The sequence below is a fragment of the Magnolia sinica genome, chromosome 5 (assembly GCF_029962835.1).
Source record: "Magnolia sinica isolate HGM2019 chromosome 5, MsV1, whole genome shotgun sequence".
In the NCBI taxonomy this organism is placed as follows: domain Eukaryota; kingdom Viridiplantae; phylum Streptophyta; class Magnoliopsida; order Magnoliales; family Magnoliaceae; genus Magnolia; species Magnolia sinica.
The window spans coordinates 111,774,922-111,835,869 of record NC_080577.1 but is presented as its reverse complement, the minus strand read 5'-3'; the positions used below and the strand labels follow the sequence as shown (position 1 = coordinate 111,835,869).

The following is a 60,948-nucleotide window of genomic DNA, read 5'->3' as shown; positions in this document are numbered from 1 at the left end:
CCATGTACATCACAGTAGGCTCTACATCCATTTGGCAACCATCCTTAGTTCTAGTGCTAAAAAGTTATGTGGTCACATCTGCATCGATGCAGTAATTACTTGGGCAAGCAATTTTTTCCCATTTATCGAGTAATTACATATTACATGAAAAATCAAACAAGCGCTTAGTAGCCAGCATCAAAATCAAAATATAAAGATAGTTTTATTGTGTAAAGCATTGCTTTTTTTATAATGATTTGTTTTGGATTCATACCTACCTTGCCACTAACCGATCCTATAGAGAATGCATGCACCCGAAATTTTGGTGAGCATCATCAATTTTAAAATAGCCGAGTCACCAAATTGATTAGATCCAAGTTGATTTGATATCGAACAAGCTTGAATTCAGTTTGAAACTTTTTCGGAACTCCAAAAATTAGTTCAACCCGCTCGAACTCAATTTCAAGCTGAGTCGAGCTCTACCCACCGTTGAAACACTTCCTACCGGCCACGCTATGTTTATTTGCAAATGGAAGTAAAATAAGGAAAACATAAATATCAATATGATACAAAACTCCACATCTCTCGAAAAGTTTTTTTGCGGTGGGCGTTAAATCCCACTTCCGTGATCCAATTGAGCTTGAATCTGCCTGGTTTTTGGTAAGAATGCCGGCGTGGATAAAACTCATACATCATCACGGTGAGCCACACAGAGCCTGCTTTGGACGGATTAACGCTTTGCCCGGACCTGGACGGATTATCGTCCACGCGGGGGCTGAACGGGAACCCCTGCGGATTCGGTCAGGTAAGGGTGACAAGAAGTGTGGTCAGGCCGTAACTGTAGGGCCCACCTTAATATATGTATTGCATATCCACGCCGTCCATCCGTTTTTTGAGCTCATTTAAAATGCATGAGCTCAAAAATTAAGTCGTACGATCTCAGGTGTGGCCCAAAAAAAAGTGGTGATTTATCGTTGAAAACTTCCTATACGGCACGAAGGTTTTGAATTAAGCTGAATTTTGTGTTTTTTCCTTCATTCAGCTTTTTGTAACCTTATTGAAGGGCTGGATGGCAAATAAACATTACAGTGGGGCTGATGATGGTTTTAACGGTGGGCGTTCAATCACCACTATTTCTTAAGTTAGGCTCCGCCTAAAGATTTGAATCTGCTTATTTTTTTGGGTACATGCCCTAAAATAAGCTTAAAAAACGGATGGACGGAGTGGATATACAACATATATATCAGGGTCGGCCCCATGGTCACGGCCTCACCGAACACGGTCTTACCCGGACCGGACCGAATCGACTCCTCTTTCCAATCGCTTTCGGTGCTTTTTTACTTCCCATCATGTGGACCGAGACGGAACGGGTACCGATGGTGACTGGCGCGGGTTTTGCTGTGGTCCCGCGGGTCACCGAACATTGTCCCCACGCCTCTTCCATGTCTGTCCTGTTATTGAGCTTAAAAGCAAAAGCAGAGAGAGAGAGAGAGAGAGAGAGAGAGAGATGGGGACTAAAAATCCATCCACTACAGAAATATCGGAGCCCCTCCTCTCGAAGATCCCAGCCGTCGATGTCGATTCCGTTCTGTCGGAGAACATCCCACCATGGAAGGATCAGATCACGATCCGTGGATTGATCGTGAGCGCTCTCCTTGGGACCCTCTTCTGCATCATCACCCACAAGCTCAATCTGACGGTTGGCGTCATCCCGTCCCTCAACGTCGCTGCTGGGCTGCTCGGGTTCTTCTTCGTCCGCTCTTGGACAGGATTCCTTTCCCAGCTAGGGTTCTCCACGGCCCCGTTCACGAAGCAGGAGAACACCGTCATACAGACATGCGTCGTTGCATGCTACGGCCTTGCTTTCAGCGGTAATTCCGTAATTTCAGCTCTTTTTATGGTGTTTTTTGCTTCTTGTTTTTGTGTTTTGGGAGATTGGATATGGATTTACAATGAATTAGGTTGAATTTGTAAATTTATCTTTGCTTTGAGCTCTATTGTCATTTTGTTTGATCTTGTGCTTTCGACCGTGCACAAGCACTTGAATTTTTTATGGCAATTTCATAAATTCTGTCATTCTTTGGGCTCTTCTTTTAGTTTCTTTGATTTTGTATTGGAATGATGGGTTTTCAGATGGGTTTTGTGGTTTTTTAGTTGTGTTTTTTTTTTTTTTTCGAATGGAGGAAATATACAAGGGTCAGATGGATGTGGATGGCTCTATGTTTAGTGATTGAGATCGTTGGTTTGGTGGGGCACACCATGGCCGGGTGATGCTGGGAAGGACTGCCCAATTGGATGATCCAAGCCATGTGACATTGGCCTGTTAAATAGATGGGGAGAAGGAGATGTAGCCGTGATTGTACAAAGCAGTGGCTCTAGATTGGATGGATTGGAATTTTTTTTTCTCTTTTTAGCCCAGACGCCGTACAAGTGGGGCTTGGCTTTTTGGGATCTAGGCCTTTCATCTGGTGGTCCTAATTATTGCTGGGTATACCAGGGATATTTTTCCTCAGTGGATGATCTTGACCGTTCAATCAGTTGCTTGTGAATGAACAGGTTAACCGACAATATATGTTGAATTGGAAAAAGAAAAAAGAAAAAAAAAAACTGATCATATGGATAAGACTTTCAGTTTGGAAAGGAGCATGATGCACCCATGATGGGTTCCACCAAAGTAATATGCTTGGGTTTACAGGAAGGTGGCGTGCAGCATAACTATATACTTGATGGATAAACAAACTCCTTTTTCTTTTTTCTTTTTTTTTTTGGCTTTTCTAAAAATGTGTATAAAAGCATGATTTCCTTTGATTTTTTTATTCGCATACTGGATTTTTGCTGGGTTCTATTTATTTATTTATTTATTTAAATTTTTTAAATTTTATTTTTATTTTTTAATGTCAGGTTGTTTGATTCTGTACTTGTGTTGTTCAACAGATTTCTTTCTTTGTTTTTTTATTTTTTATTTTTTAAATATATTCTAGAAGTCATGATTTTCTTTGATTGTGTTGGTCTGTTGAAGTCTGATAAGATTTGACTTCTTATTGGGTGTTTTTGAATGTTGGACTGATTGAATTTGATGTTATTGGCAAGAAATAGCCCGAGGAAGCTGTGTGCTTATTAAATTTTTACAGGTTTAGTGTGGAAGGTGAATTTGAGGAAGATGAGTAGTTACTACTGACATGAATCGTTAGTTTCATCATCAATCATAACATTGTCCTGGTTATTTGTCGTCGTTTTATGGATCTTATTTCACTAATTGTAGAAGGAATCTCATGGTAGCTTGGCAAAAGTTCAACAACCGGTTGCCCATCTGACATCAACTCTCAGCCTTAACCTTGGCTGGGGACTGGCTCGTGCAATTACAACTAGACAGTTTCTTCGAGCAATAAGATAATAGTTTAGTAATGTAGCATATCACGATGATGTTTGGCTTTTGCAAACATGTGCCTTGATTGTTTGAAGCTTCAGAGATCTTGGTGAAATTTTCTTCCTTTTGTTTTGGTTCAGGATTGTTCCTTTTTACAACAAAGAACTAAGTGATCAGTTCCGAAAGAAAAAAAGAACTAATGGATTTTTATTTTTATTTTGTCAAAACATAAAGGGGTAGGCACTGTTTTAAATGGAGTAGCTTCTATAAAAGTACCCATTGTTCATCAAAGGACAAAATGAGTGCAACTAGCTTGTTGCGAACGCTACGTTTTGATGGATAACTTGTAAGCACCATTATGCTTTCAATGACTAACATGCTTAACTGATTAAAAAAAATGACTAACATGAATTATCATTGGGTATGTCCAGCTGAACCCTAGCCTGTGCTTCCTGTAGACTACTATACCATGATATCCAATAATTTCAAAATTGCATGATATTCTTGTGGTACATGCTAAAATGGCAATCTAACAGGACAAGATTAGAAGAAACACTGCTCCAGGAATGCCATCAGATAGAGTGTTCTGCATTCATTTTTCTCTAAGCTGATGAAAACCTTTTGGAACAGTTGTAGCATGTTTCTTCATCTATCAGTAGAGGGCTGAAAGATAAAAGAACCATAAAAAAAAGCTCTCCATTCAAAATGAACCATAATAGCAACTTGTGCCGATATTTAATCAAAGTAACCATAACTTCTGACTCCTTAAGATCAATGAGTCACAAAAAGAGCTGATTTTGCATATTTAGGCTGTTTTATTTATGTATTTATTTTTTGTATTGAGAAGGATTTTGCCCATAAAATTCGAGCTGGGTGGAATAAGTAGATGTGCCTCTCGAGTTTTATGTGATTGTCTTGCACCACTTAAACTGAAAGGGAAATTTTGATAGCTATACTACCAGCTATGCTTTATGGAAAAGAACATGAGGCGGTTGAGGAACAAATGTTTATAGGAGTGAGTTGAAATGAGGATATGGAGATGGATGAGTGGCAAGACAAGCAAGGATAGTAATAGAAATGAATGCGTTTGAGTGAACTTAGGAATACAACAATAGATAATAAGATGGGGGAAAGTAGACTTAGATGGTTTAGTCATGTGCAATGGAGACCAAGAACTGCATGGTTAGGAGGAGTGAGTTGGTACAAGTTGAAGGCTCTAAAAGGGCAAGGGGAAGGCCCAAAAGGACGTGGGTGGAGGTAGCAAGAAAAGACTTAATGGCCTATTGTCGAACTGAAGTTGTGGCCCTTGATAGCGTGATATGGCAGAACAAGATTTATGTAGCCGACCCCAATTAGTTGGGATAAGGCTTAAATGATGATGATGATGATGAGTTTTTATTTATTTATTGTTTTTGCACAAACTGTTACCTTTACAATATATTTGCATTTTAATCATGGGAAGTGTTATGTTGTTGGATCCTATTGCTAGACACCACTATTGGTGAACCTTCTCATAATGTTATGGACTTGCAAACATACTGATGATTTTTATTGGAAATCTTGTGAAAATGATGCTGCAAGTCATTTTTGAAATTAATCCCATTCATGGATGAGAGTTTTTTGTAACAATTCAAATCCATTTCCTTCAGTTTTGAAATTGAAGCTGAAATGATCTGTTTGACAGGGGGATTTGGATCATATATGGCTGCAATGGATGAAAGGACATACAAACTTATTGGAGTTGATTATCCGGGTAATAGGGCAGAAGACGTTAAAAATCCTTCCTTGGGGTGGATGATTGGTTTCATGTTTGTTGTCAGTTTTCTCGGGCTGTTCAGCCTCGTTCCGCTTCGCAAGGTATCCATTCTTGAAATGATAATCAAACTATAATAATTAGGTTTTAGCTGTTTTCCCTGATCTATTAGTCTATGTAAGTTTCTCAATGAAGGATGAAAAGGAACCTTTGTTTTAGGAACTCATTTGCTTCCAAAATCCAAATGCATTGAATGATTTAGTACAGCATCAAGGATAATAATAATACCCCTGTAATTTTGCAAGATCAGGAATAAAAGGATGGTTATTTCTGATATTGTAGTCTTCCTTTGCATGTTTCTGTAGTTATTACACATTTGTTCAGGCATGGGAGATTGACTTTGGTTGTAAATGTATGGCATACTTTTATTATCATGATGAGCGGATACCTTGGTTTGAGTCGTTGAGATGAAAAAAATTTAGCTGAGCCGAGAGATTTCTGTGATAGTGGCTGCCCCTCTTATCTTCAGATTTTGTACATCCTTGATGTTTTATACTACTTCCAATGCACTACATGAATTTCCTCACGAAAAAGCATGGTAGATGGAGATTGCCTATTATTCGGCAACTGTTAACATTTATTTTTTTTGAAAGATAATGATATATTAAAAAGGAAAAGATTACAAAAGGGAGAGATACTGTTGAGAGGGCAAAAACTCCTTAAAGACCAATAAAACAGAGATTATAGCCCTTAAACATATCAACTTGGGACGCCCATTCGATCAAGAGACGTTTAGCTCTAGAAATAACAACATGACCAGAATTAGAGACATCCGAGAAGCACCTCCCATTTCTTTCCTCCCAGACTTACCACCAGACCGCTAGAATCCCCATCCTCCATAATTTGGTTTTGAACTTGCCTATATTGACCCCGTGCCAAGCTTGAAGAAAATGATCTGCCACTCTAGGGGCACACCAGCTGATGTTGAACCTCGAGCAGAACTCAGCCCATATTGGAGAAGAGAAAGGACATTGAAGAAGGAGATAATCAACTGACTCTTCATTGCGCATGCAGCAAAGGCATGTATTAACAATGGCCATACCTCTTTTACACAGGTTCTCAACTGTGAGGATTTTCTTCTTGCTCACTAACCAACCGAAAACCAGAAACTTTGGCGGGGTCGAGTATTTCCAGATAAAGCAGGGCTGCTGAGAATCAGGGTCCACCAGGTGGTTAAGGAGCATTTTGTACAAGGATTTGACGGAGAAGAGCTGTCTTTATCCGGCTTCCATATTAAGGAGTCTACTGAAGATTGGTTTGGGGAGGCTGTGGAGATACAATCCATGATATCCACGTATTCACTGATTTCCCAATCTTGAAGATTTCTTCTGCAAGGCAGATTCCACACAAATTTGTCCCCAATGAGATCATAACAATCAGCTACAAAGATGTCCTTGGAAGGGGCTAGGAGATATATGTTTGGGAATCTGTCTTTCAGGGGAGAGTTGCCCACCCAAGTATCAACCCAAAACCGAATATTGGAGCCCTTACCAAGGTCGAAAGCAACACCTTTGAGAACTTCTTTTTTATGCTTTAAAATACCCTTCCAGATAGCCGACGCCTTATAGGCTGAAGACTCTTTGGTCCACCAACCACCCCCTGATTTACCATATTTACTTTTAATAACAGAATTCCAAAGTGACCCATTTTCTGTCCCTAATCTCCAAATCCACTTCCTAAGGAGAGCCCAATTCATGGTCTTCAAGTCTTTAACTCCTACACCGCCTTCTCTAGTATGAATACACACCTTTCCAGTTGAGAAGATGGAACTTCTTATCTTCCCTACCGTGCCATAAAAAGTCACGCCTTAAGTTATCGAGAATAGACATAATCTGGCTCGGGCATTTGAAGAGGGACATAAAATAGAGCAGCAAATTAGAGAGGGCAACCTTGACTAGAGTAAGACGACCTCCCAGCAACAAGTAACGACATTTCCATCTAGCCATATATTTCTAAACTCTAGAGATAACCTTTACCCAAAGATGCTTTGGGGGGCTGCCAATGCATAGAGGGAGCCCAACAAAGGTCGATGGGAGGGAAGCCGACGAGCATTGGAAGGCTTTTGCAAAGGACTTTAGCTCCTCGGGCTCCATGTTGACACCAAACATCTTGGATTTGGCTAGGTTAACTCTCAGGCTTGACACAACCTCGAAACAACGAATCGTAGTGCAAAGGTTGTCCATCAACCCTGGATTAGCTTTTGAAAAAATCAGCGTGTCATCCGCAAACTGAATATGCGATAAGGGATTTCTCATCCCTTTAATTTTAATGCCGCCTATGATGCTGATAGAAAGCCCTTTGAGCAGAAGCCTAGAAAGGGCCTCAACCATAATGAGAAAGAGAAACGGAGATAGGGGATTGCCTTGCCGAAGACCTCTTGTGCTCTTAAAGAATCCTTTAGGGGACCCGTGAGAAGGATCGAAAAGTGAGCCAAGCCGATACATTCGCCTATCTACGCACACCATTTTTCCCCAAAACTCATCTACTTCATCATGTAAGCCAGGAAATTCCAGTCCACGTGGTCGTAGGCTTTCTCAATGTCTAATTTGTAGACTAGACTCTTCACCCTAGACCTGTGGCTAGAATCCAGGCATTCATTGGCTATAAGAGCGCAATCAATAATTTGCCTCCCTGATATAAAAGCACTTTGGTTTCCTAAAATAACCTTACTAATAACTTTCTTGAGACGGGACGCGAGGACTTTGGCCAGAATTTTATAGGGCCCTCCAACCAAACTGATTGGTCTGAAGTCTTGGAACGAGGTAGCCCCCGACATTTTGGGAATGAGGGCTATAAAGGAAGCCCCTAAACCCTTAGACAATCTGCCTCTGTCATGAAATTCCTTGAAGAAGGCCATAACATCTAATTGCATCACCTCCCAGAAACTTTGGAAGAACATGATTGGAAAACCATTAGGACCCGGCGCCTTGTCACTGCCTAAGGCATCAATAGCCAGCTTCACCTCTTCCACGGAGAATAGGGCTTCAAGCTGAGAGGCTTCCTCAGGCGAACATATGGAGCTAATCCAATTGGGGATGCAATATCGCCTTTGAGGAGAGAACTGAAGTGCGATATCGCCTCATTGGCAATAGAGTCTTTATCTTCAATCCTGATGCCATTCACGACTATGCTGCCAATTTTATTGGAACTGGCATGCACATTGGCTAATATGTGGTAATAGCTAGTGTTTTTATCTCCCTCCTTAATCGACTTCGCTCTGGATTTCTGCTTCCAAGAGGTTTCCTTTTCGAGAGCCCTCCAAGAAAGGGATTGAATCAATTGACTTCTTTTGGCCATCGTAGCGGGGGACATGGGGGAAGATTCGGCTTCCAAATCAATCCTATGCAGCTCTGATAAAAACAAGTCCGTTTCCAGTTCTCTATCGCGGAATTCCTTCTGCTTCCACTGCTTTAAGAGCCCCTTCAGTTGTTTAAGTTTGGAGAATAAACTAAACCCTGAAAAACGCACAACTTGAAAAGCCCACCAGTTAGCAATCATCTGGTGAAAGCCTTCTATTCTAAGCCATGAGGAGTCAAACCTGAAAGGTTTTGGCCCCCAATTCTGTTCCTCATTCGAAAGAAGGATGGGAGAGTGATCAGATGTTACTCTGGGGAGAACAGACTGAAAGACCGAAGGAAAAAGCTCCAGCCAGTCGTTAGAGACACGAAATCTGTCCAAACGAGAGAGACTAGCGATAGCTCTACCATTGGACCAGGTAAATCTGGAGCCTATCTAGGGAAGGTCCACTAGCTCCTGATCTTCGATCTATTGCGAGAAGGAGGCCATTGCGAGGGAGCTTTTCTTCCTGTGAGATTTCTCTTCCACATATATGATGACATTGAAGTCACCCACGATACAAGAAGGGCCATCAAAACTCTGACGGATGAGGCTCGGTTCCTCCCAGAAGACTTTTCTGCTAGCATCTAGGGAAGGGCCGTATATGGAGGCAATGAGAATCTGGATGCCTGAAGATATCTCTTGCAAGATAACTGAGATAGCAAAAGACCCTACCCAGCTGCTCTGCAAAGACCACTGAGACGATCTCCAAGCAAGGAGGATACCTCCTGAACTGCCGATAGAGTTGAGCACCTTTCATTTAGCGTCACTGGCCTTCCACAGAGTACCCATCAACCTATCATTGAACTGATGAACTTTGGTTTCCTGAAAACAAATAACTTCTGGACTGTGTCTGCTACAGAGGTCTTTGATGAGACATCTTTTCTGCTTGGACCCCACTCTCCTCACATTCCAGGAAATGATCTTCATTTGGCAACTGAGCTACCCCGAATACCCTGATTTGCAATGGAGAGGTTGATCATGTATGACTCGTCGAGATGCGATTTGAGATGTTGCAAATTTCTGTTGCTACAGGACTTGGAGAGACATTGTCAGGGAGAAGGCAATGCTGAGAGAGGCCTCCCACGCGACTCAATACATTGAAATAGGGCGATATAATCCTTAGGGCAATCCCCGAAGGAGAGATATAAGGATCTCTCTACGTGGCCAATGACATCCCTGATCCATTTTTTCTTTTGAATGACGTCAGCCATCTTCTCTCTCTGGTCTGCATCTGTGGTCTTCTAGTCATAACCTTTGACAGTGGCCTGGTCTAAGCCTACACAGCACTGGAGGGGCTCAGCTTCTATAATCTCAACTCCATTAACCACCTGGAAAAGCGTGAGGAGGCACCGTGGTGAGTCCAATCAAAGGAAACAGAGAGATTGGAGGGATGAATGGAGGTAGGCAAGGATGGGTTCTCCAATTGCGTGGAGAAATTATCGAAGTTGGCCTCGCCTTCAGAAACCCAAGATCGATAGGAGGGACCGGCTGGAGATCTTGATCGCCAGCTCGGACTGTCCTGAGAGGGGACGGCATCTTCAGCTGGAGCGCTTGAGTCGAAGGGGAGTGCTTCGATATGGAGTTACTGGGGAAAGGAATCAGGCAGCGGGAGGGACTCGGGTTTGGATGGACGGGGTTGTTAAGGTTAATAGGCGTAGGAAGATTTGATGCCGAGTTAAAAAGACTTGCCTCACAGGACCCGAACCGCCCCAAATGGCAGATGAGCCGATCGGGTTCGGGTTCGAAATTGGGTCTCTCACAATCTACACCCGAGACGAATTGAAAGCTTCCACGTGCGCTCTGCAAATGACCACCATCAGGGCTAGTCACGAGAGTGAGCAAGTGATGTGTCGCTGTCTCTGCCGCGCATTCAGGAAAGATGAGGCGACGTGGATTTGTGGCATCGAGATCGGTGCTCGAGGCGGTTGCGATCTGGCCATGTGGAAGATCAAGGGTGGGATGAGCAGCAGGCGCCATTGCTTTGTCGACGCGCGTCCCACAACGGGACTGGATTCTGACAGGGACGTCAGAAGCAACAGCTGGAGAGAGGGGAGATGGGTTCAGTGATCCCGGGAGCATGGAAATCATGCTCCGTCATGTCCCTAGACCGCCGCCGACGCCATGAATGGTGGGGAAGCTTCCTTAGATCTCCAAAGGTCACCCCCCCTTAGAGCTGAGACGTCCCTCTCTTCCCTCTAAATCGGGAGCTTTATCGTTTTACGTTCAGTCAAGATCTGGATGTGATTCGGAAGCAGTTCTCCCTTGTTTCTGCGAACTCGAACCCTGACAACAGCTATATCTTCGCCATTCTTGGTCATTGGGTCTATTTCGATGAAAGATCCGAGTAAGGAGGCAGCCGATACGAAGAAATCATCGAACCAAAGTTCCAGGGGAACCCACCAGATGAGAATCCAGATGTTTTCCTTGCCAAAGATGGAAAAGTCTTCCCATGATTGGAGTCTAGCCACTGGGCCATTTGTGTGGAGAGCTCCTGCCATTAGCAATGTATCTGTATTTAGACCTGGGGAGACCTTCAACCATAGCTCGTTGTAACCGATGGGTTTAATAGAGCAAAGCTCTGGCCTAATTCTAGTGCAACTATCGATCCAGCTTCTGACTTGAGAGATGGATGCCCCCTAGTTGATATTACAACCAAATCTTGCAAATCCTTCTTCGATCTGTCCAAACGATCTTGACAAATCTGCAACACTTGGGCAGAATCTGTCTCCTCCGAAATCTTGCCTTTGTCTAGGTTTGAATTTCGAAGGGCGGATCTGGTGGGTTGGGTGGGATTGAGAGACTCCGTTGACATTGGCGACCCTTCTGTATTGAGGAGGATTTCCTTGAAGGAGAGAGAATTCGTATGGGCCGGACTAGCATGAGGTGTGTTTCTCTGCACCATTTTGGGTTCTGCTGGGGCTGAGGGAGCATGTTTCCTGGTTTGCCGTTTTGGGCCAAAACGCGCTCTTTGAACCAGAAGAGGGTTCCCACTGAAACTCTCGCCATGGAGCATAAGCACTACTCTGGAGAGTTCTGCCTCTGAGCTCATCCTGATGAGGGCGAAGCATCTGTACTAGCTGGTAGATTTATCCCTCAGCATAACAACATCCATTACCGCTCCCGCTCTACCAAAAACGCGGGAGAGATTGATAGGGAGCCATACTTTCGGATAACCTCTCATGAATAGAGTAGGGTAATTAGTGAGCCTTTTCTCTTTTCTTTCCTAGATTTATCTATTCCTTTTTTGCCACACAGCTTCTTTCCATTCTCCTTTTCCGATATCCCCATCGGACTCGATTGGAGCTTCGTCGGATTTCCTAGTGCTTTCGTCTATATTCCTGGAACCTTCTGCGATTTCCTTGATAGTCGTCGTTAACGATGCCGTCTTCGTCGTCGTTGACATCTTCATCTACGTTTCCGTCGTCATCTTCGTCATTTTCTCTTGATAGTTAAGGAAGTTGGCCCCACCATATATAGGTTATTGCACTAAGATCAGGCCAATTGGTCCAAGTACTCGATTTTTTTTTTCTTTGGGGGGGATTAAAAAAAAACAACAACAACAGTGGCCCATTTTCTAGGCCCTATTTGAGTTGAGTGGTTAGGATCATTTGATCAGCATGAATTTTGCATCACGGCCTATATAGGGCGGACTAGGCTGTCTGGAATCTTTTTCACTTGTCTGCAATGTTCGACATGGGAGCTTAAGTGCAACAAGGGTATGCGATAAGATTGTTAGTCCTTGTGGGTTAGTAATATTGGTCTCAGAAATATCAGTTTGATCAGTTGTGGGAACAGTTTTTGCATTATTTCCACAAATATCAGATAGTGAGTTACGAAGACATTACAAAGAACAGAACTATTGTAGAATCTGGAAATTCTATGGATGTTGGCATTGGGTTGACAATTGGAGATTCTAATTCAAGATAGGTTGGTTTTGTTTAGTTCACCATTATCAAGGACTTCTGTTGATCATGTTCTCCTCTTTGTTTGTTTCTGTATTGGTTACACAGGTAATGGTCTTGGATTACAAGCTTACATACCCCAGTGGGACTGCCACAGCCATGTTGATTAATAGCTTCCATACAAATACAGGAGCTGAACTTGCAGGGTGAGCTGTAGAACTTAGGTCTGAAGTTACTTGGTCTTGAATCTCTTGACAGATATGGTATTTCCAGGAAGCTTCTCGGTTTTCTTTTTCCTTTTTTTTTTGAATGGTGTATTTCCAGGAAGCTTCTTGATTATGTGATCAGCAAACAAGTTAAAATAATTTGTGCTGGCTTGCAACGTTTGGGAATTTGTGACTACTAGGGCTGTCAACGGGCTGGGCGTGGGGTAGGTCTTGGCCTGGATTGTGAACTGTTTTGGGCCGGCCGTCGAGCTGGCCCTATTCAAAATTCTGATTTTTCAGGCTCAAGCCCGGCCCATTGACACCCCTAGTGACTACAGTATTAGAAGAGGTTTGTTAAGTCTCAATGGGACATATCTACTAGTTGGCACGTGTAAATGAGATCTGAGCTTCCCTCTGATCCCACTGTAGTGATACCATGCCCCAAATATCAGGCTCGTCCATTCATGTGGTGGGACACTGTAAAAAAAATAAAACGATGTTTTAAAGGATTTTTTTCAGCTGTCCATTTGTTGCATACATTGTGACCTGCCTGATGGGTGGACAAGCCTGATTTTTCAGCCAGGCATCAATATGGAGGGGGCCACCTAATGTACGGCTGGATGTTCACCAGACATGCCATGCGGGTGGGCTGGGGGTGATTAGCAAATCTTATTTGAAGAAAGATGGAGAAATATTAATATCTTCATGTCATGACGTTGAAGTGAAAGATTCATTGTCGAAACTGAAAGACTATCTTGAACTTATGTTAGCTGCAATAATATGGGGTCCAAATGGTCATTTGGTTAATGTTGCCATTCAAATTCTAGTCTCTGGACATCGAAATTTTGCTACCGTAAATTGTTATTGATTATTCTGTCAGAACAGGAGTTCATGTTTTAGGAAGATTATATAGTAAATTCTTGTTGATTATTCTGTCAGAACACGAGTTCATTTTTGAAGTAAATTATATCTTTATTTCTTTAGCATCTTGTCTGCCAACTAAATTTGTTCTAATCTGATATCGCCTTCACACTGATAATTTTATTGCAGAAAACAAGTACGCAGTCTTGGGAAATATCTAAGCATAAGCTTCTTTTGGAGCTGCTTTAAGTGGTTTTTCAGTGGTGTCGGAGATTCATGTGGCTTTGATAATTTCCCCACCCTAGGTCTGTTAGCCTTCAAGAATACGTAAGTTTCTACAGCCTTTGATTTTCTCTGTCAGCCATCTTTCATCTAAACCCTTTCTGTCTGGGTTCCTTTCAATTCTGCATTCACTTATCCTTTCCTCTCTAATTTCTTCATATCAATGGTCCGAAGTGGGGCGAATTTCAGGTCATGTTCTCAGAAAGAGGAATTATTGGGTTCTGTGCATCTTGCTGATGTCCGGGATTCCTTACATGCAGTTATATATATATATATATATATATATATATATATATATATATATATATATATATATATATATTGGTACCACCAACAACTGCACCACTTCGGAGTGAGTTGGTTATGTTGAAAGTTCTAAAAGAGTAGTAAGAAAAGATTTGAGGACCTTTGATTTGACTGAGGACATGGTCCTTTATAAAGTGGAACGGTGGACAAGGGATCCGTGTAGCCAACCCTAATTAGTTGGGGGAAGACTTAGATGATGATGATGCTGGAAGGTGCCACCAGAAACTTATTAAAAGATAAATCCAAAAACCACACCTAGATAGTTGGGACTTTAAGGCCTTACTAAATTTAAAATACATCAAATACAGACCAAACCAAGCTTGGCTAACAGCATCAGCGTCGATCGGCAAATAGACCAATAGAGGCAAGATAAAACTTTGACTTAATAATTGGAGACAGCAGAGAATCATGGTGATAAAAAGAGTTAGACGAAGTATCACACCCCAAGTTTGCAAGAGCATCGGCTCCCTTATCCCCTTGAACATGTGAACAAAAGAAATATTTGAACCCAAGCAGATGTTCTTCAAGCTCAATCCACCAGTGCCACACACACCTTTAGGGACTTTCTGTTGATCATTCCAACCAAGATTTTAGAATTGCTTTCCACAATAATCTGATAAATATTGAGACCAATGCGACATCGAATAACATCCACGCAAGCTTGTATTTTAGCTAAAGCCTTGGGACAAGTCTCATAACAACAAGAAAAGGCAATTACAAATGGACCATGCCAATTAAGCACAATTCCTTGTTTGCCCGCCAGGCCAGTATTGCCTCTGGGTTAAGTTTAAAGGTCCTAACTGGAGGCTCAGACTAAACCACAGGGAAAATGCATTTCCAAATAACTTTATGTACCTAATACCTTAAATCCAAACCCAGCTTTTTGCAAGAACTAGCATCCCTTCACAAAATTTTGGCCCTCAGTAGCCATTTTCTTTCATAGTACGTTGGCTGTCTACATGTGGTGCTTTTTTGGCAATATTTTTAGTAGCAGAATTTTCAAATTTCTTTCTATTCAGCAATGCTTGAATTATTGGCATCAGAAAGCTTCTCCCAAAGTGCAAGTTTTACTTTGCCTAGCCCCTCCTAAAAATCACGAGGCAGTATGCTATTCGCAGCGGGCCTAATGACCCCCTTTTGATTATCAAGAAGCAAACAGGTTGCTCAAGAGAGGGAGGGTTTTCCACGCAGCATGCTGTTCACAGTGTTTCCCATGAGGGAGTATGCTATTCACAGAGGACCCGATGATTCCCATTAGAAGAACATTTTGGATGATCAGACCATGTGTGCCACATGTACAGAATCATGCACATGAGATTTGTACATTGACTTATGTGCAGGGCCCCATAATTTCTCTCCTATATTATTTTATTTACACCCCAGCAATGTATTATTTTTTATATAGCCAAGCTAAAGTCTTTTGATCTCTTTATTCTAGGGGAAGATGCTTCCAACAGAATTTCTCGTATAGACCCAAGACAATAAAAACTTAGTAGCCTGGGAAGAAATTAAATTGGTTTATCATATCCATCTTACATCATTTTTTTTTTTTGCCTCCACAGCTTTTATTTTGATTTTAGTCCAACGTACATTGGATGTGGTCTTATCTGCCCACACATTGTCAACTGCTCTGTTCTTCTCGGGGCAATTATATCATGGGGTTTTCTTTGGCCGTTCATCAGTAAACGTGCTGGTGATTGGTACCCGGATGACCTTGGCAGCAGTGACTTCAAAGGTCTCTACGGATACAAGGTATAGTAAAATCATTTTTCATCTTGAAGAGAACTGCCGGGGTCACTTATTCTAACATTGGTTGTGGATTTTTAGCCACTTCTAAACGAACCCAATAAAAATTGAGAAGTTTGAGATTATTAGAGAAAGCCAGTGGATGCAAATATTTAAGTTTTCTTGGGTATTTATATGAATTTTGGTTGGCTGTAGTTTCTACCATAACAGTCTTTGTCATTGCCTGAACTATCCCTTTCTTGAGCATCCACATTAGTTGAATAACCTCGTATATATCACCCCATGATAACATTAATGTTTTTTTTCTCTCTCCTTGAAGATGGAGATTTTACATGAAAGAACTGAACACCAAATGTGATTTTTTTTTTACAGAAAGATGAAAATTTATTAAAGCCAAAGGCCAAAGACAGGAAACAAAGTAAACAAGACAAACAAAACCAAACAAAGGAAACAAACCACAACGACAAAGTTCCTCAGGGAGCCCACTCCCTGATATACAAAGCCACCCTGCTAGAAATCCCAATAACTGAAGCCTTTAAACTACAAAAAACAGTGGTTGTTTCTTTCCAATCAAATAGCCCAAAACATGAAACTTATTTTGACCTCTAGCCTTTAGAATTTTATGGATTGATTCTAGACTCCTATACTAACGATGCTGATACTGAAAGGTAATATGGTGATTCCTCTTGATCTTTTAATCATATTATCTCACCCTTCAATTTCTCAACTATTTACGATAGATGAACCTCGTGTAGTGCATTTGGAGTTATATTGTGTGCACTTGCCACCATTTGTTAGATGTTTACAATTCATCTGCCATAGGTGTGGCATGTTTATAAGTTAATCCAGATTGTCTAAATCGTGGGCGCCTTTTTTGTTTTTTTTTTTGTTTTGGTCTATAAATCCTGGACACCATTTGGACCACCGATCACTCTCTGTTTATTCATACATTTGGCGAACACCCATATCTTTTTGGCCTGTGTTCAATCTAGAATGGAGTCCAAGATTTGGACAATCTAGATTAACATCAAAAGTATGCAACTCATGAAGTTAATCCAGATTGTCTAAATCGTGGGCACCTTTTTTGTTCTTTTTTTGTTTTGGTCTATAAATCCTGGACACCATTTGGACCACCGATCACTCTCTGTTTATTCATACATTTGGCGAACACCCATATCTTTTTGCCCTGTGTTCAATCTAGAATGGAGTCCAAGATTTGGACAATCTAGATTAACATCAAAAGTATGCAACTCATGAAGTTAATGATTTGCCACCATTGGCAAGCATATATTGCAGTGACTAGTGAGCCCTGAGTCTTGTATCTACTTTGTCTTTTAAAGTTAGAAAGGCCTAGAGCTCTAACACAAGCTGTTTTCTTTTTCGAGTCTGGCTTTGTAACCCAGGGCTCTATCTTTTTCTTTTTCTCATAAGCAAAATAGCCTCAAGAGCTTTGCTAAGTGCACATGCCTGTGCAATAAAGCTTGTGTACATGCCTCACATGTGCCAGCATGCCAAGGAAGGGCGACGTCTAATCCATCCATCAGGTTGGTCCAACCTTGTACTTGTTTTGTTTTGTGTTGTTTTTTTTTTGTTTTTGAAAATAAAATATTGTCCAATCAGCATGTGGGCCCCAATACTGGAAACCAGGGGATGTGCTAGAAAACTTCAGCCAAGTTTTTCAAAGCCATCCATTTGCTTTGCAAACTGTGGCCCAATATAGTGGTGCCATTTTGATGGATGGATTGGATCTCAAACCTATCATGCCATGCTGGCACATGTATGGCATGTACATGAGCTTTATTGCATTCATGTGGGCTTAACAGAGCTCTAATCTCAATATTAACTTGCAGTATCATTTAATTCGTGGAGTAGTCTCAGTATTACTCTTTCCAGCTGATACGTTGGGTTTATTAGTATTATGCAAAGGCATTGCTTTTCAAAAATTCATTTTTTTTTTTTTTTTTAATGATGGACGCTTTTGTTCATCAATGTATCTGCAGGTTTTTGTTGCAATCGCTCTTATCCTTGGTGATGGCCTCTATAATTTGATCAAAATAATAGTAATAAGCATCAAGGAAATCTGCAAGAAACGCACAATTCAGAACAGTAACCTTCCTCTTTTCAATGAATCTCAAGGTCAGGAGTGTTTCTCTCTCTCTCTCTCTCTCTCTCTCTCTCTCTCTCTCTCTCTCTCTCGCTTTTTTTTTTTTTCCCGTTTCTTTTTCCCTGAATCTCATGCTGAATTATCTTTGGATATTTTTACTGCTACAATCGTGACCCTCGTATTCAAGTTTTCTCAAAATTGCAGCTTTCTGCTGCTTTACTTTCATGTAGACACAATTTTCACCTACCTTGATTGATAGTGGCACCTGTCTTTCTACTTAGGGCAAGACAATAGGAGGAAGTTGTACTATTGCATCTCTACTTTGTGCTGTTTTTTGCAATAAAAGCTCGTGTACATGCCACACATCTGCCAGCATGGAACGATAGATCCGAGATCCAATCCACCCATCAGAACAGCACCACTATATTGATGCCCTAGCCCAAGAATCAGGTTTATCCACTAGTCAGGTGGGCCACAGTTTGCAAATAAAAATTGTACAGCTTTGAAAAACTGTGCTGAAGTTCTGCCCCATCCACTCGTTTCCAATATTGGGGTGCACATGCTGAATGGACCAGATTTACTTTTTGGGAAAACATGTACAGTGTGAATGTACCTGATTTGATGGATTGGATCTCACACCTATGTGCCATGCTGGCATGTGTAGTGTGTACATGGGCTTTATTGCACATGCGTGTGCTTAGCAAGGCTCTTTGCTTAAAGTAGAAAGAACAGGCACCACCATCAATCATCATGGTCAGATCCTCTGACAACTTGGAGAAGCTTATGCAAGCCTGTGCCTGTGTTTTTGCATCTACAGCCATATTGATCTAAAATTTGCACTCTCTGACATCTTGGGCTCATTAATCAAGCTGTTGAACCATCCCGTTGGGGGAATGACCAGGCTTCAGGCCTGCTTGTCTACCTCCTTACAGACCCTTTGGAGGTTACCCAAAAAAAAAGAAAAAAGAAAAAAAAGAAGAGGAAATTGCACTCTCTGACATCTGTTCGCGTACACATGCATGCATGCATAAGCAGGTTAGCTTTTGCAGCTAAAATATCTATCAGAATAGGCACTGACGATCACTGTTGTCAAAATCATATAATGTATGATTCCAATCATACCATTCGATTCGTATCATGTACAAACAACAAATCGCAGCCCAAATCGCAAATTCACAATAATTGAACGAATATTTTATGAATTGTATTGAATCATACAATAATAATAGACAGCATGACTGGGGCCAAATCATTTTTTATCATGGGAGGGAAGGAGGGAGGGGTAATCGTACACGAATGGGGCCAAATCTTTTTTTTTTTTTTTCATTAGAGGGAGGGAAGGATTTTGATATTCCTAAACCCAAATTCCAATGCCATTTTTTCGAACATGATATGATTTGCCATCGATACCGTTCAATCCTATTACGATTTGCAATGTAATAGCGACTTTGACAACATTGCTGACCACTACATATTTGCCATTTCTATGTTATATTACCTTCACGCATGGCAATTGCTGCTTGTTTTATCCTTGACATCCTACATCTTGAACTTGTATATAGAATCACTCCTTAATGGGTCCCAGACTCTCATTGCAAGGGACTCAGAGCTCAAATGTTCTAACATAGCACGAATGTGTGAAGCCCAAGATGCTCATCAGGCAGCTCCAATGTAGACATTGCCTGTTTGTAAAGTCAGACTGGTCCACTTTTCAGTTGAACCACATGCACAAAAGAAATGGATGGTTAAAATAAATTGAACAGTGGTCCACATTCAACATACAGGTGTGGCCCATCCAATGAGCGAACCGTCCTCATTTTCAGGCTACGGCATCTACACGATGGAACCCTGTTTTGGGGAATCTTGAATGTTGTGATTCAGTACAATGTAAATATGCAACTTTTTATTGATTGTTCTAATACCTGTTTTGACAGATAGTGAGAGTTCAAAGGTACCGATGGATGCAAGGCGACGGGATGAGATATTCTTGAAAGACAGTATTCCTTCCTGGTTTGCAGCTTCCAGCTACGTAGGCCTGGCTGCTATATCCACAGCAACAATACCCATCATTTTCCCGCAGCTCAAATGGTATCTGGTTCTCATCTCATACATCATTGCACCTGCACTCGCATTCTGCAACTCATATGGAACTGGGCTCACCGACTGGAGCCTTTCCAGCACTTACGGGAAGGTTGGGCTTTTCATCTTCGCCTCATTGGTTGGTGCCAATGGAGGTGTCATAGCTGGCTTAGCAGCTTGTGGGGTGATGATGTCGATCGTATCCACAGCGGCTGATCTCATGCAAGATTTCAAGACAGGTTATCTCACTCTTTCGTCAGCAATGTCCATGTTCATAAGCCAGTTGGTGGGGACAGCGATGGGCTGTGTGATTGCCCCACTAACCTTCTGGTTGTATTGGACGGCTTTTGATGTGGGGTCCCCCGACGGGCCTTACAAAGCTCCCTATGCAGTTATATACAGAGAGATGGCCATTCTCGGAGTGGAGGGCTTCTCCTCATTGCCAAAGCATTGCTTGGAGATCTGCATTGCGTTTTTCGTGTTGGCTTTGGTTGTGAACCTTCTAAGGGATGTGACTCCGAAGAAGACTTCTAGTTTCATTCCCATACCGATGGCGATGGCAGTCCCGTTCTACATTGGAGCATATTTCGCGATCGACATGTTCGTCGGAACTGTGATTTTGTTCGTCTGGGAACGGATGAATCGAAAGGAGGCAGAGGATTACGCAGGAGCAGTTGCGTCTGGATTGATATGTGGAGATGGGATTTGGACGATTCCATCGGCAATTCTATCAATTTTCAAGATCAATCCTCCCATTTGTATGTACTTTGGGCCATCAGTTACCAGCTAGAATTGGAGAATTCAGCCTGTTGATGGTGTTCCAAATTGGAAACTCTGTAAATATTTATGCTACTGTTGGGTTACTTTCTTCCTTTTCTAGGAATAGCTTTTCACTCCAATGTTACGTTGTGGTTGTTGTTGCCGCTGCTGCTGTTGTTGCCGCCACTGCTGCTGTTGCTGCCGCTGTGGTTGTTGTCGGCATAGTCGATGGTGGTGGAAAGTGGGGCCATGGTTGGGTAATCTAAACCATTGGTCTGTTCTGTACCACCATGGATGGGCAATGCACCAAACCTCTCCCAAGATTAGAAAATCCTGGCTACCATTCTCAGGACCATTTTCAGCTGAACGGGGTGCTGATGCTTGATTTCTTGTCTATTTCTTCTAGGTTGCAATTGGAAGGGTTAGGATTTTCCTATTGAGGATTCTCAGAGACATGCGTAGTCCATGGGTTGGGCCCAGGTGGGATTTTGAGGCGACTGATGGATAGAACATTGATTTTCAATGGACCATTCAGATATATGATCAACAGTCACTATCAGAGTTAGGGTTGTAAAATCAATCTTGAGTTTGGGTGTGACCTATTAAAGTGGGTCCCACTCAATTCGAGTTACATGTATGCCACGCCACGTATGCATGCGTATGAACCATCATACTCTGCCAGAGTATCAAACAACTCCTTGACTTCCTTCCTGGTAAAAAGCAGGGCTGTGAACGGGCCGGGCGTATGATACGTGAACCCAGTCCAGCTCTACATGGAGCATAGCACAAAAACTAGATCTTGACGGTCCAACTGGTGGCCATCAATGAGTGAATGAAAAATAGGCAATGGCTCAAATTCGGCAACAAATGATCATTAACAAGAGGTTTGGACCATCCAATCAATCTGATTTTCAGGATTTGGACCGTCTAAAGGGGGGCCCAATGGTTTTGATTGATTGATTGAGAGAGAGAGAGAGAGAGAAGAGAGAGAGAGAGAGAGAACCACGTGTCACCCCTCATGGCTAAGGTACTGCAATGGATTTGGATTCGGTAGCGACCCCTCCAGTACTAACATCGGTGCTATAAAATCTGTGGGCCCACCATAATGTATGTGATTTATCCACTCCATCCATCCATTTTTCCAGCATATTTCAAGGCATGATCTCAAAAAAGAGGCAGAGTGGACAACACCGCGGGAAACGGTGGCGATTCAACGCCTACCATTAAAAACTTCTTGGGGCCAAAAAAGTTTTGGATGAAGATGATATTTGTGTTTTCTCTTCATCCATGTATTTTTGACCTAATCAACAGTTTGGATGGCTAATAAACATTAAAATGGGCCCTAGGAAGTTTTTAATGGTGGGTGTTCAATCACAAGTGTTTCTTGTGGAATGGTCCACCTGAGATTTGGATCTTCGTAAATTTTGGCTTCACATCCTAAAATGATCTCTAAAAATGGATGGACGGTGCGGATAAAACACATACATCACGGTGAGGCCCACAGAGCTTTTCCTGTACCTATTGTGGTTGTGGAGGGGTGACTACCGAATCCGAGTCCGCAATTATTGCAATGGCATACGTTGGCACATTAATCATTGGATTAGTCGGTGTCCTCTTCAGTGATCCAAACCGTCTATTGGATGGGCCTCACAGTAGAGGGAGGATACACAAAACATATCTCAGATTGAAATATTTTTAACCATTGGATTATTCAAATGTCCGGATTCGAAGGAAAAAGTCAAGTGATCAACGGTTGAAATATTTCCATCTAAAGAGTTCTATTTTTTCCTATTCCATCAAGGTGAGGTCCATAATATAAACGGCTTGGATTATTGAAAGATGGTATCAGATCCAAAGGCTAAAGTTCCCACCGTCTGATGACACCCTTATGATCGATCTGGGCCATTAACTAGGTAGTGCGCACCTAGAACATGCATACCACCAAAAATCATGGTCGTAGACTCATCAAGTGAGACATGCATGTATGTCGAATTTGGACCGTTGGATTTTTTTTATCTGAAGCGTCCACTTCCAACATAGGAATATGATCTTCCTGATCAGCGGACGGATATTAATTTTGGTCCCGTACTTGTACAAAGTATACAATACCAGATGAATGGCCCAGATCTCTGACATATGTGCCATCCAAGAGAGGGAAGCAGGCCCGCATGGTTGCTGTTATGTGGGCCCCTCGTTCTATCAGAACCCGATGGAATGTATCGTCCGTACAGTATGTCATGGACTGGAATCCTACAACAGCTGTTTTACGCATTGAGTAAAACACATAAGTCTGTGTGAACCACCATCTTGTATATGTAAATCCAGTCCGTCTATCAGGTTGAATAGTAAATTTTTATGCCTGTAGCCCAAAAATGAGCTAGATTCACAAGTGAGATGGGCCACACCACAAGTAACAATGGGGATGGGATGACAACCATACGTTTATATGTAGGGCCACCATGGTGTATGGATTTAATCAAATCCGTCAATCAGGTGTAATTCACCTTGATGAAGATAATATACGAAGTGAGCCTCACAAAAAACTGAGGCGGGCCATACAGTTTGAAATCAGCGGTTTAGAGAGCAATTTTATATTTTTCTCCATCGGTGTGGCCCATATGAGAATCTAATCGCACTTATCGGACATATGTGCCTCCAAATAATATTACTAATCCGACGGATGGAGTGGATTTCATATATACGACATGTTGGACCAAACAGAGCTTGTGCGTTCTACACGTGGCGTAATATAGGTGTTGTAGACCAATAAAATGACGGTGGAAGTTAACGGTCCAATATTCAGTGGGATAAACAATAGAATGAATGGATAGGATTGCCTGATCGATTTTATTTTTTAAAATATGAGCCATCCATCATGGAGCCAATATACTGGTGGGCCCGGTCGAAACGTGACTCTGCCACGTGTCCTATGGAGATACGGTTCTGCCATACTACGATTTTTTTTCTGTTATTTTTTTGTTCTACCGCATCATCTCCCCAGTAAAAAATCAGGAGAAATTTTGTGACGGTCGATGGTGGGCCAGATCAGATCAGCGGTGGGACCCATCATCCGGACCGTTAGAATCTAACTGCGACAGGACGATTCTCGATCTTGTAGGGCTAATAAGGATTAAACCATGGAAATGATTGAGATTAAAGGCCTTGATACATCACGAGGTATTGTAATAAGATACATCTGCACTTTAGGCTTTGAATATGAGTCATGCTCAAATGATCCAAACCGTTTAAATGATGAGGCTCCTTTGTGCAGTTGTAGGAAACAAATACAAGCTTTTAAATTGGATTACTTCAATCCTTTCCTAATTTGGTTCTTGCTTTGAATATGGACAGTTATTATAAATTTTGTACAATGAAAGGGTTTGAGTATTTAATCTAACCTTTTATTTTTCTTAATTCCCCATCCATATGTATCCCTAGTAATAAACGGTTCAGATCATTTAAAAAAACTCAAATTCAACGGATACACTCCCGACGTATCTTATTACAATACCTCGGGACGTATCTAGCATACCTTTCCCCCAATTTCAAATGAGCGTAGGAAAGAGCTTTTGAAAAAGATCACTGCTATTTTACTCGCGAGAGTACCTATCTGAACCTGCTTCCCACACGTACCACGAGGCACGTGCGCGATACATCTGTGATGTTGGTAATTGGGTTCCACATTTCAATTTCAACAGCCCAAAAAAATCAGGAATATAAAGTCATCATGCGGACCACACATGAACATTAAACGTAAATAATTAATCCAATTTTTCTAGCCGTCCAATTCATTCTTAAACATCAAGCCCACTCCATTATCTTACCATCTAAATTTTCCCACGTAGAACATAAACGTTATGACACATCAAATGAACGGTCCGGATCTCGTGAAAACATGCTGTATTAGCGTTTGTGGGGTATAAAGATTGGGATGGCTGTCCTCCTGCGAGTATCAACAGCACCCATCTTTGAAAAAGATGGGTTGGAGGTATGATTAAGACAGACAAAGAGCAAAAGCCTTATCCCACCTTGTGAAAATGTCATCCAAGCCCATCTAAAGCAAGTTTCTTTTTATTTATGCTTTGAATTCATGTGATCTTGATTGATATGTCAACAGCTGGGGGGCTTGATGGTGGGCCCCACCATGTCCCAAAGGTGGGAAACACATATGACAAGCAGTGCAAGCACCAGCACACACATAGCCACCCCTTCATTATTATCAACACCAACAAAGAGACTCTTGGAAGAAAAAAAAAAAGAGGAGAGAATTTTTTTGATACTCTGGAGAGGAGGATGGATGATACACAGGCACTTAGAAATTATTTTGAAATTGTAGGCGAAGGATGTAGTTAGTTTAAATTTAACTGTATAATTTTATGGGTTCCTGTTTAGATTTATCATGAACCGAAAATTATGGTTATTTGATTTTCTTAGTATTGGATTTTTTAACATGTATTGGACGGTTGAAAATGGAAACTATCGTGTGGTCCTGTTTCAATGGACGTGTGGCAACGAATCAGAGGCTGGGATTGCTCAACCAATCTCGTTTCGGGATTGTTATTTAGAGACAGTTGATTCCAGAGTCAAGTCGTTTTGATTTGGTCTGATATGTGACACGTGTACATTTCTGAGTGCCTGCGTATGAAGCATCCTAAGCTACCGCTTAAAAAACATAAACAAGAGAAAAAGAGGATTTTTATGATACATTGCGACGCGTCTTTGCTAGTTATACTTCCTTTTTCAAATTTCGACAACTGGGATTGATGGTTTTGTAATCTGGACGATTCATATGTTTATTCTAACCATGGATGGACCAAAATACAAAATATCCTTGAGAAGATACTTTAAAGCCTTTTTTTGTGGCCTACAAATTGACGGTTGAGAAGGCAAGTACAGAACTAATCCAAATTCAACTGAAAATCACTCATTTCTATGACTATTATCTATTAATCTAGAAGGTTTGTGGTCTATTCAGAGCGTGATTCGGCATACCAATGGTCTGGATCACCAAACCAACGGGTACCATTTCTCAGAATTGAAAACCTGTGGACACTGTGCCAAGAGAGAGAAAAGTCATGCCACCTCTCTCATGCGGCGCATACACCTCCCGCGGCTTAATGGTATGTGTGAATGAGAAAAAAAGGAGAAGGCAGCTAATCACCCTATCAACCTTTCCCGCCAATTTCTTACTTACGTTGGAAATCCGAACCATACAAATAGTGGGCCCCACCATCAAGGTCATCTGATGAAAAATTCAGGTTCTCCAACTTATCAGGTGGACACATCAAAGATATAAATGGACGGCTGTGGGTCTCAATCAACGACGTGCTTGACCTGCCTAATGAATGGATCAGCGTAATGTTCGAGATGTGCCATCTTCATGATGGAGTCACACTTTTTCATGGGTCAGATTTCCTACACGTGCGAAATTTTGGTAGTCAAATCAGCGATGCATGCTAAGTTATTATTCAGCCGACTGTAGGTGAACAGCAATAGTAAAGAGATACTCGACAGAGAGAGGAGCAGAGGGACCACTTCTATCACGAAGAGCTTGAATTTTGAATTTTAATAATGGGTAATAGCAGGTGTACCGCAGGAGCACCATTTTAAATTGTGCTATAGCAATCATCGAGTCCATACGTATGGGTAATCCGAACCGTTCAATTTGTAGGTTCTACTACTAGGGTTCGCACTGGTCTGGATTGGCCCTTCAGACTCGAGTCCCAGCCCATTTTGTACCGGATCAGAACTCTAACGTAGGAAAATGCAGGTCAGGCCAAGCTTTGAATTACCCAAATAAGAAGTCTGGACCCGTATCCGACTATTAGGCCCGATTAAAAAATTAGGCCGTTCAAAGCCTGTCCCAAAACTGATCTCACCATCCTACATGCTCTAGAAAAACTGACGGTTGAGATGAAAAGAAATCCCAACTGTTTCAATTAGAGTCCGTTGATGAAATTTGGCCCATGACACATACATAGTAGTGGGGCTCATCTCCCTAACGGTTAATTTACACACAATCACACTCATGCTATAACCGCGGGAGCACAATTGAAATTGGTGCTCCTGCGATGTACACTGCACGTCGTCCTTTAATGTTCTCATCAACTTGCCTTTTACCTGGCAAGGCCTTTCTTGAGGGGAAAGACTCTTCTGAATGTATGATAGTTCACAAACATCTTGGAAATGGTGGTGACTGGCATGGTTGCACGGGAATCCAGACCGTCCAAATCTCAGATCCGGTTTTGGATGAAGATCACCCACAATTACACTGAGAAGATGACAGTGATCGTCCGATTTTCTTTCTTGTGATTTGGACCACTTACTGTCTTACTTGTAACCTTTGATTTGATAGATTTCAATTGGGTGGTTAGGGTTACTTGATCGGTGAGGTTTTTATATATGAAAGATCTATTCTCAACATGCCCCACAATTTGAATGGTCTGGATTGACATAGATTAGTGCCACGTGTTAGGAGGATGAGTCACCACCATCTTCAAAACGGTGATGAACTATCATACAGTCTAGAACGCCTACTGAGTGATATGGACGTGACAAACCATGAAAGATCACTACCAAGTTTCACTTGATTTTACAGTGACGTGATACATAAATAATAGAGGTGAAATCTACACCGTTCATGCCCATCCAATCTTGATTCCGCGACCAACTGTTAAAATAGACCAACCTTCACACTTGATGCCAAAATCTGGGTCACCATCGGTGGAGTCGTAGGTGCTCGGAGCGAACTCTGGTCTTGTATAGAACAATAAACAAAGGAGACCCTGAGTCAAGCAGGGACCCTCTGATGCCAAAGTCGGCTAGAGAAATTGGGTATAAGTTGAGTATAGTAGAGTGAAGGTGCAAGATCATGTGTACCTGTATAAATAGAAATGATCTGTATGTATACATGAGGGTTGCATTGAACGTGTCCGATAATCTCGGCATGGTCATCGCTACTATGCGAGGGCTACACACACGCAGTTGTCAACGGTTACTCGGAGATCGGCTTTACTCATTCGAGCGTTACTAGGGGTGTGCGTTAATACTATTGCTAACTAGGTTTTCATCTGAGTCGACTTTATGGTTTAGATCTTACTTGTTGACCCGAGCCCATAGATAAGCGGATTGTTGGCTCGACTCGGTGGAACACTGAATGGGTAGGTGAAGCTTTTCTGCATTTTGAGTCGACATAAGCGGGTCGGATGTGCTATTGTTGCTCCGAGATCCGGCTCATAGGATGTGCAATGACTTCTTCCGAGTCTCGGGTCGGCGTTGTAGTTCTACGTGAGCTACTGGATCAGACATTCACCTCACCTCAGACACTTATTAGTCCAAGGCCTTGCTCATTAATGCTAGAGTTAATCTCGATGCAACTCAATTTGGATTTACCCATAACATTCATCAATCCAGACGGTTCATCTGACTATATCTACTATTGATAGGCAATGGGCCAAAATTCTCTTCGGCAAAGCAATCCCAACCATCTCATTGGTTTCTATCAGAAATTTCAAGCCATACATTAGTTTGATTTCGCAGTCCACCAATTGGATAGTTGAAATGGGTCCCCCTAGAGTATTTTTTTTGCAGCCTTCACCAGTAGTGGGTCCCATGTAAGTTTTGGGGAGAGGCAACTCAACATCATTTTCTTGGGTCCACTTGAAAACACAACCTACACATAGAAGATGGTATTAATAAAGATAACTAGTGGGCCCCTCCTTGTGACTATGGCCCACCGATGCAACGGCATAGATGAACGATTACCCTCACCGATTTGATGGTTGATAGTGTTTTGGATACAAGAGTCAGTGTCCAAGATTAATTGAAAATGGGGCAGCTTTGTCATGATAGGAAAGTGTTGGAATTTCATGTCATTTTCATAAAATATCCATTTGAAAGATAAGGGCTTATTTTGACAGGTGTACATTTATTTAAATTTCGTGGTTATTTGATACTCTGCCAGAGTATGATAGTTCATACACATGCATTCATTAATTATCCACGTGGGATTTATGCAACTCAAATTTAACAGTCAAAATAATGGGTCCCACCACAGATAGGTCATGTAACTTCAGAGTACTTACTGATTTGATGACCATGAGTTCTGATTAATGGACATTTGTTTTAATAGATTCTGGCCGTTAAATTGTTAAATGTAGCCCCCGGAAACCATCTTCTGATTGTTAACCACCGTTAAAATGCGGGTTCATCAAACATCCACGTGGCATAATTCTTTGGCGATCCAGACCGTCCAAATTCCTGATATAAACGTGGCAGGAGCATAACCTGAGAATTACACCAAGAAGATGACAGGAACCATCTGATTTTTTCCTTTTGATTTTTGGCCGCTCACTATTTTGCTTTTAACCATTCATTTGATACCAGCCAGTTGGATGGTTAGGATTGATCGATGAGTTTGATTTTAGAGATGCTCCACCGACAACGTGTCCCACAATTTGGATTACCTACGTAGCCGTAAATGAGTGCCACATGTGATGACGACGAATATTACAGGATTCTAACCGTCGATTAGATGTCCATCAATCAGCCACCTATGACATCATTTCAAGTATAGTTCTTGGATCATGAACCGTCAAAAGTGAACATCGTAATTGGACGGTGTAGTTGATTAAATTTAATGCAAGTTTTGTAGTTTATGAGTGCATGTGTATGAGATATCATACCGCTCGAGTATTAAGTTTTTTCCTGTACATGGCAGGATCTCTCTGCAGGATCCTCTCCGACGCTCATGGCCAGTTTTCCAGCATTGTGGAGCTGGGAAATCCGATGGCTACTCGCACGTGTAAACATCCGAAACGATACTGTCCCCAATGTGGCATTTATCAGAGAGATCTGGTCCGTTCATCAGGTGGGACACGACGTGGTATGTAGTTTATTAGAATAATCATGCATGTAGTAATATTATCAGATGAGGGTTACTTGTGTGAAGCAAATGGACGGTTGAATGAATATATATCTACTTACAGTCCACCTGATGGCCAGATCGGCCTGGCTCTTGGGCTAATGGGCATACTAAGTGGGGCCCACTTGATGAAAGGTCCAAAATTCTCACGTGCATGGCACATTGGAACACGTGAGATCTCAAAGGCTGGTTTTATGTCACAGCTTTGATTCTGAAGAGGAAAATAGAAATGAAAAGCTCATGCACTGTCAGAAAACAGGCTTTTGTTACAACTGCAACAACTCCCCACAAACACCCTCATTGGTTGTGGTTGATTATTCCATTATTTTGCTGGAGCAGAGTGATCCTACTCGCGCGAGTAGGAATTGAATCCTACAAGAAATGACCTGGTAGCATGGTACGCGTGTGAGTGATCCAGACTTCTCATTTCTTGGCTTGAGCGATTTACGTTTCTTAGACGAAATTTCAGGCTGGTTCACTCATCTGTTGGGCCACTGTTACTTCTCAGTAGATGGACGTTTAGAAAAAGTTAACTAACGATCCATATTCTTCACACGAGTGTTGGACTTCCATGAAAACGAATGTCTCCTTTCATTTACAACGTAAATACCAAATATCGAGACGCTTGATGAACGGTCCGGATCTTGAGAAAGTGCTCATAGTAACAAAAGAAGCCTGCGAGTAAGTTTATAATCGTATTCGCGAGTAGCCTTTGTATCTCTTCCTTTTTTGTGGAAGCATGGGTCAGGAGTGGTGCAGACGCAACCACCATTGGACCATTCAAAGAACGCCACGTGGACCACTAGAACTCTGCCAAGTGCACAGTTGAGTCCCTTGCAAGAGATGCATTACATTGCAGTTGCAATAATAGCATGCAGGGGAGAGAAATAATGAAGGAGGAATCCATGGAATGTGGGGATTGAAGGGAAAAAAACTTACATACTCTGGCAGAGTGTTGTAGTTGATACTCCGGCAGTGAGAAACTTTACACGTGTCATATAAGAGATCCGCCCAAATTGTGGAACCCAAGTTAGTTCGATCATATATCAAGAATTGCAGTGTTAATTTCTTAACTGGCCTATTGGTGGATATTTAATTTGATGGACGGTCCAAATTCAACGAACCAATGTCCGTTAGTTAGTGGTTGGGTTATTCATTCAATTCTATTTTAGGATGATGAAATATCTGCAGTGGGTCCCACAAGTTGGGCAGTTTAATAGTTAGTGTGCCACGTGTACAGTCACTGGATGCTTGCATATCAACAGTCACAGTCGGCCATAGTATAAAAAAATCTCTATGTAGAAAAGGGAAAGGTTTTGGTGGGCCTGTGATGGTGGGGTGAACACATGCAGTCAAAGCTGGAATCATAGAGACGACTAAATCTGGTGCTAGTCCACCACCATTTTAGAAGTAGTGATGACTCATCTGGTGGGACACTGGTACATCCATCTGAACCATCCAAATCGTGGAGCACAGGTAGAAAACCACCCTAGTCGAGTCAATCCTAACCATCCGATAGCTGTCTATGACATGGATGGTTAAAAGTGAAATAGTGATTAGTCCAAAATCAATTGTGGTGAATTTCAATGCGCCTGACGTTCTACTTGGTGGCAATCAGATGGACGGTTTAAAAGAAAATGGTTTTCTGTTCACATTCCAAGGATAATCAAGATGGGTAAGGATTGCCTGTGACTAATTCCAATGAGACCTATGATTTGAATGGTCTGGATTCACATAAGTGTAGCCCAGTACCACATATAAGCTACCACTCTTTAATAGACATACACCAAAGTAAGCCCCATCGCATCCAACGGTTAAAACAAAGAAAAACTAAATTGTGGCTAATCATCCATTACCCACAAGTATCACACATCCATCCTAACATGGACATTCACATCTCCTAAAAATCACAGGGACGAGATCATCCACTTCGGCCATTCAACCTGGATCAATGACCCTTATCTTTTCAACAATCTATTGGACGGTTAGGATCATCCAACTAATGTAATTCCTCGTCCATGCATGCCAGGTGCGTGATGGTGGACAGGTCTCCACAAACTAGTGAACTGTGGAAAACGCACATTGTAATGAAACGAACCAATACCGACAGTTAAAACACGCGGTAAAATTTGAAATAAACGGGTATTGAGGCTGTATTCATTGTTCGTAAGAGCAAGCTTCTCGTCCCTTACTGAATACCGTCAAAACCCATAAAATAGTGGGCCATCATTCTCCCCTTTGTACAATCAACGGAAGGAAATTGTACAATCAACGGCAGAGAGAGAAAGAAAGAGAGAGAGAGAGAGAGAGAGTACCAAAAGATAATTCACCTCCACCATGCATGTAGCATCCAATGGATGGACCCCACCTTTAATTCAACGCCAATAGAGTGATCACAACCGTCCAATCCCATCCATCAAACGGACCACCAAAATCAAACCAATCAGAATTCCAAATCCAATGTCCAAAATCAAACATAAAGACCATCAAATGAACTTTTTTTTGTAGCTATTCTCCATCTAAAGACATGTCCAACCATCCGTATGGTACGGATAACCAGATAACCATCCACGTACCCCAAATGTACGGTGGATGAGTCACATACAGCATAACCCCATCAGAGGACAGGTTTTTTTTTTTTTTTTTTTAAAATATAAATTTAAAGAGTGTAAATTTTGAAAAACAAGGGTATTTGGGCCCATTCAAATGCTTTTTTTTTTTTTGGTAGACACATTTTATTGGAATGCCAAAAACAGTGAAAAGCCATGAAAGCATAGACCTTTTGTGTCACCATAATTCAATCCAATTTCAAAAAAACCAAACCCCTGTTTTCCTCTGTTTTCCAATGGATCCCAAGCCCTCAAAGCTACCGCAAGAGCTACCCATCTTCCACCAGCCCCTGGCCCACCCACAACAGCCTCAGATCACAGACACCAAGCCGTCTTCATCATCCGACGGTCGAGAATTGCAGATTGTTGTAGCAGAGAAAGATGATGGCAAGAAACAGCTTGCACCCAAGAGAAGCTCCAACAAGGATAGACATACTAAGGTGGACGGTAGGGGGAGAAGGATACGGATGCCAGCCTTATGTGCGGCCAGGATTTTCCAGCTCACGAGAGAGCTGGGCCACAAATCAGACGGTGAGACAATACAGTGGCTGCTGCAGCAATCGGAGGCGTCGATTATTGCTGCGACGGGTACCGGAACGATCCCTGCGTCGATGCTAACCGGCGCCGCCGTCGGGTCGGTTTCCCAACAGGGGAGTTCATCTTCGGTCGGGCCGCACCCGGAACTGGGACCGGGTATCGGGTCTAGAGCTAATTGGACTATGATAGGAGGAGGTAGCTATGGTAGACCGCACATCGCCACGGGCCTGTGGCCCACCGTCGGTGGCTTTGGGCCCGGGGTTCTTCACACGGCAGGCCCGTCTACATCAACCTTCGGAGGTGAGGGTTCGAATTTCTTGCCACGGATCGGGGTCCATGGGTTCGAATTGCCGGGTCCCAACATGGGCCCGGTGAGTTTTGGACCGATCTTGGGTGGACACAATCAACAGCTGCCTGGATTGGAGCTTGGGTTGTCGCAAGATGGGCATATTGGAGTTTTGACTACACAGGCCTTGAGCCAGTTCTATCAGCAGGCTGGGCATGGAAGGGGGGTGGGGCCATCTCAACAGACGGCTCAGATGCCACCATCTAGTAAGGATGATTCTCAAGGTTCAAGATAGTGAGAGTGGTAAGTGTTTTGAAGGAGAATTTAAGGAGATCAACGGATGGGATTGTGCGATGGGAATACGGAGTTCTTCGGTGTAGCTGCAGGAGTTGGGGAAGAGAGATATGGGAGAATTTTCATTGTTTTAAGGAAATTGGATTGTTTGGATGGATTTGGGTATTGGGTGTGGCCCATCTTTCTCTGCTTAGCTTCATCCAAGTCTCCATATACAGGTTTTTTTTTTTTTTTTTTTCTTTCTTTCTTTTAATTGTGTTCAGACATGTACAAGATCCGGGCAATTCATCAGGTGGGGCCCACAGTGAATATGCCCTGGCCCAAAAATCAGGCCAGTCCACTCATCAGGTGGACCACAGGTCCATCAGACAAAAGGATGGTTAGAAAAGAAGAAGACCCATGTTCCATACTCAACATACATGTGTGACCCATCTAATGAGAGGACCAGCCTAATTTTCAGGCCAACACATGTTTAAGGTGGGCCCCACTAGATGAATGGCCAAAAAATCAGGCCATTCCATTTATCAGGTGGACCACAGCTGCATTAGACAAAAGGATGGTTAGAAAAGAAGGAGACCAATATTCAATACTCAGCTGGGTGGACCCATCTAATGAGTGGACCAGATTGATATTTGGTCCAAGGCACTTTCAAGGTGGGCCCCACTAGATGAATGGCCAAAAAAATAAGGCAGAGAGAGAGAGAGAGAGAGAGAGAGAGAGAGTGATCCATATCACTCCATATTCCATATTCATCCATATTCCATATTCAATACCTGATGATTGAAGCAGCCTGACTTTTGGGTCAGGACATGTTCTCACAGCATGCCCCACCTGATCAAACGGTCCAAATCCCACACATGCAATCTCCATACAATTTATATTATCTTGTTTTTCTTTGAATGCCACAGCAATGTTATTTGATTGAATGTGATTTGGAATGTGCAGGGGGGAATGTGCAAAACTGAATGGATTGGTATTGGACTTAAATACTTATTTTCAGGTATCTTTTGATTATATCTTCTTTGATTATGAATGTTGTGGCGATCAGCTTGTTTTTGAAAAAAAATATATTAATAAAAATAAAAACTATAATCATTTACCATGTGATCTTCAATTCAACATCAGATTGTACAATGTATGGCCTGAATTTACAGCCTTTTTTTTTTCCATTTGGGCTGAGGAATTCTGCATGTGGGTCCCATCTTCGCGAATGTAGATCGTTGGTATGGTAGGACATGGATGACGGGTCTCTCTCCTCCATCAAATGATCTCAGATATCCAGCTGATGTACATTTCGATATCGCATGTGGGGTAGTTTCAATCATGCGTTGCAACCCCACAGTAGGGCCCACTGGATGAACTGTAAGGTGGGGTCCACCTGCATGAAGCAATGGCTCAAATCAATGTTCCGGTGATTCAAGTGCAGATTTGTATATCTCCCCTCATGAGGAGAATATTTCTATGAACATTTCATTTAAATGTAGTTTATGAGCATTTGGGGTGTGTGTGTGTGTGTTTTTTTTTTGGGTTAGCTTGTTAATAAACACCCATGTCAGTAAACACACTCCATGTTAGCCACCCCCACTAAGGATCGATACCAAGACCTCAAGTGTTGCATTTGGGGTGTGTTTGGATGTACTAGTCAATTGAATTTCCAATCATCATGCTAGTAAGGTGGAAATAACCAAATTCTCATTTGGTTCCAACTTACAATTACATTGCTTTCATGCATGTTCAGCTCCTAAAGAAACGTAACCGCAATTTGAAGTGTACTTCATCACTAGGAATACTAGGAATTGTTGTATTGCATGAAGGTATCTTGTATTTGTTTACTATGCGTTTGGTTGCACCAAATATCAAGAAATTTCATGATATTTTATAGTGAATACTCTCTAATCTTTTAATGGACATACGGATGGCCATGGTGCCTCAATGGCCAATTGTAAATCATAGTGGGATAATCCTAACAATCCACATAATTAGAACATTAATACTTATAATCAGAATTCTAAAAATCCACTTGGTTTCGATTCCCAAGAACTTCCTGCCGAAGGCGAGGCTTTCACAGGAAATCTGCATCCGGCTAACAGTGCGATGTGTGTACTAATGTACCAACCAATAATCATTAAAAAAAAGAAGAGTTCTTGAGCTTTATATAAGAGGCTGATCGAAGGAAGCTTGATTGAAGATCAACGGTCAAAGCGACGCTTGATTGCAACACACAATTTTCCCTTAGGAGGATGCATTTTTCTCCTCAGGCCAATATTCTAATCCCACGCAAACATACATCATCTTTGTAGTTTATATCACTCTATTTGAAACTGCTCTCAATTCGACCGTTCTTCTCCACATTTGGATTTTTCCGACGTTGTGGGGAACTCAGTTCAAGTAGTTCAGTGGAGAAAAAGAAGGGCAATGTGGCGACGCTTACATACACACACATGCATACCAACAAAAGATACAAGTTCTTGGAAGATCATACCATCCATTGAGATTCCTAGTTTCTCTCCAATTCAATTACTAATATCCAAGTCTATAATCCTAGAAATGTCATTAAGTGTTTCTTAATTCGTAATATTCCTTGTAATGATCAATATTTCAAAATTCAATTCACATATGCATCCAAATCATAGTTTACAAACTAGAAAATGACTCGTCGGACGCACATCCGGTCATGTCTCACTCAAAACCTAGGAAAACCCCGACTCCACTCTAAAACCTCAGCAAAACTCGATAATATTTTGAATTTTCGTGTTTTTGAGCTAAGATCCGAATGCTGCCTTGTCTTATAGCTTGCTTGTGTGCTAAAAAGTCTAGAAATGTTCATCTTTGGCTAACGTAACTACTCAGAATCAATTGCAAAATACTTTTGTAGAATGTCTAATATTTGTTTTACATCTTCTAAGTGAAAACTGCATTTGAGGGCTACTTCCTTATTATAAATACTAAGAAACATTATTGCAATTCAGTTCACTTGTGCATTCAAACGCGACACCAGTTCTGAACGCTGATTGGATTTCATTTGGTGGGAGAGATCGAAGTAGATGTTGATTAGATTGAAATTTTTGTGACTCTTGGGAATCATCGTTTCTATGAGTACTGAATGGACTAGTAATCTGCCTGAATTTAGTGATAGAAGGTATCTGAGATCCTGGCCGTCCAAGAGGTGGACCACATGATGACCATGACCCAGATTAAACTATAGGCAGCTCCACCCATTGGGTGCAGCCCCATGTTTTTTTTTTTGGTTGGGGGTCGTTGATGGAGTGATTCTGACTGTCCATTACGTGGGCCGACCTGATGAGTGAACCAACATGCGTTTTCTGGATGGTGCAGGCTCAGTGTAGAGCCCTTCTCATGAATGGCTGGGATCTTGCACGTGGGCTACCAATAGGATTTATCAATGATCTTCACGTGAATATCCTTTGAGGGGTTCATGCACATCATCTGCACACTTCAGAGAAAGCAAGGACATTCTCATGAGGACCGATTAAAGGGAAGTTTCGTGTCACCCACGCCAACATGGTACACGTGCAGGAAATCATAAGGTGAGCCACCATAAGGGCATGCGTTGATCCACGAATCAGGCTGCTGTGGGACCCACCAAATGGTCGGTTGATAGAACTTTTTTGTTAAACAGTCCATATTCGATCGATGGATGCCCGTCAGATAAGTCGACCAGCCTGATTTTTGTGCCATGGAATGCCAGTGGGGCCCCCACCTGATGAATGGTCCGGATCTTCTACTGAGGTGCCATGTTAGCCATTGCACCAAAAATCTTCTCTCTCTCTCTCTCTCTCTCTCTCTCTATTTTCACTGGCATTTCTCCTCACGTACTATCCAAAAGATGTTTTCTAGGATACATGCCGACGTATAGAAACTGTATACGCCTGAACCTAGCCGTTGGATCTATGTCTTTTTCATTGATCCAAACCGTTCATATGATGGATCTCACCGCGGATAGGGAAACCGAAAAAAATTATCTCCCAAATTGAAATATTTATCCTTTGATTATTTTTAGGTTAAGCGAACCATCTTTTCAATGGAAAAACACCAATTGATTAAAGGGTTATAACATCCAATCTAAGAATTGTTATCTTATGGATATCTTCCAAATCATAAACGGCATAGATCATTGAACAAACTGGGCCCACATACAAAGCCAAACTTGTTGGCGTATACAATATCAATAGACCAGTATGTATTCTAACAAACCCCTTGCAAAAGTACGTAGTCATGCATGTATATTTTGAACGATGATAGGTAAGAATACGTTGGAACTACAATCATCTCTACAGTACACGTGGCAGGATGATGTTTAATCGGGACTGTCCATCCAATGGGCCTCATTATGGATGGCCTTTATTTCGAAAATAACCCTAGTAAAGCGATCATAGCCATCAATATTCTTCACTTAATGTTTACCATTGTCAGTTTTCTTCTCCACCGTTGCTTTCTTGGCTCAAAGAAGCTGATATTCTCTATGAAGTTAGTAGATGTGATTCTATGATTTCATAATTCTAGCCACGTTTGAAGCTCTGGTTTTCACAGCCCTCTGCCTGTCCAGCGACTCTGGCTTGTTTTACGTGATTAGCTAGATCAACGGACGGCTAAGATCACACTGATCAAGACGTCAATGGTCCATGCTTCAAACAATCTTTTTATGTATCAGTCCAAACAGACAGATAAGAAAGGAATTACAGTAATGATCTACTCTTAAGTAAGAATGGCACAAAAATTGAATGCGTGGGATCTTCTGATCCCTGGGCCCTACTTCTACAAAATAATCGTGGCTATCCAATACAAAGTTTTTATTTTATTTTGTTTTTATTTTTATTTTTTTATGTTTTGTTTTGTTTAATACACGCACACACACCCCACACACACACACTAACGCTAGTGGAATTTCACCACCTATGGGTACTCGAACCTTTGATCGGGAGTTGAAACTCTTGAGAGCCTACCACCCGAGCAAGAGTAAGGACCAATCCAATACAAAGCTCTAGGCCAATGCGGATTGAGTATTTTCCTATGCCGACATCGGTGAAAGCTTGACGTGGCAGGATTTAATTGGTTGGTTGGCTGCTATCAAAGATGAGTCGGTGAGTGACTTACTTAAGATAATAACTTTCAAAGACGTTGGACCCACCTTTGACAGCAGCTGCCCGCCGTTCAATCAAATCCCTCCAGGTCATATACCAACATAAGTAGAAGCAGGACAGTAACCCTTCTGCATCTAAAGCTCTATCAATTAGCTGGATGCATGAATTCTATTTGAATTCAAAACTAAGATATCTTTTATTTCTTAATCATATAATAAGTGGGATATTAAAATTCATTAGACAGCTTAATTAATTTTAAGTTGTCCAATATTTTCACTCACCTGTTGCTGCTTGAAGAATCTGGCTTGATCTATGGCTCAGATGTCACACATGGGGTTTGCACGTGCAACTGCATGTAGAGATGCATGTAAGCTTAGCAACGTTTTAGGACATGGATTCAGTATTTTTCTACACCGTCACAGGTATTAGCATGACATAGAAAGATTTGATTGATTAACAAGTTGCTATCATATATGGGCTGGTGACTCACTTTGCAGAACAAACTTTCAAACATGTGGGACCCATCTTTGGCAGTAGCTGCTCGTGTCATTCAATCAAATCTCTTCAATGAATTCGGTACAAGCAGGACTGCAATAATCAAATCTCTTCAATGAATTCGGTACAAGCAGGACTGCAACTGGTCTGCAACTAGATCTATCAATTAGCTGGATGCATGAATTGTGGCTTGAATTTAAAATTATCTATTTTTTTTTTTTTAAATAATAAGTAAAATATAAAAATTTATTAGACAACTGTCATCGCATATCTTATAATTGGATAGCTATTAACTTGTATAAGGTATGGTTTGCTAAAACGCATCAAGTCATTCAACATCATGATGTTATTCATAAACAAACACCAATAGAAACTGTCATGAGTGGGCTATGAACCAAAATTCACACGAGTGGAACAACCTTAGCCTTCTCATCATTTTGGCCCATCAGCTGTATATGATGTTGGACAATAGTTCAAACTCTCAAAAACTCGAGTGGATGTGTAGCTGAGTCAAGTCGATTAGAAGACTCGTTTGAGTCTTTAATCTGTATTTTAACGAATAAAAATGGTTGGAAATGATAAAATAATTTAAAAATCCAAAACAACATATTATCTTTTTTATAGATGATGTGACTCGGTCGACTCATGCCGAGTCGGGTGAGTTTCATGGTGATTCAACTACAAATCTCCTCAAATCGGAGTCACTGAAGTTTACAACTATGCGACGGAGCTGCCATGTTGGTGACGTTTGTGAGGTTGAGGAAGGGCTTGCCACTATGTAGATGGCTGAGATCATCAGATCCATGTTTATCATGAAACATAGTCCATCCATAGGTTCTCACTTGATGGAGAGTAGATTAGGAGCGGCCTGGCATCACCACTTAATATGGTGCAGCCCTTACCGTGGGGCCCACCTTGATATATGTGTTGTATATCCACACCGTCCATCCATTTTTTTGAGATCCAAATCTCAGGTGGACCGTACTGTAGGAAACAGTGGTGATTGAACCCTAAAAACTCTGCTCTACAGAAGTTGGGATCAAGCTAATATTTGTTTTTACCTTTCATCAAGGTTTTTGTGACCTTATCAACGGGTTGGAATCAAGTAAACATTAAGAAAACATTAAGGTGTGCCCCCAGGAAGTTTTTTAATGATGAGCTGTTCAATCACTACTGTTTCTTCTAGTATGGTCCACCTGAGATTTGGATCTGCTTCATTTTTTGGTTCATCCCCTAAACTGACATGGAAAAACAGATAGACGGCATGGATATACAACACATACATGAAGGTGGGCCCCACAGTAAGGGCCGGGTGAGGCCGGGGTTGCACCTAACCCGCTCCCCTCTAGATGAACCATGCCGATAGAATTGGGAGTGTTGTTGGACCCATTCATTTACCTGAGGTTACTTAAAATGTTGGGTTTCAAAGTTCGTGCCTTACAGCCGCACTTCAGTGATACAAAGACCGTTGATATTATGGGCCCCACTGTTGAAGGCCCAGATATCAAACATCTCCTTAATAAAGAAAGAACCCTTCAAGTGGCATGAACAATAGATAGTTACGAAGTAAAATACTGCAATGGTTAGATACCACATTCAGCTAAAAAAAAGCAAAATTTTCGATAGCTAGCATCTTTTAATTGGAGGGATTTTTGGTAAACTGGACCTTTCATACTGTTTGGATCCCAAATTCAATTTTCATGATGATAGTAATAGCCACCGATTTTGTGTTTGGATGGCGCTGTGCAATTGCATTGCAATCTTGATAGCATTGCCCGATTATCGAAACCACCCAAAGACAGCCCAAAATGCCGTTCAATAGATAGCTTGAAAAATTACATTGATGCCATGTTCTACATGTAAAATCCATTCCATACATCGGGTTCTATCCCAATGTTAGGCCACTAAGTAAAAAAATTAGCCAGACCCACAAATCAGATTGGCCACACCACATGGAACAATGGAGGATCAGATGCTGACCATAGGTTCGTATGTGGGGCCACCATGGTATGTATCTTTCATTGTTCCCACTGGTGTGGCGCATATGAGTTTTTAACAGGGCTTATCTTTTGTACGCATTGTTCTAATGGTGCCGGAATGACACACGGAGTGGATGTGGTGGACCTCACATAGCTTGGGTGTTTTATGCCAGCTGCACGGAGCACCAGACCAAAGAGGAGAGAAGGCTAGAGAAGAAGATTTTGCCATGAATTTCTACCCATTTTGAGTCCAGTAGAATCTAAGTTTTCGAGTCAGCCCAACCCAACTGCATATCGAGTGGAGTTTTCATGTGTGCTTAAACTAAGCAAACAAGCTGCAACAAACCAAAGCAGGCACAGCAAAGACATTCAGCCACTTCCCAGTTGGAAGGTGCTTTTTGTTTGACCTTGCCATGGTACAGATGTGACCTGCCTTCCACTCATCTAAGCCATTAATCCAGTGGACCCATCAATGGTAGGCCATGCTCCGATATCTTTCCTGTTACCCCTGCGACACTGATCCCATGTCTGTGCTTTTCTCATCAACAACATCGTGCTTCTCATTTATTGAAAATTTCATAATTCAGTTCCCGTTGAATGTCCAGACCAAACGCATTGGTAGCTCAAGACACTGCTAGTGAAAATGGAAAAAGAAAGGGGGAAATGACAGTAGCTGGAGGAGCTCTTCAAATGTTCCTACTCCTGCTCAGACCAGGGGAAGCTCACCGCAGTCACTGACCACGACCTTCTGTTTTGGGCGGTCACCTCTGTCGGTTGGTTGTGATTCAATCAGCTTGACAATGTCCATGCCCTCCAAAACCTGCCCGAAAACAACATGCCTCTGATCCAGCCAAGGTGTCTGCAACCACCAGAATGTCAGCTTCTTTTCATTTTCCCTCAACACAGCTCTCACTGTTTTAACTAGAGGGAATTAATGTTTTGAACATGGTTTAAAGTCTTGGACGAGTCCCATGAATCAACTCAGACTCAGTCGGACCCAATATAGTTTGATACAACGAGTCACCTAGACAAGTCACCCCCAACCCGACTCATCTGAGTTGGGCTGGATGCACCCCCGACTCAGCCAAATCGCAACTCGACTCCAGACTGAACCAGTCGGTCCGAGTTGCCAAATCTTTTGAGGGTGGTTTCAAAACACAATGGATCGGATGGTTGGACCAGTTTGGGCATGAACCAGCTAGCAAAACAGGCTGGATCATTCATGTACCAGTTCTCGGAATGAAACCGACCGGGCCATGTGGGTTTTCTGGTCCAAGAATGAAACCGACCGGGCCATGTGGGTTTTCTGGTCCATCCATCGGATCCTTTTTACTTGCTCAAGGAATGTTTTCTTTTTACTAAAAAGAGAAAAACTATAAAAAGGGAAGAGACTAGGAACTCATGCATCTGGAATTGCCCATACATGCAAACATAGCATGTGTGCAAGATCCAGGCTATTCATCAGATCCTATCATGCATGCCCCCTGGCACAGGCTGGTCCACATATCAGGTGGTTCATATATGTATAGAATGAAAAAGGACTCTTAAAAATGAACCATAGTCCACATTCCACGTGCATGTGGGGCATACATGATGAGCTCATCAGGCCAGGGATATGTGAATGGCTAGGATCTCACACATGTGCGACATGTCACACGCCCAGATGTGCAGGTCCCACTTGCACTCTTGTCTTCTACCAAATGGTATTTCAGCTTACAACAATATACTAAAAATAGGATATCATAGGGCATTCTAAGTACCTAGAAACTAGACTTGGCTGTGTCTGGGTACCACCCAAAAATAGGTTTAATGAGCTTTTTCTCTGATGGACGGGCGTGACGGGTGATGTCAGCAGGTGTTGGAACTTGTACCGATGGCTAAGATTGTGTCCACATGATGGCTAAGATTGGCCCACTGGTTTATCCAATGGAGCCTATTTTTCGGGGGACGCCCTCTGTCACAAAGGGTGCAGCCTGCAGACAGTTCACACCTCACATACACAGCACGCATTCACATGTACAGAGGCACTGAATCACAACCTCCCTGAAATCGTTATATTTTTCCAGGAAACAGGGCAAGAGCAGTTTCTCGATAAATGAAATGGTTTTAATGTAGCACCCAAACAGGCACCAATAGGCCAGAATGCGATAAATGAAATTTAGTTCCTTGGAATCACTAGCAATAGTGGCAGTTACCTTGACAGTGCATATGAAAAATTGACTTCCGTTGGTGTTGGGTCCTGCATTTGCCATACTAAGAACCCCGGGGCCAACATGAGCCACTGCAAAAGCTCAGCATTTCAGCATCATTATTTATTGGTTGACTGGTACTGAGAGGAAAAATGGATGTTGGGGTCCAACTTACGCTTGAAGTTTTCATCTTTAAACGTACGGCCGTATATGCTTTTGCCTCCGGTTCCCTGCAATAGAGGACAATTTTCAGAAGATTAAGAGTCAAATGTACGGAGCATGCTTTGTCTAAACTGCCAAGGCTGGGAACTGTGGTACTGAGACCCTCAGATAAGAGGGTGCAGGTAGGCTTTAAGAGCACCCATCGCTTTTCTGATGCAGGCAGTTCAATCTTCAATCAGGACGGTCCATTAGGCCAGGTCACTCTTCAAGGGCTGCACGGCAACTGTGTAAAAACCAAATTGATCAAATGACCCTAACCATCCAACCTCGGCTGTCATTTTTTCACTACCTAAGTTTTCCAAGCCACAGAAAGGATAGTTATGATCATCTTATTGAAGATTCTTCAGGGATATAGACTATCCAAAGTGACCCGCACCGAAATGACGGTTCAAATTGATTATTGGACCTTCTTGTGGTAAGAATAAGATCCCAACCATTTTTTTTTTTTGTTTTTGTGGGGCATGGATCATATGAAAGGACTATCCGATCAACATTATGTTTTTGCAGTAGGCCATGAAGACTGGTCTGGACCTAATGCACAGCCCAGATCGATGATTGGACTGTCCATGAGTCTAAAAGCACCAAGGTGCACTTAAAGCTTAAGTGCACCTGGGTTTACTGGAACATTCATCTTCAACTAAATTCAAAAGGATGACTAAAAACCATGGACTGGATGATAAGCATTCAATTGGCAACCTCAAAATAGATGGTGAAGAAAGAAATATATCAGAATTTCGCATCCAATGGAGCAAAGGCCAAGGATCTTCCCCTGCAGGTGATTTGTTGGCTATCACCATCATTGGTGGGACCTGTCAGATCAACAGTACAGATCACCGGAACATGGCCTGCACTTGCAAACTAGGGCTGAGGATCAAATAATGCCTCTCCAGATCTTTTAAATTATCAGAGGCACACAAGATCGGATAAGTCTAACGTCTGTTCCAATTGTCAAAGGAAGAGAAAGATGAAGTTTATCACATCTGTCATGTGTTCTAGAAGCATATGACAGGGGTGCTGTGACCAGATTGGTTGTTGGAAGTTCTATCAGAGAATTATTCTAGAAACTTTCGTTTGCTTGATTTGATGATTTCAGAACTACGAAAACCATGTAGTAACATATGTAGTAAAATAGCACCATTTCAACCTCCTAATACTAAGGCAAGCAGTGTTTGGCAAATTCTACCCCAGTAATTATTATCAGAAGGGAAGAAACTTTCATTTTTTTTTTTTCATCTGTGTAGCCCTTCAACCCAAGGGAAGTTTTGTCCTTTCAATTCTTTCCTGGGAGCAGCACCCACCTACTACTTCTCTCCTCTACATGCAGCCCATGCAACAAAGGCTCTGTGGGCCCACTGTGATGGATCTATAACATCCACACCGCATACCTGTTGTGCCAATTTATGTTGTGTCGCATAATCTGATAACATTCCATCTCTATTTAATGCTTCTGTTGTAAATTTCATACTAAATACAAACTGTTGGGCTTTCTGACACCAATGTATCCAAGTCTCCTCCACAGTCTCTGCCATGTACACCAAAACAGGAGCTGTTTTGAAGTTTATAGGTAAAAATTGCTTGCAGAATATGAGATATTAAACAACGAATAACTCAAATTTCTAGACAGAAGACGATTGAAATGTCGAGAGCATTAACTGTTAATGCAAAATTTCAGAAGGGAGCCACTATTTACACCTGCAATTTTTTTATAGGCAAGCCCTTTCTTTGCAGTATCCAGGGTGTGATTAGAGAAGACAAAAGCGTGATTCGGGCTGTGTGGCAGAGGAGACATTGAAACGGGAGGCTTCAGCTCTCAGAGAATGATTGAGAATCTCTTGCAACTTCTCCAGGCCTTAGTTGCAGGATCCTCTAACTAGGTGTTGCTCCCACTTTGAATCACGCTTTGGACCCATGCTCCCTCTCCCACTTCCTAGCCTTTTATACATGATAGCATTTTGAAAAAGACACTTTCCTGCTCCGCCCAAATCTCTTGCCACTTCTCTTCACACTTCATACAACTATACTCGAAGGCCTCTGATTGTTGAAGGGGGTTACGAGACTGTATCACCTTGGCAATCAAAAGATGTTCGGGCCTCTGTAGAAACTTTCTTCTCTCCTCCTCAGAATTTGCAATTTGACCAGTTCACTAATGTTGTTCATACATGTGGGTAAATATCCAAATGATATTTGCAGATTTGTTTAAACATGTAGTATATTTGCTTATACATTTGTATATTTTGGCTTCGGCCATTTAGTTATAAAGACACTCTTAGCTACCCCATAACCTTCTAAAGACTTCTTTTTCTTTTCTTTTCTTTATTTTTTATTATCTATAAGCATAAATAAAGATTTATTGTAAAAATGAGAAAACAGGATGGCCTATCCATAGGAGTCATCCACAAACAAACTTCTTGAGAGCTATTGAGGAAAACACCCTATTTGAAGATAAACTTTGACTATCGAACCAACTTTCATAATCAATTCAAAAGCCAATTGCATCTTTAAGTTACCTGATTTCAACACTAACCCAAGAAACCCAGAAGAGAGCCCAACTAGGACTGCAACAGTCCTAGCCAACTCATACGTGGGACAACATGACATCATTATCACATCACACTCATCAGGGGCCTAAAACCCATGGATGCCAAATTGAAACTTATATTTAATTCTCCCCTAGTGGGGATGGCCCACATGGCCATGCGCCCATGCGGCAAACCAACTTACCCACAAGCCACTTGCGAGCAAGCCAACTTGCATCACCATCTGTGGTTAAGTTTCCTAACTTCCTATTAGTCCAGCAGCTACAAGTGCTCTTTTATGTTATTATGTTTACCTTCATTACTAATGTGACAACCAGAAGCATTTGAATCAAATTGTGACCAAAAGGAAAATTCAAAACTTCTCAACAATCAGCAATTGCAGCAGAAAATAAAGAAAATTAAAAAGGGATTATTATTTGGAGTCCCACAACACAAACCCAAGGAAATGTCCTCCGTAGGGTTTCTAGAAGAGTCTCACCTCTAGAACATGCTTCCAATCACAAGAAACATAAAGAATTGCAATATTTCAATTGAATTATTCATAATACTTCTATAATGCCCCATACATATGCCATATATGTAGCTTTAGTTACACAATTTGCATAAAGCTTAAGAAACCAGCGGTTAAAGGCTATAGCTCCTGTCCTAAATTGTACTGACTTGCAATAGAAGGGAAAATAACTAAAGAAGTAGAAATAGAAACCTTTTTCTTACTAAAAAAATAAAAAAACTTTATACACAACCATATGAGCAGGGAAAGGCCTTGTAGAATACGGTTGGTATATAGGAATCCTAATGTAGAAGGGTGGTCCAACTGGTTGGTGATTTGCACCATCTGATTGGATATGCAGGTATAACAGTTAAATCAAACAACTGAAATGGTCAAAATGAGTCATCCGGACCCTTGACCTGGTCCAGATCATCAATCTGCTGAATCTGAACACCTTATGTGGTCCAGGTCTTCAATCTAGACGTTTGGGCATTATATCCTATCTGAATAGTTGGATTCCCTGATAATTTAATCTGGATGCTTGAATGGGTCAGATGCACATATATGGGCCTCATAATTTCATAAGTGATATCTAGACCTTGATTGGATGATCAAATGGCCAGGATACATAATTTATACCACCCATCAAGATATTATAACCATGATAGAATCTACACAAGCAAAAATTTTAGATCAGAAACAGAGGAAGAAACTGCAGACACTTCCCTCGTCAAAATCTCTTACCTGCCTTTGCTTTTTGAGTATATACAACCAATCAAGATAATAGTAACCATGCTTGAAATACATAAGAAAGCAAGACAAGTTAGAATTAGAAATAAAGAAAGAAGAAACATACATTTCCCTTATCAAAATCTCCTCCTTGAATCATGAAATCTTTAATGACACGATGGAACGTGGATCCCTTGTACCCAATCCCCTTCTCCCCTGATTACAGTAAAATAGCAGAAACACACAAGTCAATTGAGCAACACAAAAAGGACAAAAAAAAAACACTAAAGAATTGGCCACAATCAAGTAGTCCAACCTGTACATAGAGCACGGAAATTTTCAGCTGTTTGGGGAACATCATCACCATATAATCCCATCACAATCCTCCCAACCAATTTTCCTTCAGGATTCCCAATGCTTATATCAAAATACACCTTCTGGGTGACTTTAGATTGCAATTCCGGCTCCTGAAATTTCATTAAAGATACAAATAGAGTCATTCATTAAGCCCGATATTTTGCTCAAAAGATTGTCTCCCACAAGTTTCTGAACCTCTTATATTAGTAACTTCTCATCAACAACACTGCCAAAACTAACTTCCATAAAATGTACGAAGAGGTAGAATAAAATCTTAGTAATGCCCCATGTGAGAGAAAGATGCAAGTTTTTACACGTGAAATGTTGGGCAGTAGCTTCGGAAATAGGAATTTGAGGCTTTGATGGTTTTTGGCATAATCTTTATGGATTAGTAGGTTTTGATAAAGTTAATTGTTCGGATCACAGTTGGAAGAATCATCCAATATGAATCAATATCATCCGAGTTGTTATCAGTATGAGTCGAAAATGAAGTCATCGCACACAAAGTTAGGGCAAGTAATCCCAGTTTCAGTCCCCAGGTGAGTCGCACTGCAAAACCCACTACATAAATACATGATTCAGATATGAAGTTTGGTGTTTCTTTTGTCTTTGCCTGTTAAAAAAGTAAGTAGAAGGAAGGTTTATGATTTTTTTCTTTTTCAGTGAATGGGTATTTTATTTTTAAAAAGGCGAAAAATTAACAATTTTATGAGTGAAGTAATTGTAAGCTTTGCGCCACAATGTGTGAGTATTTTGGGCTCTTACAGTTGCCCATGCAAGAGGTTTCTCAGAGAAATCTCAGCCCAAACAATAGGTGTTTTCATTGCTCTTCACAAACCAGTATTTTTATTACTAAGACCAAATGTACCTTCTCCAACATCAGAAGTCCCACATGAAATAAGGTCACAACAATGGTTAAAAGACGCAAGGGCTTGGACCAACTCGTTTGGTCACTAGTCGAGTCATATCGGAAGAGTCGAGCCAAGTTGTTCCCTTATTTCTTACTCTGGGGCCCACCATGACAGCTGTGTCACATCCGCTTTGTCCATCTATTCCACCAGCTCATGTTAAGACATGGCCAAAAATGAGGTAGATACAAAAATCAAGTGGGCCACACCACAAGAAATAATGGCCATCATGATCCGACTAACTGGTGTCAGCTACATGAATCATGTTCCACCCTTCTACTTTATGAAGGACCATATCCTTAATTAAACCACAAGCCACCAAATCTTTTCCTACTACCTCCACCCCACATCCTTTTAGGCCTTCCCCCTGTGCTCTTAGAGCTTCGGCTTGAACCAAATCACTCCTACCTGCATTATTTCTTTTTTAACTTATTTATGGTGGTTGGAATATATATAGTGCTCACCTGCACACCAGTTCTCACAAGAACTCGTGAGAACTTTTTGAGAACTCATTTCACATGATATGAGCACAAAATCTGAACCGTCCACGTGATGTGGCACCCCAACAAACCTTGTGGGCCCAACTTTTACCCTGATCCAAAACTCTGCTGGGCCATGGCAAAAGGAAACTCCCACCAGAGTTTTGGATCGGGGTGAAAGTTGGGCCTTGAGGGTTTCATGGGGTGCCGCGTCACATGGACCATTCAGATTTTATGCCTATGACACGTGTGCAAAGGTGTTCCAGTGAGCGTGACTATATATATATATATATATATATATATATATAGAGAGAGAGAGAGAGAGAGAGAGAGAGAGAGAGAGAGAGAGTTTATTGAAGAAAAACAAAACAAATAACTAAACATGTTAATTTCTTGAATTGCCTGATTGACCTGCCGAATCCCCAATTGACCTGACCAGGTGACAAGCAGAGTCCGAGCCCAGGTTTGCAAGCTAGGTGATAATGATGTTCGTATCATTTAAATTTAAAAAAAAAAAAAAAAAAAAATCCTGACAAAACAAGACATACCAATATTTGAACTTCAAAAGTAACTGAAGGTCTGTAATAAATTCTACTTGTAGAGCCAGTTTTGTCCTTTGCATATGTACAAACCTTTTGGAAATGTAAACATATTTATGTTCAAGGGCCTTGGCTTTATTCTTGATGTATCTATGGTATTTTAGGAGTAAAAAACCCTAAGGGGTGGTCCATACAGTGCAACATTCATGGTCCACTGGACTACCCATCCATGTCAGCTTGCAACTCACCATGAGTGAAGGGGACAGGACCCACCTGCATTCAGTTGGGACCCACAAATTTCACTGACTGTGATCTATATGATCACATCAATTTGGCAGTCTGGCAGACACAAACGCCATAAATAAAAGGATGAGGCCCCCGCTATGACCCAACCAGTATACAGTGGTGGCCCCAGGTTCCCAACCAGTGCACTGGGTGACTCCATCATCTCCAACCAAAAGAGAGTTGAGAAAAACTTAGATGCTCTGGCAGAATGTGTTGGTTGATATGCAAGCGCTATGAAATTGTATATGTGGCACGCAAGTAGCTCAAAGCAAACCATCCAAATAGCGGGCCCTAATTTAGAAGGACCACAAACTGAAAGTTATTTGACTTTTCTAAAGAAATGGTCTCAATTTCAACCAGTTGGACTCCAAGGTATGGTCCACCTAGTGGAAAACTGGCAACATATTAAGTGAATGCGACATCCAAACCTTCCAATATGCTAGCCCCACCATGAGGATTACCAGATGGGAAAAAAGCCCAATATGCTCACCAGGTGGGCCACACCACAGAAGAAAACGCCTAGCAAAATACGAGCACCGTCCACAAAATGAGTGGATGTGGAATGAACCTATTGGATGGATTGGATGTGGTACGCACATGAAAGGGTGGAAGTTATCCGCAACTTGAGACCTTCTCTTTTCTAAATGGACCATTGGAGGACATGTGATGGATGGCTGTAATGAAAGATAGCTAATGGTCGGAGTTCAATAAACGAACATCCACTAATCGGAGTATATGACCGTTCATTCCATGTGATGTTGAAGCGATGGTCCCTTCATGGTAGGTTCTGCAATTCAGACAGTTTAACTAAGTTGATGCATACCAAGTGTGTATCAACCATCATAGTCTGCCAGAGTATCAAATAATTCCCTAAGAGTGTCAAGCCTCCCAGGGACCACATGAATTGGTCGTCCGCCGGACCATTGTCTCCATTTTTCTACAAAAAGACAGTCATATGGACCATACCAATTGGTAGTCCAGTGGACCACAGACGACGTAAACTACAACAAGAATATCCTGATTTTATGCTGTTCTCCCAAATTACCCACTGTTTCCTAAAGAATTGCAGAAATACCAACACAAAACCCTAATTCCTTGGAAGAAAATGGGAAAAAAGAGAGAAAGAAATCCTTCTACCTGAGAAGCCGCTCGAACGGAGCTGACGAACCCAGTCCTCCTCTGGAAGAAGGAAGAAGAAGAAGAAAGGGGAAGGAGCCGCGACGAGCCGCGGTAGAAAGCGGAGGATGAGATTTCGGACGTCGGAGGGCATTTTTGTAATTTGAGAGAACTCGATGAGGGCTTGAGAGGCTGGAAATGGCGTAGGGTTCTTGAGCCCGAAACCGTCGAGCTAATGTTCGCCTGTCGAGGAGAAAAGGCCGTATCAGAAGTAGGTAGAAATGGGAAATACGAGAAAACGGGAAGGGCAGAAATGGAAAAGAAGCAAAAACCTTACCAGAGCGGTGAACGGAGTGGTGGCCATTTCGGTGAGCGGCGGAGATTGAAGTGAGGTTTGAGTGGGTGCCGATTAGGTGCTTTGTAGGGTAGAAGATTGCGAAATGTTGCAAGTGCACTCGCACTTGCGCGCTTATGAAAGTGCATTCACCTCAATACGTGTACATGAGGTACACGTGCATCAGATCCGTCTGCAGGCTATCCGGGTTCGGGTCTTGCCATGGTCGGGTCTCTTCTAATCCTGGTCTAGCACTTGAAAGTAGAGTTGGGCGTGGGACGAATCGACTCAGCTAACTTGACTCATTCAAACTCGACTCAACCCAAACTGAATGGGTGAGTTGGTTCGAACCGAGTAGGCTTCGCCCAATTGGAATTCAAACCGAGTCAAGTCTAAGTTACCTGTAATCTGATCCGAATTTTGATCGGGTCAGATTCGACTCGATCTTAAACCCTACTCGACTCTAATTTGGGTGAGTGTGTGTGTGTGTGTGTGTGTATATATATATATATATATATATATATATATATATATATATATATATATGGGAAAAGGTAATATGCGCTCGACCTCACGATTAGCTCCCGTGAGGTCGAGCTGTGTGGGCCCCACCATGATGCGTGTCAACCATCAACACTGTGTATTTGATGGGTACCCTCTAAATTATGTGATATCCCAAAAATCAGCCGTATACGGAACTCAAGTGGGCCATACCATCTAAAAACATGTGAAACACCGTCAAAACATATAAAAGAACTTGGTGGGGCCCACTTGAGTTTTGAATGGTGCTAAAACTTGGTCTGAACCCTCATGCAAGTGGGACACACATATTGGATGGGCTGAATTTGCAAACCACATCTCGGTGGGTCCAAAAAACTGATTATGAATGTTTTAATGGTGCATGGCCCCTCCCCACTTCTGTATATGGGGTGGCCCACACAAGTCACGGATTGACTTGATTTTTGAGACCTAGGCCCACGATGGAATGGTGCATCTGACTGATGGGTTAGATGTTCGAAACGCATCACGGTGGGCCCCACACAGCTCGACCTTATGGGACGGACTCGTGAGGTTGAGCGCATAGTACCTTTTCCATATATATATATATATATATATATGAAGGAGAGAGGAAAAGGTTATACGCGGTTGGTCTCATGAGAACTTATAAGGTCGAGATATGTCTATGAGATGCGCGTTGATCATCAACTATGCATATGATGAGTTTCCTTTAAATTATGGGATATCCCAAAAATCAGCCTCATATAGAACTTAGGTGGGCTTTAACATCTAAAATCATGTGAAGACATGTCTAAAATATATAAAAGCACTCGGTGGGGCTCACCTAAATTTTGGATGCATCCAAAACTCGGTCTCTACCCTCATCCAAAACTTTGTCATATCTCCATGTGCCTAAAAAAATGATTATTAATGTTTTAATGGAGGTAATATAGAAGCTTTTTCCTTTTATACATATATACACACGTGTCAACACTATTAGCCAAATGGGTCCTCTTTAGGTTACGGAAATCCGGGTCTATGTTGAAGGGTTTAGAGCAAGAGATTCTACACACCTTTTCAGTGTAGGTGGATCCTTTATTTATCGTGTATGTAGGATAGGGTAGTCCATAATCTTAGGCACAATCTTAGCCGTTAAGCGAGATGTGCGCGAGTGGTGAATGTCGGCAGTTAACCTGGAATCACGAGATGGACGGTTACGCGCAAGTGATGGGCATCGATGGTTACCCTAGAGTCGTGCATACCTGAGGAAGATTATCCGCCCAGCTGAGGAGGTAGGTCGGCACGGTTCTAGTCGGGACATCATAGGTTGGCCCGACCTTGATCGGAGCACATAGGTCAGGGGCTCAAGGTGAACCCGTATATGAGTGATTCGAAAAGGCTATCAGAACCCATGAAGAAGTTGAAGGCTACGAAAATTGGACATCACAAAGATTTTCTTTATAAAGGAGAGGATGTTGTTCTGTTTTTTCCTTTGTACTCCCGAGCATCATCTAACATGCCATTGATACGCTGTTGTGCCCCTAGCTCAGCCATCACGAGCTATTGAGGTTGACCCAAACTGACTTCTCGGTTATCTGTGTCGATGCCAAGCTAAACCGATCGATTGATCGGAGAGAGATTGCTACAAGGAGCTTGGAAGTTCTGCATTGATTGACACTTGCAGGGGTGTTGGCTTTTATGAGCAGAGGGGTATATCTATCACTTTGACATTTCTTTCTATTCTTGATGAGCTCTTCGTCGAGCTGATCAGTCCCTTGGGCCTATTCTGATCGGGTGCAACGAGACAATCCTTATGAGATACATAGGTAAGAGCTTGGAAACATACATTGTCGAGAACTACGCTCGGAGATATGAGGTCTAGCCTCTCTAGATGAGATGGTATAGGGATGTGTGCTCGTCAGCTCGAGTCGACCCTAAAGGCAGTCGGACCACATTTTCCCATATATATATATATATATATATATATATATATATATATATATACACACACACACACACACACACACACACCTCTAACCCTACCTATTGCACTTATTCCGACTTGATCCCAAACTCTCTCTCTATATCTCTCATCCTCCTCTTCCAAGCCCGATGGCCACCCACCACCACCACCATCACCCTCTTCCTTTCTCTCTCTCTTCTCTCCACTCCCTCCCTCCCTCATCTCTCGACCCAACTCGGTACTTCTAATCGGGTTAGACTTGGTTTGAATCAGTCCAAGCTAGACCTAGACTTGAATCAGGTCAGGATTGTTGGACCGATACAGATTTGAATCGAGTTCGGGTCAAGCCTATTTTTAAATCGAATCGAGTCGGATAAAGCCTATTTCAAAATTGGATTGAGTCGGGTCAGCCTAGCTCGATCCGACTTGACTTGATCAGATCAAGTTTGAGCACCCATCAGGTCTGTGAATCTAGGTTTCAAGTTGAGTTTAGCATTTACATAGTTAGGCCCACCACTGGAGGGATTATAACTTGACCATTAAAACTATTAGGACCCAAAAAGATCCTACTTATAAAAAGGACCAAAAGACTGACTTTGAATCCAACCTTCTTAATAGCTTTGTTTTTTTTTTGTTTTAAGCCAAGTCAGACCCGTTAGAATCGGGTACCCGTGGTCTGGGTACCCATCCACAGCCCAAGGCTGATGTTATACGGCCCCCGTTTACATAAGAATGGACGGACAGGAGAAATTGACCTGTCCTAATTTGATGTACTCCTGTAGACCACCTGTTTTGAGCAGAATAGCCTGAAGGCCGGGATCGCCTGATGAGTGGATCCAATCTCATACACGTGTCTTTCGTTTACACGTATAATGCGAGTACACTTCAGTCAGTGGATTCTATTGAAGAATATGCGCCTGAAGTTTGCTCACCAAAGTAGCTAGACTAGGCGTAGGCCGCAGGCCATGACTGACTACTCACCGAACAGCACATGGAGGACAACGTGCATGAGATCCACACCGTCCATCAGGTCATTTGCGTCATATTCACCCTAGAATACAAAAATAAAGTCTGTCCAAAATTCAGGTTGGCCACACCGTAAGGAAGTTAAGCTTGTTGGGCACACTGTGGTCTGTATATGTAATCCAATCCGTTCATATGTATTTAATGAACGGTAAAGAGAAATTAACTCTTAATTTGTATAAAATGTCTATGATTTAAATTTGATGGGGTGAAATCAAAATGGTTAGGATTGTTGGCTTCCTTTTTTAGCCGTCCATTTATCTTATGCCAGTGTAGGCCCCATTGATTATTGACACATGCCTGCAATCCTAACCATTTGGTTGAAGACAATGAAATGCTTTTGGCAGGTTACTCGGCAGCGACGTAAACATTTGTCAGATGTGTAATTTAATTTATATAAGATGGGGCAGTCAAATAAAACTTGTCAATGTTGTATAAAAATGAATTATCTTAATTAAAGCCTATTGTTTTTGTGAGGCTAAGAACCTTATTGTAACCCCCCGAATTTTCAGGGGCCATGTAAGAACTCGGCTCCCGAATTCCCAAGTGTCATGGATGTATAATGGGCTTTATATTTTAATTACATTAGAATGATCTCATAAACACTGGATGATATAGCAAGGCATAGAGCATAAATACGTCATAAAGCAGTATCAATTGCTATTAAAAAAAAATAAAATCCAAATCACGAATCCAAAATCATTTAAAAAGGGATCTAGTCCCACCCATACATGACCCAAAGTGACTAGGGTCTTGTCTCATACCCTACGGTAGCCTAAACTCAAATTAAAAGGATCTGTCGAAAGTCTGGAAGCAGGGAAGTTTCTCTTCCCTATCCTTACCTCGCTCAGCTCGTCGAGCTCCGCCTCACTTGTATCCAGTAAAGGGTTTGGTTGGTGTTTTAAAATACCGTCCCAAAGTGGGAGTGAGTGATCAACTCAGTGGATGCTATTAATCTTAAGTTACATCAGGCATCAATTATCTTATGAATTTAATGAAAGACAATCATTCATAAACACCTAATAAATCTTGTTAATGCATATGCATGATAAATGATATGATACATGACCTCGCTACAACACTCCCTCAAGAGACTCTGTCTAACGATCGCACATAACCAGCACTCCCTCAATGCGACCTCAACTGCCGAGTCGCCAAATCCTAGCTAATGCAATGCATGAATAATGTTAACCGAGTATTTAGTTAGTTCCTTTCATCCAGCAAATTGGGAAAACTGACCCCATGTATTAATACCCTTAACTAGTTGCGAGGCCAAGGCCCCTCAATGTGCGAGGCTAGGACCCTACGATCCTTGATCCCGTCGAGTTCCTCATCCCTGATTTCAAGCACATGGGGAGTGATGAGAAAAGGGATCGCTCGCGATCACTACGGGGAGTCTTGTCACCCTAGCGTATGTTGACAACTCCGACAGAGTGTCCCATTCCATCATGTCTGGCTCATGAGTCGGTGGATCAGTTTCAGTTTGGTTATCAATGAGTTACAATGGTTGAAGGGTGTTTCAAGTTCCATACATACGTGAGCAGGCAAGGTTAACAAACAAGGTTGGTTAGTACGTGGACTAGATCGTGCGGGTTCAAGCGAGTACGTGACGGACAATACCGGGTACAAGTGACCCATGTAGTCCAACTTCTGTCGCCAATTCATATCCGCCCAAAACCGCCGGTCTAGCCTCAGGAAAGTCCTACCGGCGGGACCACCTTCTCTCACCTCGGTTTCCTGACTAACCTAGGGATTTGAGGATAATCAGTGACACTTCAACAATTCCGAATTTAACATCTAACACAAGTGGTGTCATGCATTCATACTTTAAACATGAATATTCAGATTTTTCTATAAATGCAAGTGCTAACAATATTACAAGATAAACGTGCATGTGTGTGGTGTGGGTTAGCGAGGAGATCAAGATCTATACCGTTCATAGCACAATCATGCTACAAGAACTAATGCTAGCATAACATACATTTGGGGACTTACGCAAGCACATATATATAACAAGGATTAAAGTAACATACAAGCTATAGGGGATCATCATAAAGATTAAGCAATAATGAACATGTATTCACTAAACCCATGCGCAATCATGTTGAGGACAACAAACATGCCATAATCAATCCATATTAATTGAGAGGATCTAAAACATAAGGTCTAGCTTAAGTTTTCTCTAGATTCTTCAAATACATCATCCAAACAATCATAATCATTAGATTCATACTAAAATTGATGTTATGCCACCTAAGAATAATAGTCCGCACCTTGTGATGTTCCGCCCAACTCATGACGCTCCTTTAGTTAGAAAATTAGGGAAAATAATTCTTATACCAATTTAGAAGCAATTAGGGTTACATGCAAATCCTAGATCAACACAAAAGATTATAAAAAGATGGGTGCTTACCTCCCTAATCGGTTAGAAATGGAGCTTGGAGTTGTGGATGTGGGAGAAAGGAAGGAGATTTGCTAAGGTTCCAAGTTTCCTTGGCTCCTCCACCAACAACACCCTCCTTCACTCTCTTCTTCCTCTCTTCCTTCTCCTTTTTCTCTCCTCTCTCCCTTTGTTCCTCCTAGGGTAAATTCGTATGGGGAGAGGGGGTGCCCAAATAAGGCCTTTATATAGTGTCAGGTTTGGTGTAAATGGCCCTAAGGGATGAGTTTTTATTATACTAGCCCTAGGGGGTATTTTTCTACCATTTTGGGGCTACTATGGGGCGTAGGAGTCGACACCCACCGTTGGATAGTTGGCCCTAGCGATGATCTACCCATAGACACAAACGGCCTGTCATTTGGATGCGTCGATTGACGGGTAGGATTAGAATTCAGTTCAACGGTCACCGACTATCGATCGAGCCCGCGACTATACGGATTTGTGTAAGACATTACTCTAGGTTGTTGCCCCAAATTTGGTCATGATCTAATGGTCCGAAAGCCACAACTTGGGCAAAGACCGAACACAGATAAGTGACTTAAGTTCTTGGTTAGTTTCAAGAATATTCGCACAACTCATGCACCGACCTTGTAAGTCCAAGTTGAGCGATCCAACTCACGATCTCGACTGGATGTCTCGTGATGGACATTAAGCCCAGTGAGACGGACATTATTCTATAGATTTGGAACTAGTGGCCCATTAACGAGTGGTCTAGAGCTTGTTCGAAAAATCGGAGCATTTTTAGAATGAATTTGGTAGTGAGATTTCTCGTGGGCAATGATTAGGGTTTGGATTAACTATGTTTATAGTGTGGCTTATTTATAACTAGTGAGAGTGGAGATTTGGTCATGATTATTCTAAACCGTCGGTTTTAAGCTAAAAGAGTAATGGGGTTGATTTGATCTATTAGTCAAGATCTGAGCCTTATTTGACTCGGCCTCGGTTAGATCTTTAATTTAGTTGTGCTTGTCTTGATTAGTTAGAGATGGGTCGATTAAATTTAGGCCATATGTGAGCGAATCATGGGGCTAAACTTGATGTTCAAGTGATCGGGTGGATTCGTTGACTTCCTACGGTTGATTAAACGGACTTGTGCGGTTCTTTACAGTACCACCCTTGTATAAACTGACATTGAATGCTAATGGTCATTAAGTAATATTATAAGTTAATTAATGTTGTATAAAAATGAATTATTTTAATTAAAGCTTATTTGTTTTGGTGAGGCCAAGAACCTTGTCCTTGATCTTGTTGGCTTGCAAGTTGACGATCGAGGGGCTATTGACGAGCGTTGTTCCGTCGGTCAGCATCACAAGACAAATAGGAACATTTAAAAAAAAAAAAAATTATACTTCCCATGAGCCATCTTCCCATTCACACGCTCATTGCTCATTCCTTTTGCCTATTTTCTCTAATTTTAACCTTATTGTTAGGATCTATGAACTTGATTAAAGACAATTTCATAATTTCACACAATGTTTTATGTAAACTTTAATAAATTTTAGTGTAATATATATTCCACAGAGAGAGAGAGAGAGATTGTATTAAGAACTACTTCAAATTTTATTTTTAGTAAAGGGTTTGGTTGGTGTTTTAAAATACCGTCCCAAAGTGGGAGTGAGTGATCAACTCAGTAGGTGCTATTAATCTTAAGTTACATTGTTTTCTTTTGTTTTCGATATTGATTTGTGTATGGGGTTTAGAAGCATTTTGTTGCTGTTAGAATCTAGTGAATATATATAATCGATTGTGGAGGAGCACCCACTGATGGACGTACAAGGAAATTGGAAGATGTGGCAATGAGGGGAGCCGATGGTGGTCGTGGACCCTCTGATACCTAAGTTAGATAGGTGGATCTGAATAAAAAAACTTGAGCTTGGGTTTGTTTTCTTACCACCTCTCACTTTAAGTGGCTATATTTATAGGCTCTATGGGTGGTTATGAAATCATAGTGTCTTTATAAGTTACGCTTAAGGGTCCTTATTTAAATAGAAAACTACTCCCGAAATTGTCACCGAGCCCGCCTTAGCTGGCGTGATCTTCGGCTAGGATTAGGTTGGGCCCTCCTTTTTCGGGTCTGGGGCATAATCCCCTCCGGACTACTCATGCCACCTCGGCAGTGGTCGGTCAAGTCAGCTCGGAGTGTGGGGGAAGTTTGGATCCCGAGCTCCTTGCCTTGACAGTCCTTTGGTTGTGATGTATATGTTCCTGATGAGATGACTCTTCCACTATCGAGCTATGTCCTTGGACAAATCGGGGGGTTCATCTCTTCGTCGGGAGAGTTACTTGCCTTGTCTCCGAACTTTGTGCTTTGATAGCTCAAGACATTAGCTTGCCCTGATACTTTAGTCACTTCGGCTTTGAAGCACTATCCTTGCAGTCAGCCTTCTTCTTCTTTTTTTTTTCATGATGGACCAGTTCAATTTTGCCCACTACAAATTCTTTCTTCCAACGACCATTTCCCTGACTAAAAGTCCACTTGTCAATCTAGGTCCAATTTCTTTTCGTTAGCGTATTTTCTTAAAAGCATGTTTGTAAAAGAGAAAGGAAGTAAAGAAACTGCCTTTTATGTCAGATTTGGCAGCAAGATGGTGCTCAACTAGTGTTGTCAAAGAATGAATTAGTGTGATTGATGCTAGACTAAAGCTGGTTGTTATAGTGATGTTGAGAGTCTTGTCTCTAATGTTTTTGACTTGGAAATTGACCGTGAAGGGGTAGGCAATCATGAGACAGATTATGTTGTTTCCTTCAAATCTTGGTGTTAGAAGCATGCCATGTAGAAGGACGATTGGTTTGATGGGTCAATGAGAGGAGCAGCTTTGTTAAGAGAGTTTGATTTTGTAGTAGACATTATAATGGTCTTAAGATCATCATTGAATAAATTAGGAGTAAATGAGGCGTGGAGAATATATTATGGAGGCATATTTTGTTGTTCCTGGAATTTAAACACTAGACATTCCTCTTTGATACCATATCAAATGATTACTTGATTTAGAAGCTAGAGCTGTTAAAACATGGTGTATCAGTGTATATTAAGGGAATTTAATACTGATAATATTTTGAAACAATCCAACTATCAGCTACATCATTAAAAGCACACCAATAGAATGATCAAAACCTTCCAAACGTTGGCTGTTTAAATGGATGGTTAAAAAAATGTTGGCAAGTTGCTTGTTAGTGATTCTTATGTTTGTAACCCACCTGGGGCTCATAATTTTCTCATTTTTTGCTGAAGTATGTATTCCAATATACTTGTTACAATTATTCTATTAAAATATCATATATATACTAATTTGATATATTAAAGTTGATTTGGAATATTACATATGTTCGTATAAATATATTGAAAATTCCAATTCATTTCAATTCCTCCTATTTGTTACAGAAAAACACATGCATGCCATCAACGTAGATGAGGTTAAAATACAAAAGAAAATTAACAAAACATAAGCAAGAGTCGAAATGTATAAAAGTTTACCTGTTTTAGCAACATACATACTCCACGAGACAACATTAAGTTTTTTTTTTTTTTCATTAAAAATAATAGAAATACAAATACAACACTTACCTATTTTCCACCGGCACAAAGAATACCTTGGAATATGAATAAAATAGAATATCTTTCTGTACACGTGCATCTCTTTATATAGACAAAGGCATATGAGAGAGCATACACATAGCCCTAAGAAAAATTAGGCTTCATGGTACCGTTATATACAGACTTACACAAGAGAGAGAGGATTTAAAGGGAGACAAGAGATGTAATTGCATAACACCATTTAATCCCATCACAGCATAATATTTGGATTTCAATACATTTTATTTATTCCCATCCATACATAGAGAAAATCATTCATAGTGGAAATATATAGGA

The 60,948-nt window shown here is 41.6% G+C and overlaps 3 protein-coding genes across 7 annotated transcripts; 2 read left to right on the top strand and 1 right to left on the bottom strand.

Moving 5' to 3' along the window:
* Positions 1–1,437: 1,437 nt before the first annotated feature.
* Positions 1,438–20,883, top strand: LOC131246726 (probable metal-nicotianamine transporter YSL6). The gene is made up of 7 exons (XM_058247097.1): positions 1,438–1,850; positions 5,031–5,203; positions 12,509–12,606; positions 13,657–13,794; positions 15,618–15,807; positions 17,802–17,937; positions 19,840–20,883. Exons 1-7 carry the CDS (start codon positions 1,487–1,489, stop codon positions 20,772–20,774), a joined length of 2,034 nt encoding a protein of 677 aa, XP_058103080.1. The 5' UTR covers positions 1,438–1,486; the 3' UTR covers positions 20,775–20,883.
* Positions 20,884–32,355: 11,472 nt separating this feature from the next.
* LOC131246725 (transcription factor TCP20-like) lies at positions 32,356–34,886 on the top strand. 4 transcript variants are annotated; one of them, XM_058247096.1, is made up of 3 exons: positions 32,356–33,561; positions 34,338–34,392; positions 34,609–34,886. In XM_058247096.1, the coding sequence occupies exon 1, from the start codon at positions 32,410–32,412 to the stop codon at positions 33,391–33,393; it is 984 nt and encodes a 327-aa protein (XP_058103079.1). In that variant the 5' UTR covers positions 32,356–32,409; the 3' UTR covers positions 33,394–33,561; positions 34,338–34,392; positions 34,609–34,886. The 4 variants fall into 4 exon arrangements, with proteins under 4 accessions (XP_058103079.1, XP_058103077.1, XP_058103078.1 ...); XM_058247094.1 differs by having other exon boundaries at positions 32,356–33,610; XM_058247095.1 differs by lacking the exon at positions 34,609–34,886 and having other exon boundaries at positions 34,338–34,492.
* A 6,607-nt stretch (positions 34,887–41,493) lies between these two features.
* On the bottom strand, positions 41,494–51,309 carry LOC131246724 (photosynthetic NDH subunit of lumenal location 5, chloroplastic). Of its 2 annotated transcripts, none has more exons than XM_058247091.1 (7): positions 51,157–51,309; positions 50,841–51,062; positions 47,452–47,602; positions 47,263–47,351; positions 43,333–43,387; positions 43,164–43,249; positions 41,494–41,827 (listed from the first exon to the last, which is right to left on the bottom strand). In XM_058247091.1, exons 1-7 carry the CDS (start codon positions 51,181–51,183, stop codon positions 41,675–41,677), a joined length of 783 nt encoding a protein of 260 aa, XP_058103074.1. In that variant the 5' UTR covers positions 51,184–51,309; the 3' UTR covers positions 41,494–41,674. The 2 variants fall into 2 exon arrangements, with proteins under 2 accessions (XP_058103074.1, XP_058103075.1); XM_058247092.1 differs by lacking the exon at positions 41,494–41,827 and adding an exon at positions 41,862–41,880.
* Positions 51,310–60,948: the final 9,639 nt, after the last annotated feature.

Coding starts and splice junctions, on each gene's coding strand:
- LOC131246726 (XM_058247097.1), top strand. CDS start 1,487: ATGGGGACTAAAAATCCATCCACTACAGAAATATCGGAGCCCCTCCTC. Junction 12,607..13,656: donor ACAGGAGCTGAACTTGCAGG/GTGAGCTGTAGA, acceptor ATTTTATTGCAG/AAAACAAGTACGCAGTCTTG. Junction 17,938..19,839: donor TCTTTTCAATGAATCTCAAG/GTCAGGAGTGTT, acceptor CTGTTTTGACAG/ATAGTGAGAGTTCAAAGGTA.
- LOC131246725 (XM_058247096.1), top strand. CDS start 32,410: ATGCCAAAAACAGTGAAAAGCCATGAAAGCATAGACCTTTTGTGTCAC.
- LOC131246724 (XM_058247091.1), bottom strand. CDS start 51,183: ATGGCCACCACTCCGTTCACCGCTCTG. Junction 47,352..47,451: donor TTTCCGTGCTCTATGTACAG/GTTGGACTACTT, acceptor TACTGTAATCAG/GGGAGAAGGGGATTGGGTAC. Junction 41,828..43,163: donor TTTTCATATGCACTGTCAAG/GTAACTGCCACT, acceptor TGGTGGTTGCAG/ACACCTTGGCTGGATCAGAG.